We start from the raw sequence: 72,089 nt of genomic DNA, 5'->3' as shown, positions 1-72,089 counted from the left end.
ATTTCATAGACCCTCAGACGGCTAGGAGCCGTCTGGGGTATCTTCAAACAAAAATCTTCCAATCTAGACCCACAGGCGGTTTTATACCGTCTGGGGTATCTTCAGGCAATTGCTTTTCGAAATTAGACCCACAGACGGTTATGGAACTTTTGGGGTACCTTCAAACAGTTGTTCAAGACTCGGATCCATCGCATTCTCAGCCGGACTTAATCCGTCTGGGATGTGTTCGAGCAATTTCTCCCTTCTTTTTTTTTCTAAAAAAAAGACCCCCAGCCGGTCTTATCGCCGTCTGGGGGGCTTTTGAACGATCCTCATCGATCCCGCATGGGGGGTCTCTGGACAGTGCTTTACAACCCAATTCATTAGACTTACAGGCGGCCTTTGTGCCGTCTGGGGACTCTTTGGGCAAGCTTCCCTGATACCGCCTGGGGTATCTTTGAGCAAGATCTTGTGACACCGTTTGAGGTATTCTTGAGTAAAACTTTGTGATACCGTCTGGGGTATCTTTGAGCCAAATTATTTAAAATAATTGACTTTTTGTCTTTGTGCTTCAGATTCTTAAATACAAATGGACTGATCCGCCTGTGGCATCGTCAAGCCACACTTTGGAACCTCAGCACTCAAGTCTTCTTCAACCGTTTTCACAAAATCAAGGTATCACCTTTGCCCCCTTGTAACCTCTTGAGTTTACCGGTTGTATAGGTTAAAGCATAATGGACTCTCCCAATACACACACGACACAGCCTAGGGCAATTGTCAACCGGTCACTGGATACGGCTGAATCTAGGACTAGGGATGTCGTCTGGGGGTGTATGGAACACCCTTACTTTTCTACGAATCCGACCGTCTCTGTTCATGTGCAGGACAGAATGGCTCGGACAAGGAAAACGGATGTTGACCCCGAGTACAAGTTAGATGATTCAGCCGATTGAATATGTTCCCTTTGATCAACCGGGCGTTCCAAGTACGCCTAGTGATGAGATTCTGGAAGAATTCGGGAGCTCAAGCGAGGAGGAGACCGATCAGGAGGCCGGATCTACAATGACACCGGATGCGCCTCAAGACAATGAGGAAGCATACAACTGGCCTTCAATCAATAAATAATCCTTTAGAGGCGCACATGAGCGCCCGGGATGTTGTGACGCTAAACACAACACTCTCGGCATTTTTGGAAAAGCGCCCGGTAGGGGACGGCTGGGAGGTTGGTGTCCCGCCTGCTACTGTGACCGTCGTCTGGGAAGACGACCTAGAGCATGCCGACAATTACTTCGGTTGCTATGAGGCGGCATTCAAAGCCGGCCTCGGTTCCCCCTTCACAGAACAATTAAAGCCATTCTAAGGGGCTATGACCTTGGAGTCTGGCAGCTCACACCCAACTCTTAGGTGAATATCATTGGATATATTGCCGCCTGCGAGATGCAAGATGTGACGCCTAGCTAGGAGGCGTTTGCGAATATGCACTATTTGAGCCGTGCCCCAGGCGGCTGGAATGCGTGGTACACACTCACCACACATCCGGAGTACATGATGACCTTGGAGAAGCCCTCCAAGTGGAAGAGCTGGAAGAGGAAGTTTTACTTCGTCTCTTCCCCATCAACGGCTGCTAATCACCGGATGCGCCGTTACAATAAGAACCCGGCTCTACTAGGAAAGAAGTGCGCCCTGCCAAGGGTGTCGGCTGAGGCTTGGGATGCTATCATGGAGCCGGGACTTTTTAAGAAAACCACCCAGCCACTGGATGATGGGACACAAATCATTGTCCCCAAATTCTGGGTCCCTCATCCGGACTGGTTCAAAGACGAGGCGTTCCTCTATGCCTGCGGTCTCAGCACTTTTTGGGACAAAGGTTTACTGCTTAACCGGCAATTTATGCCGCCTGTATGGTATTTGAATGCTGCTTTAACATTTTCCTTTGCTATTTTGCAGAGAAAGGACTCGAGAAGACTCCTCCTGAAAAAACTCCAGCTAGGTCAGCCGCCAAAATTAGGAAAGAGCAACTCGAACAGAAGCGGGCCCAACTTGCGGCCCGTACCAGTAGGGTAAGAACCGACTAATCTTATGCCGTCTGTATACCTTGTAAATAGTTTGATTCTAACTTAGGCTTGATATTTTTTACAGACAGGGATCCAGAACATTCCTCGCTCCTTGAGGCAAATGGTAAGGAGGCCGGGAGAGGAGCTCCCTCAGCCGAATCCACAGAGGCAGAGGGTTGGAAGCGGCCCTGCACCATCATCAGCCGGCAGAACACCGGCTCCTGAAAGGCCCACGACCGCAGGCTAAATTCTGCAAAGTCTGGGGCTAAGTTCTGAGCCGGCTGATGCCGGATCTAAGGAGCCTGCTCCTTCTAGCCGGGTGCCTGCTATTGCATCCGGCTAAAAAATGCGGCTGGGGGTGGTGGCACCCCTCAGCCTGATAACCAAGGTATGGACTTAACTTTTGACCCCCCCCTGGCCGCTTATGCCAGTTCGAGTCAAGTCTCATGCTTCTCAATTAGGGGACTCTGTCGGCAACCGGCTGAATGTAGGAGCCGTTTATTCCCAACACTTAACCGATTTCTCTCATAATGCAGATACAGCTTCTCGTTGGCCGGACATGCAAAATTATGCCAAGAGAATGCTAAGGACCTTCACCAGGTCCGAGAGGGAGGCTGTGCCGGGCATCAGCCAGGTCAACCTTGACCGGATTACCTCACTGCTGGCTGAGGTAAGTTACCGGATGGGGTATTTTTGTGCAATCTGATTATTTACCGGATGGGGTATTTCTGTGCAAGATTGACAGTTGTCAGTCCGTTTATGAATGAAACTAACTTCTTTTCCGGCTGACCATGCAGGCGTTGCTGAGAGTGGATGGGTTGAAAACCCCCTTGCGGAAGAAGCAAGAGGAGGTAAGGGATGCCTAGAAACGGGCAGCCGAATTAATTGATGTCTGTCAATACAACTCCCTAATGCTTGAAATCCAAACTGAAGCCCTGGTGATGAAACAGGAGGAACTCATCCAGCAGTTAACGGCTGCTGCCGACACTGCCAACAAGACGGCTCCCGACTGGCAGCTACAAATTGACCAGCTCAAAACTGACATCCAGGCTCTGAAGGAAGCGGAAAAGCAGAGAGCCGGGTTGAAGAATGAGGTCACCCAGCAGAGGGAGGAGCTGGACAAAACCAAGAACGAGCTGGTTAAGTCCAAGAAAGAAGTCTTGGACTAGCTGTCGGCTGAGCAGACACAGCTGGTCACCGAGAATGAGCATGACTGCGAAGCACGCATGAAGATGGCATGGTCCATGATCCACCCAGACACCGACTACGCCATCTTTGACTTGAGGTATAAATACGCAACAGAAGTATTTGATGCTCAAGTTATCAGGCTAAAGCAGCCGGCGCCTTTTGAGGAGTAGGCCGGCATTGGGGATGAGCAGGCAGAGGGAGAAGTGTCGGGTGAGGAAACTTAAACCCATCAGAACCAGGATACCCTTAATGCCCGTTAGGGCCAGCAGTTGGTGCAGCAGCAACCTCAGCAACAGCAGCAGTAGGATTTTTGAGTCTTTTTACCGGCCTGCGAGCCGTGAATTTCTGTATCTATTTTCCGGACGGGAGTTCGGTTAATATTTGAATTTTAAGATTTTAATATATATATATATATGTATATGTATATATATATGTATATATATGTATATATATATATATATATATATATATATATATATATATATGTATACATACATATATATATATATACATATATATATATATACATATATATATATATATACATATATATATATATATACATATATATATATATATACATATATATATATATATATATACACACCGACTGTGTCAGTTTGCTTTGCATATGTTCAATTATTTTCATTTTTTTTTCACTTTGCTTTGCATGAAATCATGTGATATGCCGGATGTACTGGCTCTGCTTGCCCCTGGATGGTTGTTTGCTTACAGTTACCAACTCTAAGCAGGCAGCCGTCCATAAGCATCCGGATGAACGATTAGGCGGTCCTTGACCGTTGTACAACATGATTGATTAAAGTAGAATCTTCCAGCTGCGCCGACTGAATTAATCTGCCGCTCACCCGGCTACGGGCTACCACTTGGTACCTTTCGATGCCTATGGCGGCATGCAGGCGGAACTGAGCCGGATGTATTCGTTTTGAATCGTATCCGGATGTATACAAATATATGGATTACCGCCTTTACTGCTTTTGAGCAATAACCAGGTACAGAAATATAGTTGTATCGCTTTTTGTCAACGGTCGGCTGTATTACCTTGGCGCAATAGCCAGTTGTAGTATATGACAAAATATACCGGCTGTGTTGCCTTGGGGCAATAACCGGTTTCTATTTTAAGATGATTTAGTGAAACTTCGGGATATAAGAGGGGTTCGGCTGTAGTGCTTTTGGGCAAAGTCGGCTGCTTAACAAGATTTAAGTCACCGTCTATATTGCCTTGGGGCAATAGTCGGATGTATCTTGCTTTTGGGCAAATTATGATTCTTTTGAGTAGTCCACATATGCACATTAGATGATCAATTAAACCATTAGATGAAGCTTGATTCGCAAAGTAGTATGAGTTTGGAATCAGAAATAAAACCATATAATGTACTATATTCATAATACAACGTGATTGATTCAGCTTTGCAATTTGTTTTGTAATTTATTTGATACCTAAAGTATTATTACAATCAATCCCTTCAGTTATCTAATGTTTTTTTTTTTTTTTTTTTTTTTTTTTTTTTTTTTTTTTTTTGAAACCAATCAATTTGAGTGTTGGAAGTATCGGTTTAAAATTCTTAACATTATCAGCCAAACTCATGTTCTCAGGTTTAAAGTAGGACATACACTCTAGATAAGATTGTAGTGGTAATTAATTTATTGATCAAAATTGATTGAATAAATAAAAGTCAGTGAGTTGAGTTTAATGAGCTCGAAGGGAGGTTAGACAAGATGAGAAGGTAAGAGGATTATTGAAAAACAATATCTTAATTATTGGATGCACCCTAAATATATATGAAATGAAAAAATATTTATATTTTTTATAACATATGAAATGAAATTATATATATATATATATATATATATATATATATATATATATATATATATATATATATATAGGAGTTGGATAATGTGAAAACCAACTTTAAGTTAAAAACTGAAAACACAAAATCTTGACCGTAGATTCAAACTCATCTTATCCTACATTAGAGATTTTTCCCAACCTTTTAGTTTCTCTCTCCTGCATTTTCATGCATAACATTCTCTCCCTTCTCTTTTCTCTCTCCTGATTTCTACATTCTTCCTCAAACTCCATGAAATTGGTTCGATTCTTCATCAAATTGGTTCCTATTATCGCCTACGATCTACCAAGTAAGGAAATCGTTTATAATTTTGCTTTATTTTAGCTTTTAATCAATGTTTTTTCAGTTTTTTTTTTTTTTTGGAGTTTTCGTTTTTGATTTTTGTAATTTTCTATTTTTTTTATTTTTTTTGAGTTATTATTTTGCGTTTTTCATAATTTCTTCATATCGTTGTTTTTTGAGTAATTTCTTGAGTTTTTCGTTTTCGATTTGTGTAATTTTTGAGTACTTTGCTTCTGTTTTTTTATTTAATTTTGTAATTTTTGACAAATTTTGTAAGTTTTGTAGGAGTAATTTAACTTTATTTGAGGTATTTCATTCTTAATCGAGTTTCATATGAGTTTAATTATGTTATAATTCAACTTAATTTCTTCGTTTGGCATTCTGAGCTCATCAATTTCATCATCAAATTTTTCTATGTTAATCGATCTTTTCATTGTATATTGATCAATTTCTTAAACTTTTTATCGCTTAATTTTTTATTTTCAATTTGTGTTTGATTTTTCGGCTTAATTTTTTGAATTTGATTTCGATTCTTTCGGCTTAATTTTTCTCAATTGTGTTTGATTTTTTCATTTTAATTTATCAGTTTGTGCTCGATGTTCAATTTCATCATCAAATTTTCTGAACTTTGTGTTTTATTTGATTATTTTGATGATATTTTTCAATTTTGCTGCATTTTATTGATGTATTTAGTCTGATTGTCAGAAATGTGATTTCCTTGCTTTTGTATTGCCGTAGAAATTGTTTATATATATAACCAGCTGCTCGTTTGTTAATGGACAGTAAGTTGCTCGTTTGTTGCTGTGCTTACACACTAGGCTTAGGTGTGTGATTGGGTGAAAGTTCTGCTTGTGATTGTGAGCGTGTTGATTTCACTCCTCTGTGCTGTGATGTGCAGATATGTGATTTTGCCTATTAATGGGTTGTTATATGCTGTGTATAAAAAAGAATGTGATTGGTTAAGTTCTGCTTGTGATTGTGATTGTGAACGATATTTTGTTTAATTCTGCAGTAGATTTGTACATTTTCATTTAAGATTTTATTCGAACAGTAGTGTAGATCATCCATGACAGTCTAGACATTTGAGTTATTGTTATTATTTCACTCAAAAAGTCAGAGAGTTGAATGTTAGTACCAAGTGGTCAATTGTATTGTTATCCTACTGTAGACTTTCTTTTGAAGTAATGGTACCAGAATCTATCTAAGTGCACTCTGATACGGAGCTAGACATGTATTGTTTTGTCAATCATAGCCTCATAGGCTTATATCTATTTTTAAGAATGACTATTATAAACTTGTTACAATTATACATTATCCAGGAAAGATGGAGCAAGTTGGGGCTTTGGGGGGTGTCTTACAAAGTTACAATAACATAGGTGAATAATCAATAATGGTGTTTGTTTACCTTTGCTCTCTTGTTCTGGTTCGTTAGTTATTTGTTATTTTGAACTACCATCGTTTCTTGCTGGATTGTTTATTGAAAATTTTGAGAATAATGTCTCCAATTTGTGTTCTCCTACTGTCGGCTCTCTTTTTGAACGTGCATTGATCAACCATCAACCAACAATGCCAAAAATCTTGTTGGTATGTGAAGTTTAATTCTAGTATGTAGCCTAGATCTGATTGGTGTTTGAAGCTTGATTTGAGTATGCGATATTTATTTGAGTATGTGAGGGTCCGTTTACAGAAAGAAATATTTGGAGATGTCTATGAGTTTAAACCTGTTGTTGCCTCTTCATGAAAATGTCTATTTCAATTAGCTTGTAGAAGCCTTATGTTTTTTAGTGGAAAATATGAATCTAAAATCTGTGTTGGTTTTAAACCTCTACGTTTTTGGCATGTTGAAAGCCTATTAGCTCAATTGGTCGAGCACCGTGTAATCACGGGATGTAGGTTCGAATCCTACATAGACTTTTTTAATACCCTTTATTTTTATATTTAGTGACCTCGGGGTAAATGGTGTCAAATTGATATAATTACCCGAAATTTATATGTAGTTACCTTATTTTCGATATAATGAAATTAGAATCATGAAAATGTTGTAAATTTTGTTTCAGTCACCTTATTTTTGTATATAGCAATCTTTATGTAAATGTTGTCAAAATTGATGTAGTTACCTTATTTTTATATATAGTGACCTTTATTTTTGTATATAGTGACCTTTATGTAAATGGTGTAAAAAACTCAGTCGATATAGTTACCTAATTTTTGCATATAGTGACCTTAATGTAAATGTTGTAAAAATTGATATAGTTACCCTATTTTTGTATATAGTGACCTTTATGTAAATGTGATCAAAATTGATAAAGTTACATTATTTTTATACATTTATGTAAACGTTGTCAAATTGGATAAAATTGTGTTATTTTTTATGTTGTTACCTCTAAATCATTATGTATAAGGAAAAGTTGGAAAACATTTGGCTTTTAAACCGTTAGATCTTGTTAGTAATAATGGATGGTTGAGATTTTCTGTTTTAGTTTTCACCATAAGCCCTGTTTTCAGCGTAACCTCCCCGTATATATATATATATATATATATATATATATATATATATATATATATATATATATATATATATATATATATATATATATATGAAATGAAATTAATTAGGTCAATCATTTTGTTAGAATTGTGAAGTGTAACACCCCTTTTAGAAGGTGATTTATGCTTAGAGTTTTGAATTGAAATGATATATTGGTTTGGGATGGGTAAACTTAGTGCATTGAGTTTGTTTAAGAAAAATTAAATTGCTAATATCTTAGTTCAAGGTTTTAAGCCCTTAATGTATGGGTAATTAGAAACATAAAAAAAAGAAAAAAAAAAAAGGTGGATATTATAATATTCCATATTTTCTAGTGATTATAAAGTGATTGTAGACGTATTTAAATTATAAATAATTATTTAAATTTAATTAACATAGTATTTTTTATAAAAAATAATTTGATTAGTAATGAAGTGAAAGTATATAAAAGCCTTTTCAATGGAGGAATATTGATTCAAACTCTGTAACTTTGTACAACGATTACGAGTTTTGACCAAATTAATCTCATATGAGTCATATCTCATGTCTATAATTTAAACACCCTATTATGAACTTTATTATGTTTCTCTTGAATAGTCCACAATAAAGAAAATATGGAGTATCGTGCTTTAAAACCATTCCAACACGGTACCTATCTTGAAAACATTAAGAGCTTGTATGGTTATCTAGTACTATAGGATGAAATTATGTTTCTTTGAATAGTACGTCCACACTTCCACGTCAATCAAAGAAAATATCACCAGTTAAAGCGTCTTTGCTACGAAGTATTATCTTTAAGGAGATAGAAGTGAAGCATTTGTAAATAGATGGAACCTTCGTCAACATTATTGTAGCCTTCGTCAACATGGAATTATACAAAATAGATTCATAAAATAGACGGAACCTTCGTCAATACTGGTTATGAGTTTTATTAAATAGAGTAAATATTATATAGTTAAAACCTTAGATAAATATTTCTAATCAAACGTAGTACAATTTTTCTCGAAAGAAATCATATTTTATTCAAAAAGGTGGGGCTCGTCTAAAGGGGGCCCTGAGCCAAGCTGCTCCCCCTTATCGCTCTGGATATGGAAGATTGATATAGTTATGTATGTTTTCGTAAAAAACTATCTTATAAAAATTAGAATTTTTGAGAAACTCTACCTATATAAAAAATATTATTTTAAAATTATCTAATAAAAGGTAAAATTGTGTAAAAGACTACTTGTAGCCGGATTTCCACAAAATATCTCCAAAATTGCCTGCTTTGGGGTTGAAGGGTGGTTTCGACTTGAAACTGCCTCCATCTAGTCAAAACCACCCTTCAACTTAGAGCGGGCAATTTTGGGAATGTTTTGTGGTTGGTCAACATCGAAGAACTAGGTCAACGGTGAAAATTCGGCCAAAGGTAGTCTTTTGCAACATTTTACCTAAGAATAAGTAGTTTCTTACAACATTTTTTTTGTTAGGTAGTTTTTTACATATTCTAGGTTTTATTAGGTAGTTTTTGACAAAAAAAAACCTTATAGAAAAATATATGTATAGTCACAAATTCTTATATGTGGTTGGTCACACCATCAAAGGAGTTACTTCGTTAGTGTAATAGGGGTTACGTTGTCAGTGTTAAAAAGGTATTTTTTTAGTGTTATAGGGTTACTCAATCAGTGTTATAAGAATTACTTGGTCAGTGTTATAGGGGTTACTTTGTTACTTAATAAGTGGTCACACGCAAGACCGGCTGATGTATATTATATTACATCGAATTATACAAAATACTTCCCTCGTCCTCCAAATATTGCACGAAGCTAACAAGATTTTGCATGACTAGCTAAATATTTCCTTATATATAAATTATAATATATAATTGAAGAGAAGTGTGTAAATAGTGTTAAATAAAATTGCGAATTCTGTAAAATATTAATTGGGAGAATAATGGACATCTTGTTCTCAAGTTTAAAACCTTGACTAGATCTACCAATAGTGTACTCTGTACTGTTCCTTTTGATACATATACTCATTAATAGAATTGTTTATAAAATTAGGCTAAAGCCCACATGCACATTACAACATAGGAAATAAGCAGAGTGAAGCAACAAGAATTAATTAGACATAATTTAACGACATATATAAACACAAATAGCTTGGAGGAAAGAGACACTTGCTTATTAGCAACTAACACCAATCGACGACCTACTAATTAAGCAGGAAACTGCGGAGGACGATCGTCTCAACAGTAACGCCTGGGCCAAAGCCGAATAAGACACCCAACTCCAATCCATCCCCGGTGGTTGTCTTACCTTCCTCTAGCGACCTCTTACGCATCTCATCCATTATGAATAACACACTTGCACTCGACATGTTTCCAAACTCTCTTAAAACATGCCAAGTAGTTGTTAGTTTGTTATCCTTAAGCCCAAGTTTAGATTCTATTTGGCTTAAAATAGCAGGTCCTCCAGGGTGAACGATCCAAAATATCGAGTTCCAGTCTTTGATCCCAAACGGATCAAAGGCTTGAACAAGAGATTTCTCAATGTGATATGATATTAGCCCCGGAACAGTCGGAAGAAACTGAACTTCTAGCCCAACTTCTCTAAGGTGACCCCCGATAGCCCCTTCTGAGTTAGGCAGTATTGTCTGTGTTGTCGAGACTAGCTCAAAGATGGGTCGTTCGTTCAACGACTCATCAGGGTTTGCACCCACGATCACAGCCGCAGCTCCATCTGCAAAAAGGGCTTGAGCCAACATGAACTCCATGTCGGTCTCAGAAGGCCCTCGGAAGAAAATGGTCGCGCTCTCAGAGCACACGACTAGCACTCGAGCACCAGAGTTGTTCTCTGCGAGGTCTTTGGCTAAGCGAATGGAAGCTCCACCGGCATGGCAACCAACTTGGCTAAGCATGTAACGCTTCACTGAAGGGTTAAGGCCAAGAAGCCGTGTCAGCTGGTAGTCGGCGCCAGGCATGTTGACTTCTGTGGAAGTGCAGAAGATAAGATGAGTGATCTTGTTTAAGGGTTGCCCCCACTCTTTAATGGCCTTCAAAGCCGCCTCTTTTCCGAGTTTGGGAACCTCCTTAGCGAGTATGGCTTGGCGAATGTCCAACGAGGAAGCATTGTAATCGCACAATTGCGGGTACTCTTTTAAGATCTCCTCAGATACGTTTAAGTGCCGCTTGTTGATCATTGTTTTCTCACCTGAAATTCATATTTTTACAGTAATACATTTGTGTCATACATACATATGAGCAAGAGGGTTTTGTATATTAAACAAAGCTAAATTGTTGAACAGTCCTTTAAAAATAAAATATGCACATAGCTTGTAAAAACTCAAACAAGGAAACCTGTTTAAGCTAATTGATCATTCATAAATGTTATATGAAATAATCCGTAAAAAGATTTCTAAGTTAATGCGATTAGATATAAAGAGGTGATAATGGTTAGTGCTAGAAGTGATCGACATTAGCTAATTAATTGACTACTGCTCACTTAAATGTGTTAATTTAATTTATTTTTTTTGTTGTGTCATGAAGATAAAGTCTAAATAAACCATATATGTAAGCAGGAGAATAATTATTTTTAACTATTTGGAGAGGACTAAAGGCAAATTATTATAGAAGGGATTAATACCACCATAAATTTTTTTTAACAAACTAAGCTAGCTAGTGTCAATGTTTTTTTTTAATTTTTTGTGCAAGGAGAATATTAATTGAAGAATGCAAAATTAGGAAAAATCACCATCAAAATATTTTAACGAACTAAGCTAGCTAACTTAGTATTTATATTATATTTTATTTTTTAAAATATTTTGTGCAAGCAGAGTATTAGTAGAAAAATGCAAAATTAGGAAAAGCATACATATGCGCTTGTATTTGGCCTTGAGATTAGTCATATGTTCGCTATTAGTAACACGGAAATAGTGGTCAGCACAATCAGCTTGGTACACAACATTTGGTGGATTAGCGGTGCCAATGGCTAAGATATTAGCTAGGGCTTTTGTTCTTTGGCTGTTGAAGGTTTCATTGACAGCCACTTGTGCCATCGTATCGCGACTGAAAGGCTGATAGGTGTGGGAGAAGAGTTTTGTTAGTGAGGAGAAAGATATGACTCGATCGACCAAGATTGGTTGTACTGATAGGCAATTGCTATGGTGTTTATATAAGGGCAATAAAGTTACCTTTACGTCCTTCCTTCTTAACACAAAAGGTGTTGCATGCATTTAATTAAGTGACGTACACAGAGGTTGAGAGATAAATATTTATTACGGTTTGTGGATTGAAATTTTTTTTTAATCAAATCATATTTTTTTAGGAATTTCTTTTTTTAAATAATTTGAGGCAATGAAGGGGAAAAAAAAAATAATACTCCATACTAATAATACAACATGTTCCATCCTCATATGACTTTTAAAAAAAAAACCTCATATCATAATGTATGAGATTTGTCATATATGGAAACATCTAGTTAATGCTATAACTACGAAATACTGTTGTAATTAAATGTTGAGCCCAGGCATTAGTAATAAATGGATTGATTGTTCAGCAAGAATCAAGAGAGTCCAAGTTATAGAGCTAGTCGCCTAGTCCCTACCCATACTGTGCTACATATCAGATCAAATTAAAGACATGAAAATTTTCATGTCAGTAGGGCGGCGGCTAATGTGCATGATGTGTGTGTCATGGCCCATGGCTAGCCTTGTTAGTGGAGATTTTTCAGTTTAACCTTAGGATACATATTCAGCCCTGTCGCTGGCCCAGGGCAACTGGGGCGACCGCCCTGGGCCCCCAAAAAAAAAGCCCACGTTGCTGAAATGAAGGACTGAAGTTTGAAGGCCCTAAATAAAAATAAAAAAATTAAAAAAAAAAAAAAAACTTTAAAGAAGCGTATATTTCTTTCCCCTGACTTTCAAATGCAAATCCCTAAAATCATAAATTAAGATATTCAAAGAAACGATTTCTTTCCTAATATTCAGACAATCTCCTCAACTTCTTTCCCCTAATTTTCGGCCATAATATTCTCTTTCCAAAGTAATTTGATTTCTCCAAAAAAAAAAACGTTCAATCTTCAATCTAATCCCCAAGATGTATTTGTATACAATTTTCAATTTCAGTCAGATGAATTGGGGTTGTTTCGAGAATCGAGATTCAATTGAAGAGGAAAACGATCAAAAACGGTAATTTTGCTCATCAATTTTCAACGGGATTTTGCCTAATTATATATAATACTTGCATATACTCCTTAATTGATCAAAGTATCTCATCTAATTTTTATTTTTTTTTAATTTTTATAGCTGTTTCCGAGTTGAAGAACAATCAGAAGTTGGGGAAAAAAATTGGGAAAAAAAATTCAATTAATTGGTTGAGTTTGGTTCCTTGGTGAAACAATGGCTTCCGACTTCCGAGTTTCAGATTAATTGGTTGATTTTCAACGGTAATTATATTCTTATTTGTTTGATAAATTGATTTTCCTAAAAATACTAGTGTATAACATGTACTGTATTTTCAGAATTTCAGATTTGAGATATTATTTGGAATGCAATTGTTCAAATTGAGGCATTGAGCAGAATTTGGTGTTAAATCTTCAATTATCAGGTGTTTTTGCTCTTTTTTTATACTTTTATTAATTTTCATTATTTCATATAATGTTGCCTAGAAGATATTTATCTGGTAATGATAAGAGGAAAAAAACAAAAAGAGCTGAAGAGTTAATAGAATCTCAAAAGGGTTCCATTGACAAATTTTTTACTAAAGTAGTACAAGTAGACGAGTCATCTCATGAATTGGGGGAAAATGAAAATCATGAATAAGCTAATGAGGACTTAAACAATGTTAATAATGCCAATGACCCGAATGAGAATGCGACTCATATGAAAGAACCAATGGATGCACCAAATGCATCCAATGTTAATAATATAGGCATTGATGAACAAGTAGTCCCTCCTTTCGATTTTTATGATCCTAATAATTGGGGTAATCTTGACAATAAAGGGAGGGATATTTTAATTGAAAAAGGACCCATAAGAGACTTGAACCTTGTGTTTCCAATTGATGACAAATTAATTGAAAAAGGACCCATAAGAGACTTGAACCTTGTGTTTCCAATAGGGCCCCAATTTATATCTTTGCCTCGGGCCACTAAAATCTCAGAAACGTGGCTGTACATATTTAATTGTTGGAAGCATGAAGGAAGAAAAATATGTGAACAAATATTTTAGAGATATAAATGTTCGCAAGCTATTCTTTTCTTTTTTAAAAAAAAAAATAAAAAATTAACATTCGCAAGCTATTCTTAAGAGTTTTAAAAAGGGGGCATGTAACATTAATGATGACAAATAGGTAAAAAAAAATAAAATAAAATAAAAAATTAAATGATATAATTGTACAAAACTTGTCATGTCATCTAATTTTATTGTATACTAAAATGTAACCATTATATTTAGTTTATGAATATAGATGACATGACACATATTAAGACTTAAGTGTCATTTAGTGATTTATTGTACACTCAACTACCTAAAATACTCTCATATTTTTCTATTTATATTGGAACAACTACCAACAATAATTCGAATTTTACTTCATTCATCAAAATAATCCCAACTATCGATTATTTTTGGGAAATTCTTAATGGTGATCCCCAAATTCTGCTACACACCAATGGTGACCTCTGTAAACACCTAAACATGTCTCCCCAAAACCAAAACCGATGATGAACATCCTTTCACCGTCATTATTGGGCGGGTCGAGTATTTAATTTCGGGAGTGCTTAAAACCCATGTTCTGTCAAACATATTCAATCTACAAATCAGTCCAAGCATTTATTCAAACTCAGTCCAACTCACATTTTAGCCCAAACCCTTTTTAATTCATTTCATGTTATTTATTAATTTAGCCCGGTTTATCTAAATAAGCTCGAAACTCTGAAAAGACACCTAAAAATCACATACTTAATGATTAAGAATTAGGGTTAAAATGAATCTGGACGGATTTAGGGCAGAAACGGACACCGTGTCATGGCAAACATACCGCGTGACGGTATTGTATACCGTGTCACGGCATCCTGCACCGTGTCATGGCACACATGCCGTGACGCGGCGTTCAACTAGGGTTTTTCCACGGCGTCTTATCATTTCTAGGGTTTTGTGCATCACTCTACTCATTCCCTCTACAAATACGAGGCTGATTTCCTCAATTTCGGGGCACCAAAAATCATTCTCTCTCTCCTTACACCAACAATCATTATCTTCTCTCTTTAGCCTACATACTAGCCACCCTATTCTCTCATAATACTTCCCCTAAGCACTCTAAGGAGTCCATACCTGACCCGAAGTTCTATACTTAAACCAAGGCGTGAAAGGTAGAATTAACTAAGGGTTTGGACCAAATCAACTCCACTTTTTATTTAATTTAATTGTTTCAATATGATTTATATTTTTATTGAAGTTACTAACAGTTTATTCATGATGTAGCAATTCAAGGAAACGCGGAACATGAGTAGTTAACTCACTTAATTACTCTTTTTATTATTCTTGTTGCTAGTATCATGATTAGGGTTATTATTATGCTTTGATTTAACTAACGTTATTATTGCTAAATTGCTTCAAACATTGATGTTTATTCTATTATATTTATTGATCACCGTATTGCATGTTTAAAGGGAATATGTAAGTGAATATCACACCTAATAAGATAATTTGGACGACCGGTTTAGGTTCCTTATTAATCTTGTTGTTAATTGAAGTGATCACGATATTATAGAATTATATGTTTCATTAACATTAAACCAATTTAGCTTAATATTAGTTTGGAGCAAATTGAATCTTTGTTTGCATGCCTTTGAGATTGCAGGCTTTTGGTGAGAGGTGAATAGCTAGGTCGTTGGACTAACTACCCTCTACCAAACAATATTTATATACCTAAACCTACACCAAACAAGTCTAGTGATAAGTAAAGGGTCGATCCGCAGAGACGGCGAATTATTATATACACTACCGCTACTAAGCTAGGTCAAAGGATATGGGGGAAGAGAGGACTAAATCTAAGGATAGAAGACTAAAAACTAAGGAAAGGAACTAAGAAACTAAATCACTAGGGAAGACGAATCAAGGCAATCAATGTGACAAGCACAAGCATAGCAATGAACACGGACATTCTCAATAACTTGAAAGGGGCGAAGCTCAATCATCTAGGTCTCTCCCGAGCACGCTACACAATCAAGCACCCAATCCCGGCCAAGGGCTCGTGATCAACTCAAAGGGTTCACTTCTACCTAATTAGCTCTTTCCCAAGCAACTAAATGGGTAGCAATTAGATCATGCATTCAACCGGCCAAAGCGAAAGCAAGCATTACACATACCTCAATGAGCACATCCAAATCACTAAGAATTAATCCGCACACACCACTATACTAGCACTAATCAATCTCAAGCAAACAATCATCAATAATCTAATTGGTCAAGTCGATAATATGGAGAATTGCCTAACAACCTAGGTCACTCCCGCACACACTAGGCCATTAAACTCTCAACCCCGCCTATGAGGTTGTGGTCAACTAAACAATGAAATTCTTCTATTAAGCTAGCTCACTCCCGCATAACTAGCACAATAGCGATTAAATCATGACATCAATGGGCTAGAAAGACATCAAGAATTAAGACCTTCATTTTTAGTTCAATACATCAAAAATTCCAATTAAACCATCAAGTAAGTGTTCATCTTGCTCATCAATCACTAATCATCCCCAAACCTAGTTAACAATCTACTCTAACATAATTAAACTAACAAAATCAAAGACATTAACACAAACTAAACTAACAAGAACAACAAACATTAACCAACAAATAGGAACAAGAGAGAGACTAAGAATAAAACCCAACAAGAAGAACAAATTACCAAAACTACTATACTAATCAAGCAAATAACTAAACAAAGCAAGAATTAAAGAAAGCAATAAATGAGATAGAGTTTAGAATGCTCATTAGATTTATGAAGAGTAATCCAAAACAATGTCACTTTGCATCTTCATCTTCTTCAATCCTCCATTAAAGCTCTTCACTTTCTCTCTCTAAACTACCCTAAATTACTCTTAATCTACATTACAAAGTATAAAAACTAAATCTAAGCCTAATTTATGTAAAGATTGATGGAGAGATGTTAGGGTTTAACCCCTCAAAGAGGAGAGAGAAAACCCCAAAGAAACCCCCAATCAAAACTTGGCCAAAAAGAGGAGAGGAAGAAGCGTTTAAAAGACCCGTAGCTGCTCGTGCGCGCCGGCGATAGAGGCCTCCGCGCCCACGCACTGGGATTGGCCTGGCAGCGACATTCATTTTCAAACGGCCATAACTTCTTTTCTAGGAGGCTTCTGGGGGCGTGCGACCTACCGTTGGAAATATCTTCAAGTGTAGTTTCCAATGCAACTTTAATCACCTCAATCCAATTTGTAGATCAAAATTTATGGCCAAAACAGTGAGCAAAGGTCGGTTTGTGCGCCCACTGCGCGCCCGCGCGAGCCATCTACAGAATCTTTAACACTTCATACACCATTTGCGCGCCCTCTACAAGCTCTCTCACTCCTATCTACAGCAAGCTATAGCCTTTGTTATAGAATTGCTTGTGCACTCTTTCTCGAGGATCGTGTCGGGCCTCCCGAACGGGCTCCTGAACCTTCCGAGGTTTCCTATTTTCTCGATGTCCACCTCTTTGGCCTATAAAACACAAGGAATAACACTAAAATAGCACAAATAAGAAAATAAGAGGGGAATACGAAGGGATTAGCGTAATGATCGGAAAAACGGGGAAAACCGAGCAAAATAGGCTTAAACAAGCGACAAGCGTAGGGAAATGACATGGAATTGAGGCCTAAATAGTGGCATAAGTTCCACTTATCAAATTCCCCCGCACTTGCCTCTTGCTTGTCCTCAAGCAAGATCCGCACACAAGTTAGAAATAAGAGCAGACAACTAAGACTAAAAAGAAAGGAGAAGCACAAGAATATACACTAACTCACTTTCGTAGGAATCACGGTTGTTTTTAGCATAAACAACAAGCCATTTAAACCCCAAAGTCTCCTATGAGGACGAGTATGCTCTCGTAAGGGTTTCCAAAGAGTTTTACCCTTAACTCTACATACGAAATACCACAAACAAGGCAATGCATAAAGAAGCAAAACAAACACACAAGTGAAACGTTCTTGGTAGATTATAGAAGAAACAAGCACCAATGAATACATCACTTTCTAAACAAATAAGGGTATGCACGTTCCAAGATGTTAGGGTTGAAAGAAGCATAGACTAAGCTAAGCATAGAGAACTAATGAGTGCACGTTTCACCTTTTCCCAAACTAGCTAGCCACGTTCTCTCCACTAGCTTCAAGTAAACCCTTAGGCGGGCTTCTCATGATTCCTCGAAGTAACCGGAAAAAGATAAAGAAATGAAAGACAATGAGAAGGTTATCCCAACATCTTGGCTATGCACTCCCGCTCTATAAGCTTGAAATCTATCTCCCTCCACCGATAAAGACTCAACCCTATAAGGTCTATAGGTCTTTTATTAGTTGTAACGATAGGCTCGGGGTACAAGGTAGGGAAAATTTTGAAAATTTTGGTGGTAATTCCTAAGTGAAGCAAAAGGGTGATCAAACCTCAAAAACAAACTCATGAAGTCACCAAACATCAAACAAACATACCAATTCCCCCACACTTATTCAACAAACACACATTAGCAAGACTAAGAATAACGACTCCCCCACACTTATACGGAGCATTGTCCTCAATGCTCAAACACGAGGGAGATAAAGTAAACTTCTCTCTTTTACTCTCTTTCTTCTTTTTTCTCTCTCTCTCTCTCTCTCTCTCTTTTTTTTAGAACGGCTTTTTAAATGCATTTGCTTTTATTTCACATAAAAGAGAACATTTTTACTCATTTGCTTGACCAAATAACTTATTACTTTCTCATTTGCATTCAAAATCGACACAAAACAAACTCTCACACCTCACATGCTTCACATAAACTAAATTGTGTTATGTAAACGAAAGGTCATTGGGTTTGTAAAGAGGTTCATAGTCAAGAAAGGTAAATAGGCTCAAAGGGTTAGCAAGAGGGGAAAATGTAAATAAAAACCAAATTTGTAACAAAACAAAAGGAGAAAAAGAAAATGAAAAATGCCTATGTCTTTCCCTACAAGGTTCGGTCACGGTCTCGGGTAGATAGAAATCAAACTCCGGATTGAGAAATACATAGCCAAGGATCCAAATATGCCACTCAACAAAATTGATGAAGGCTAGAACAAGTAAACCTCACACAGGATTTGTATTACAATTACCAACCAAAGGGGGTCATATCCACTAAGGAAAGCAACACCATTCTTACCACAACCCATGGATTAAGGCTACAAGTATACCAAAGTTCTTAAAACCACTATCTTAGCATTAAAATATGTTTAATTCAACCCAAAACACTCTCAAACCATGCATACCATTACCAATTAGGAAGGAATACATTCAAGGACACAAGTTCAAAACGTTAAGTCCAAAACAAGAACGAATCAAGGTACATATGCAAACTTGCCTTGTTTCCCTAAGAAAAGACTTTATACAAACAAATATTCACAAAACAAGAAAAACTTAAGAATGTATATACAATTGCGCAAGAAGAAAGCATGATCAATATAGCCATGTATACCAAAAGTCAATTTAACAAGGCACTCATGGCCATCAAAATATAGAATAACCAATGTCAAGAATAAATAAACTTTGGCATGCGTGGAGAATAAATCAAGCAATCTATGGACCAAGAATGGGAATAATAAAAACAACAAAACCACAAATGCGTATCTTTCAAACCACAAACAAATAAAAGGGTAAAGGAATAAAAGAGAGTAATATGAAAGAGTGAACCAAGTGTTAGGTGGGTGTAGAAACCCGCAAAAGAACTCATTTTCCTCATTTCCATCAAATGGCTCGTTGTTTCCTTTCGTTGTCCCTTAATCGTGGTTGCCTTTTATGATCCGTGAACGGTTTACAAGTTCCTTAAAAAATTGTTGGCGGCTCCCTACTTTTTCTTTATCCCTAATCGTGTCCCTAATCGTATATATGTCAATTCCCACTTCCTATGAGTGCTAAGAATATTCACAACATGCTTAACGTAGGCGCGCTTCGAACGACGCATACAATTGGCGACTCCACTAGGGGGGATTCTTGGTTATTTATCGATTTGAGTGATCAGTATTTAATTGAGATGAGTGGATGAGACTTGAAAGATTCTTGAATTGTATTCCTGTGATTAAAGTGGCATTTTTGTATATGCATTGACGTTTAACGTTGTTTTTAGATTCGTCCCGTAGGAAATTTCTGAATAACCTGATTGCGAACGAAAAAACAGGGGCACTGGATTAATTTCCATACTACCGCGCCACGGCAAGCATGCCGTGTCACGGTACAGAATACCGTCACGCGGCGTCCTGTACCGTGACACGGTATGCTCTGGCGTGTCATGGCAGTCCTAAAATTCTTCCAGTGGCTCTGTAATTTTCTCGTTATTAGATTCCTTTGATTTTTCTAAAAATGTGTGTGTTCTACATACGTCTTAGCTTTGGGGGCTAAGCTCTATCAACCCAAAAATGCTCATGGAAATAAGGGTTCATCCGAGTTATTAAATCCACCCAAACCATGGAGTCGAGTTCGATTTAATCACGAACTTACGGAGTCGCCCGTTGGCATACACCCTCAAGGGAGGCTGCCTTCCTAACGCGTCCAAACTCTTAACATGGTACCCTTTTGACACCAAATAAACTTGATCATAGTGGAACATATAACTTGACCTTAGGTTGCGAACTCTACTTTGCATCATTGTGCCTACGTGCCCTATGTTTGTTTCGATCCTAACCTTAATGATTTTTCTTTGTCTATGGTGGTTTATTTTATGACTAACTAATGCCAATGGACCGTACTCACTTATTAATTGGCGCAAACTTTAAAATTGACAAAAAAAACTGGAAAAAAACACACAAAAACAACCTGGAATTGATTACCGTACCATCGCAGAAATGCCGCGTCACGGCAATCAGTGCCATGTCACGGTACATTTTGCCGTGTCACGACAGTAGTGTCATGCCACGGTGCCCAGGCTTAAGTCCAGTTAGTCCCCATTTTAATCTTCCTTGCTATTTTGGTCCACGCGTCAGTTGTTTTGATACTGTTTACATGTCTAGCCATGCGATCATACCACGAATCTTATAATATCACCTAATCACTCACGATTCAAGTATAGTCCATACACTTTTTTATTTTTGACTCGAGTCGTGCACCATGTCGTTTATGATCGTACACTAGGTTCATGCATGTGTCTCCTTTTTCCGTCAAAAAAAAAGAGTGGAGTTTTTCTTACCTGTTTTCAAATGTCTATCTTTCCCTCTTCCTTCCCTATTTTGAATAGTGAGTCAAACCATTAAGTGAATTTATTTTATTTCACAGTACTTGGTTAAGGAGCAGGGGTATATTGGTGCAGTTCGAGTCATTTCCACAATAACCTCTTATACCTAAGAGGCATACAAGGAAACCACCACAAGCGTCTCCACAAAGCTCATCTCCATCTCTAGTTTATTTTCTAATCATGGAAACTAAGGAAGATATTGAGGGAATTCACAACTCCATTGCGGCTCTTACTGCCATGATGCAAAAGCTCACTACCCAAGTTTATATCATAGAGCAAACCAAGGTAACTGTTGCCACAGTTGATAAACTGAAAGAACAAGTGAGCAAGATTTCTGAGGACTGCACCTATGTGGAACAACCTTCCACTCCTTTGGATATGAAGGACAGGATCCCTGAAAAATTCTCCGCTGCTGATATTCCAAAATTTAAGCCCACTAACAATCCAATATTCCACTTGAAGGCCTTTTCTGCAACCATGGTTCTCAAGGGATTGGATGTAACACTCTTCCTACGGTGTTCCCTCTCTCCTTAGAGCATGCCGGCCAAAAATGGCTTTATTCTCTAGATGCCAAGCACACTGCAACTTGGCAAGATGTCACCGAAAGTTTTATAAATCGTTACATGTGTAACATTCAAGCAAGAACTTCTGAACGTGAACCCTCCATTCTCAAACAGAAAGAGAATGAAGGCTTCACTTCTTACCTGAACAGGTAGAGGGAAACAGCTGCACTCTTAGTAGATCCCCCCCAAAGAAAGAAAGATGGTTCGCCTCTTCATCCAGAACCTAACTTACAAGTACAAGCAACATCTTAGGTTCTTTCCTTTAAACACTTTCGAAGCTGTATATGATATCGGCATCAATATCGAGGACGAGCTAATAAAGACTGCGGGTAGTAACAATAATGACACTTGGAAAAACAAGAAGAACGACCTTCCTTCTTTGTCTTCTAAGCCCGAAAATACTACCAACAATATTAGCCAAGTGGATCTCAATGAAGTTTTAGCTCTTGATGCTCCCCTTCAAAAGAAAAGGAGAACTTACACTCCTTTCGGAATGACATATGACACCACCTTTGATCGTCTTTATAGTCAAGGTTTGATTACACCAATTGGGCCATTTATAGAGCCAAAACCTGAAGGAAGGAGTTTCGGATGGGACCCGAATGCTCACTGTAAGTACCATCGAGGAAGGGGTCACTCCACCGAGAAGTGTTGGAACTTAAAAGACACTATTCAAGATCTAGTCGATGCTAACAAACTTCCTGTCCCCCCAGGCGGCAAGAAGTGATAAGCAGCAATGAAGACAATGGGCGCGAGATGAAGCCTCAGCACAAGATTTCATGATGTTTTTGTTCTTTTTATCATTCATTTCCCATTCCCCATTCATGTGTAGCGTAGGTTTTCCGTTTTGAATTTCTATATGTTTCATGTGTTTCATTCATCTTTTCCATTAATAAAATGATCATATTTACTTTACATCTCGATCATAGAATTTTTCATTCAAAAAAAAAAAAAAAATCAATTGCCGAACCAAACCCAAGGTACACCAATGACTTGAGGCACCTTTGCAACCCATTCATTCCCCATTAACCATTCAATCACATATCCATTTCTTCATTAACCACTTTGAGCCTCATCTAACATTTGGCCTTCATTTCTATTGGGTTTCGTAGTGTCCGACACTACGCAGAATGAAACCCGCCTAAGACCCACACACTAATTAATGTAACTAAACATGCAATCACATAATTAAATAACAAAAGAGAGAGAAGAGAAAAGACGGTCTTGCCCTCGACGCGTGCTTCGCTCGTTTACAAGCTCTTACTTGAAAGCTCTAGCTTCGCAAGGGCGTAAGCCTCCGACGGCTCCCACCCTCGACCCGACCCGAGCAGTCTCTACCCCGAAGGTTAGTCGGGGCTAGACCAAGGAAATACTAGAGTATTACGAACTTAAAGGTTTTCTCACTTAAATGGAGATGCCTTATTGAGTTCAACTCATGTGCTTTTTCCCAAACTTATAACATGGGTATTTATAGGGAAGGGAGTCTTGATTTCCCATCTCCCATCAATGTGGGAGAATCGCATTTTGCTCAATTTATTTTATTCCAAAAACAAATTAAAATGCAAATGAATCAACAAACGCCAAGTGGCAAATGGTGAACAAGGGTAGGTGAGGACCACTAGAAGGGGGGGGGGGACCAAATCCCCTTACTCCCCAAGCAATCCCCATAAACCGGTCCCCTCCATTAACCGTGAGCTGGCCACGCATAGTTGGCTGCCAACACGCCTTGGATGGGCTGGTAGGCCAGCCCGCATATGCAAGAGCGCAGCAAGCAAGCCACGCAATGGGGACTGCTGCTGCTGTTGCGTTGCGTGTGCTAGCGAGGCCCAGCTGTGGCTTGTGGCTGGTGCTGCTATGATGGCAAGCACGCATAGCCACAACCAACGCACGCATAGCATGCTGCTTGCGATGCTCGCGCTAAGCGCAGCCTAGTTGTGGCTATGCGAGGGCAAGCACTTTGGCACGCTAGCATGCGTACGACCAGGCACACCAACCTTGCAAGCATGCTCGACCAGCGAGCCTAGCACGCACATGCATGCTTGGCTTCCGGCATAGCCGTGCGTTGCGGTTGGTGGCCTATGCAAGCCTAGCACACGCATGGGTATGCCAATGCGATGTTATGGCTTAGCTTGCACTTGTCGCTTGCTTAATTTCACGTCTCGTCGAATTCTGAATTCGACTCGACTTACGACGCTCGGTTTCGACGCTCTAAGCTCAATATCCGACGTCGTTGTTCGTAATACTCTAATCCTTCGGATTGATTGGTCGTCTCGGATCGGTTACTCGATTGGGGTGGGAATCGAAGAGTTCAGTCAAGATTAAGCTGTAATATTAATTATACATTAATGTTACTGATTGGAAGCGGCCTCCACCTAGGCATTCCGATCACTTGACCTCACTGAATAATTAGCTTTCTAATAATTCCGAACCCTCTATCGGAATAATACACTTGTTGGAAGGACACCATTTCTTTCAATTTCTTCAACCCACATTCACGTAACCCTAGGATGGGAAGGTGTGTGATTTGTGTAATAGTCAAAAGCAAGTTCAAAAAAAAAAAAAAAAAAGAATGACAAAAAACAATGTCTAAGGGCAAGTGTTCCAATGTCTTTGATATGAACACGTCTCGAATTCCGTCTCTCATCGAGTGATTGGTACCATGCCTGAGAAACATGAATGCTAAGTGAGTGATGGACCGCGTGATTCGAGATTGCCCACATTGATTCAAAAAAATAAAATAAAAAAGAACATAAATTCAAAAAAAAATGTGTGAAAAATAAAACTTGCAAGTTCAAATTTCAAATACACAATTACACATCTTGGGGGAAATTCTCTTGGGTCTTTAGCCTTTTACCCTTTTCTTCTTTAAACCCTCAACTTAACCACATTACAACCCTTGAAAGACCTCTTTAAGGTGTACATACACTTGTGCAAAGTTTGGCTAGAGCTACGTTCGGCCTGATTCCTAACAGATACGTACGAAATCTCACAGCGAGGTGCGGCCATATTCACATTCGCATTCATATGAATGATCAAGTCAAAGAATACCTAATGCTCATCCCTATTCATTTAGATCTAGACTTGGGGGCTTGAACCCATATCATTTAGCCTACCTAGCCTAAAGAGTCATTATATTTGACTCTTCTCACATCTAATTCCATCACCATAGCTTTTCCAGCCAATCTTAGTATCACTGTCACACACTTCATTCACACATCCTTAGGAACCCCTTATTATGAAATCTTGTTGAAACACCACGTACGCTTCATTATCTTTTACAAAAGCATCCAGCAAAGTCATCATCATTCGATAGCATTATCACAAATGTACTTAGTTTCCCGACCTAGGTACATTTATCAAGATTCATGCAAAATGTGCTTAGCTCCCTGACCTAAGCAACATTCACTATTGCATACATCATATATTGTGCTTAGCTCCCTGTCCTAAGAAACATACATTGTAAACAAACTACTGTGCTTAGCTTCATGACCTAAGTGCATTCATTGATCGTGTCACATGATGTGATTGTCCTCAGCGTCCTGGCCTAAGAACATTCATCATGCATACATTATTTTGAAGATGAGCAATTCAATTTGACAAATAGAATATCCATGTGGTTCATCTCGCTTAGCTCATCGAGGAAGTTCAAAAACTTCTTCTATTTTTCATCTATTTTCTTTTGGGGAAGTTCAAAAACTTGTTCAAAATCTTTATCGAGGAAGTTCGAAAACTCTTACTTCATTTTTCACATCTTTCTTTTTTCGGGAGAAAGTCGGTACCCTCCACTCATGACAAAAAAATGACGAAATTTTTTTGCACACACTCAAACTATACATATACACACACAATCACATGTCATACACATGTCATGTCGTGTCAACTCAAGCTTGGTCAAGTCAGTTGGTCAAGTCAATCACAGTCTATACGAGTCCTTTCGCAAATCCTGTTTTGCAGGTCTTAGGTGCAACCCACGTTCGAGGACAATCAAACCATCAAAAACCCATGTACTTAGACAATCGAAGTATGTACAACCCACGTTCGGGGATAATCGAACCATCCACATCCCTCGTTCAAGGAAAATCGAACCATCTACAACCCTCGTTCAGGGACAATCGAACCATCTACAGCCCACGTTTGGGGACAATCGAACCATCAACATCTACAACCCATGTTCGGGGACAAACAAACCATCATCATTCATCAAACACTCAGTGATCATCCCGAGGCGTGGAAGATCGTCATTCAGTAGGCTGCTCGAGGCGTAGCAGTCTACGACATGTTTTCGAGGTGCGGAAGCTTGTCACCTTTTATTGAGTGGATCGCTCGAGGCGTAGTGGTTCACGATAGAATCGCAAGGCCAGAAGACTCTCATCCAGTAGATTTCTCGAGGCGTAGAAACCTACCAAACATATTTGCTGCTGGCCCATTGGTGTCAGATACACATTCTACCCCTTTACTCTTTTGTCTATGGAATTAACGTTTTTCTACAGGTATCGGTGTATACAGAATGGTTTAGGATCGCAGAAAGACATAAATCATTCTTTGTCCCAATTGACTACTTTGACTACCGTTTTCGAAATTGACGTTTCTATGAACTCAGTCAAAGTGGGGCCTTCTGTAGAAACCTAAAAATGTCTTCCCAAAACCAAACCCAATAATGAACAACCTTTCACCGCCATTATACGGCGGGTCGAGTATATAATCTCGGGAGTGCTTGAAACCCATGTTAAGTCAAACATATTCAATCTACAAATCAATCCAAGCATTTATTCAAACTCAGTCCAACTCACATTTCAGCCCAAACCCTTTTTTCATTGTATGTTATTTATTAATTTAGCCTGGTTAATAAATAATAAGTCTAAATAAGCCCGAAACTCTGAAAAGGCACCTAAAAATCACGTATTTCATGATTAAGAATTAGGGTGAAAATGAATCTGGACGGATTTAGGGCAGAAAAGGACACCGTGTCACGACAGACATATCGGGTGACGGTATTGTATACCGTGTCACGGCATCCTGCACCGTGTCACGGCATGGCATTTAGTTAGTGTTTTTCCGCAGGGCCTTATCATTTCTAGGGTTTCGTACATCACCCTGCTCATTTCCTATATAAATACGAGGCTAATTTCCTCAGTACAGTGGCACAAAAAATCATTCTCTTTCTCCCTACACCAACAATCATTCTCTTCTCTTTTTAGCCTAAATACTAGCCACCCTATTCTCTCATAATACTTCCCCTAAGCACTCCAAGGAGTCCATACTTGACCCGAAGTTCTATACTTAAACCAAGGCGTGAAAGGTAGAATTAACTAAGGGTTTGGACCAAATCAACTCTACTTTTTATTTAATTTAATTGTTTCAATTTGATTTATATTTTTATTGAAGTTACTAACAGTTTATTCATAATGTAGCAATTTAAGGAAACGCGGAACGTGAGTAAATTCACTTAATTACTCTTTTTATTATTCTTGTTGCTAGTATCATGATTAGGGTTATTATTATGCTTTGATTTGACTAACATTATTATTGATAAATTGCTTCCAACATTAACGTTTATTCTATTATATTTATTGATCATCGTATTGCATGTTTAAAGGGAATATGTAAGTGAATATCACGCCTAATAAGATAACTTGGACGACCGGTTTAGATTCCTTTATAATCTTGTTGTTAATTGAAGTAATCACGATATTATAGAATTATATGTTGCATTAACATTAAATCAATTTAGCTTAATATAAGTTTGGAGCAAATTGAATCTTTGTTTGCATGCCTTTGAGATTGCAGGAATCACTTTTCACTAAAAGAATCGAGTAGAGGCCAATACGGACGAATGTGACTCCATGACTCACTTCGTACCATCATCCCCGATCTTCCTTTCGTGGTTCCGAACCATATGGAGTTAGTAATCTCATGGATTATGAATGGGGTGTAACCTTCATGGTTCAATCGTTGTTTCCTTAAATTGTCCCTTAATCGTGGTTGCCTTTTACGATCCGTGAACGGTTTACAAGTTCCTTAAAAATTTGTTGGCGTCTCCCTACTTTGCTTTATCCCTAATCGTGTCCCTAATCGTATATATATGTCAATTCCCTACTTTTCTTTATCCCTAATCGTGTCCCTAATCGTATATATATGAGTGCCAAGCATATTCACAACATGCTTAACGTAGGCGCGCTTCAAACGACACCTACAACCTCCCTTTTTTTTATTATACAAAATGACCTTAGTTAATAATTTTATCCCCCTAATAACATTATTTCATTAAATAGTTAATTAAAATTAACAATGGTTAATTTTTTTAAAAAAAATAACACTTTAAAAAAATAACAACCACTAACCCATCCACCCACACCACCATCTCCACCAACCAGCCACCTTATCCTCCTTCCCTTTCACTGCTGGCGACCTACTGCCTGACAACCTCTAGACCGCCGAAATCGGAAAGATGACCACCCCCAGACCCCAGATCGCCGAACCCAAACCCCCAAACATCGAACAAAAACCCCACGACCACTTTATAACGTCAAACGCCCCAAACCCCGCCAGTTTCTGCCCCCTTCCCATCCCCCTCCCCTGCCACTAGCTGAATCGAAGCCACCCTCGCCCGAAACCCAAACCCAGTAACCCCCACCTGAACCGAAATCACTTTCAGATTTGGGTAGGTGGGATGGTTTCTGGTTGTTGTTGGCAGAGAGGAGACTTAGAGGAGATAGAAAGGGAGGGTTATGGGTTATAGTGGGAGAAGGAGCGGTGGTCTGGTTCTGGGTCTGAAGGTGGTGTCGGGTCTTGTTCTGGTGGGGGTTTTCGATATGGGGTAAGAATGAGGGTAGAGGTGGTGGTGGCGGCTTGTTGAAGGTGAAGGTTGCGGCGGCGACTAGTATCGTCGGTTGGTTGATGGTGAAGGGGGCAGTGCTGGCTGGTTGACGGTGAAAGAGGCGGCAGCGGCTGGGTGAAGGTGGCTTGTTGGTTTCTTTTTATTTGGTTTTTCTTTTTTTTAAGAAAAAATAAAAATAAAAATAAAAATCTAACCATAGTTTAATTTTTTAAATAATAAAACACTCATTAATGTCATATTTGAGATAAAATTCTTTAAAAAGGTCATTTTGTATAATTATTTTTCAAGAGGGTTACCATTGGTGCGTAGCAGAAGTTGGGGGTCACTATTGGGAATTTGCCATTATTTTTAATAATCCCTACTTTATACCCTATTAATGTGAAACAGACCCAAGTGACTTGAAACCGGTTAAACAGGTTAATATTTTGTGATTTGAGATTATTTGCACATGTGTCACTACGTGATTGGTCAAACTTTAAAAAAAAATATTAATCAAAAATTGAAAAAAAAAGTTAAATCAAATATTAAAAAACCACCACCACCTCAGCCACCACCATCCCCACCAACACTTAAATCTAGACCACGGAACCATCACCCTACCCCACCCAGACCCCAAAACCACCACCACTACCCCATCCTGACTCCAAAACCACCACATCCCACTCAAACCAAACCCAAAACCACCCACCTACCTAGATCTGAAATGGGACAGGTGAATGGGAAAGGGGCCTAAAACGGGGCGAGGAGAAGGGGAGGAGGGTCGGAAAATGGGCGGGGGAAGGGTAGGAGTGTCGAAAAACGGGTGGGGAAAGGGGATAGATGGCGGCTAAAAATGGGACAGGGAAGGGAAGGGTGCCGGTGGCAGCAGCCTCCCAGCGGTGGCAAGGGTGTATCGAAATAAACTTCGGATTTTAAATTTTTCATTTGTGGACACTATGAAAATATCAATTTTTTTTAAATGTTTTTAGTCACTCAACTACCTAAAATACGCCCATATCTTTTCTAAATATTTGTACCCCCATTCATATGTATGTACTTTTTTCATAACTTCTTATATATGTTTCACTCTTATTTCTCGTACTTTTCTCTCTTTTTTTTAATATACTTCATCCCATTTCTCAATTTCCATGAAATTTTTACAATGTCAAAAACAATATGGGACAAAGAGTATTAAGTTTAGTAGTTGTTGTTGGACTTAATTAGCCTTAGACGAGGAGTATTTATAGGGTGAAAACTCTGAAACAAAATACTACCTCCATTTATTATTATGTGCAATAGTTTCTAAAAACGGATGCTCCCTATTATGTACAACAAATGTTTTTAAATCCACTTTTAGTAAGTTTTTTTGTGTGAAAAGACCAACCTGCCCTCACTTAAACTACTTACCCCCTTAATCATTTCACTAACCATACTCTATTAAAATTGTAATGAAACTGATTAAAATTAATGATTCCCACCAAAATCAATCCCCTTTTTTATCAGATTCACTCACCTCCCCAACTACCAAATTGATTGAACATTCAATTCACTTCATCAAAATGCTTCCCCTAATTCAATTATGGACACTTCTCCAGATTAAATACCCAAGACACTCTTCTGCTTCTCCATTCTCTCTCCTCTTGCGATATGGGTTTTCATTGTAATACTTTCACCCAAAAACCCTAACCCTAATTATTCCTCCAAAATCATGAGATCCTCCAACAATGGCAGCGACGATTTGTACAGTTATGAGTCCCTGGATTCCGAATCTAACAATTGGAAGATAATTCACCCCGCGAAGAATTAGGGAATTAGGGAATTAGGGTTCTGAAACCAGTTCGTCGGGCGGCGATGACAACTATGAGGACGATTTGTAGTGCTAAATTGGTGAAGTATATTTCAAGTGATGACACTAGTAGAAAATATGAAATGCGGACCAGTTCAAAACCACCCTTAGCACTGGTTTTGAACTGTTTTTGAACTGGTTTAGATTTGAAGGATGCCAAAAAAAAAAAAAAAAACTTTAGCACCGGTTCAAAACTGGTGGCAATTCTTAGTTTTAGCACCGGTGAACTAGTGGTAAAAAACAGTGCCACATTTTGTTTTTGGTATTTAACAACAATTGGCACCGGTTCGAGTTCAAAACGGTGCCCTTAATGCCACAAAAAAATTAAAAAAAACAATTGGCACTAGTTCGGGGCCAAAACCGGTGCCCTTAATGCCCCAAAAAAGTAAAAAGAAGTTTTTTTTTATTTTTTTTTTTTTTTTTTTGCATTTTTTACACTTAAATTGATATATAAACACTAACATACATATAAAGTTACATATTTTCATTAAAAAAGGCTGTAATATTACAATTTTCGTCCAATAAAATAAAATAAAATATAAGGTTACACACAAATAAACGTTTTACAAGATTATTGTCTGAAAAAAATTTGAGCTTTGGGTGAGTGTAGACTGCACAACCCAATGAGGTTTTCCTGAATTTTATTTTTTTACCTCTTATTCAGCTTATCAACTTCAATTTTCTTTTGAGGGCTCAGACTGAGAAGAACAGTGAAGTCTACAAGTCCAGAAAGATCATCCAAGAAGTCACCCCTATAGTAGTGCAATACCTTGCTTGTCATCTCCTTCAGACTTTTGATGACAACCTCCTTTCTTTTCCAGTCTTCATCTTGCTAAAGGGTGTATTCAACAAGATCAAAGAAATTTCTCTCAACATTCCCTCCTTTCAATTTCTTTTTATGCCTAGGATGAGCAGAAATTTCAGTCATGGCCAAATCATGTCCAGGCAGCTTAATCCCATCAAGATGAAGTTAGTGTCATCATTCTCTTTATTAGAACGAGAATCAGACCTGTAACTTCTCACCCGAGCAGCCTGATGTAAAGAAAAGTTTAGATGAGTGTCATGAAAAGCAAATGGCATCAATTCATAAGTACAAGGCATAAGAACTTTTAGCAGAACACCAATCCAGACAACAGAAGCTAATATGACTATATTAATACTGACAGACACCACAGAGAGCTGTAAAATGTTTTAACATAAAATCAAAAAAGGAATTGATTAATTATCATAGATAAATTTCGTCTGACACAAGTATGTGTCCAGCCAGGTGTCAGGCTTTGCATTAGCATAAACTAAAAGTTTCAAAATAAGTGCTAGTGTTCAGCTTGTTGTGTTCTGCATTCTGCCTCCTGTTGTGCTGGGAAGAGAATTACCCCAAAGGAAGGAGTGTATGAGTAGAAGAATAATAAATTTACTACAGTGTCAGCTTTTAACAAAAATTACTACCAATAGATATAGAATTATAGAAAAGATGAGGGAAAAAAATACAAGAATATAAATAAAATGCACAAAATTGCACCAAAAAATATTATACTAATATATTTCCATAGCAATCAACAAAGTGCAATATTAGTTCCCACTGTACAAAAAATAGGCTATTTATATGCTGCTAGCAACTAACATATATACTAAGTCATAAACAATAGAGCTGAAATAGAGTACACCACTAAAACCACAACCCTTTACAGCTTTAAATGATAACTGTAACTATAACCGTCAAAGAATCATATACAATACTATGAGGGAGAGAGATTGGATAAGAGCCACCTTCTAGGAAGGGTTCCCTTGTACCAACCCTCAAGCCTCAAAGTTGAAAGTTAACTACATTGTCTGTCTATACATATATCTTTAATAATTCAATGAACAAACTCCCCTTCTTCCCGTTCTTCCTCTAAAAAGGCATCGTCAAAATCATAATTGACACTGTATTCTTCCTTTATATAAAAACCCAACTGCTCCGATGTTCCAATGTGGCTATGTGTGTGTGTGTGTGTAACACCCCGGTGTACATGTATTGTTATGAATCAATTATTCAATTACACAAAATGATGCAAACAAGAAAGTGAAAATTAAAGAGAACAAGTTCAAGAATTGAGTAATTTTGAAGCAAGCAAAAAAGCAAAGAAAAACTACAATGAAAAGGTGGCACTAGGCGAAAATTGCTAATCAGAATCGGTTCAAAACCCCCATTTCGCACTGGTTTTGAACCGGTTCTTATTTGAGGGATGTCAAATCCCAAGACTTTTCGCACCGGTTCTTGCTGTGAACCGATGTGAAAAAGTCCCCAAAAATATTTTAAAAAAAAACTTTTAGCACCGGTTCTTGCTGTGAACCGGTGCAAAAAGTGGCCAAAAAAAGTAAAAAAAAAAACTTTTAGCACCGCGTTTGTTCCAAAATCGGTGCTAAAAATGCCCCAAAAAATTAAAAAAAAAGTAATTTTTTTCATTTAAATTGATATAGAAACACTAACATATATATAAAGTTATTTATTTTCATTAAAAAATGATGTAATATTACAATTTTCGTCCAAAAAAATAAAATAAAAAACTAACAAATTCTGCATATGCATTGAAACTTAGGCATAACAAGACAACAAATTCTGTATAACTTAGGCTAATTTAATCGATCTTTTTTCATCCTCTTTGAAACAGCCCTATAACATTCCGTCCAATGAAAGCTTTTGCCTAGCTATGATTACACTCATTCCCTTATTCCCTTCAGGTACTCCAGGAAATCTATCTGCCAAGCAGTAGCACCCAGTCAACAACAGCCAACCAGCTTGCAGTAACCAGGCAACAGTAGCCATCCCAACACACACAAACACACACATGTAAGAAGTAGCACATTAACCAACAGTAGGTAGCATCATAGTAGCTACTAGACAACATAGTCACTTTATATATTCAAAAAAGCAATCAACGGTAATAAATATATATGGAAGGCCAAAAAGACCAAAAAAAAACCCAAAAAACAAATTGCAGAAAGCATATGGTAGGCAGCAGCCAAACAAGCTTCAATTCCACCCAAGAAGAGGAAAACATCAACAACGAGCCCCTAAGCCAAAGCAAACCAGCAAAAGGAAGCCAAGCAACATCAAAAGATGATGGCTTGAAGATTCCTGGTAGAGACACAGCAAAAGTCCTCAACTAAATTCATCACCAGGTAGTACTGCATCAATACTAAGACCATCATACCAACAGTAGGGTCCTACCTTTTTACATGGATTGCGTCTCAGAATATATAACCACTCCTAGTACATAGTTCTATTTTCCTTAACAGCATATTATCTATGTCAAAGTATCTTACACCTTTATTTGAAAGCATTACACTAGAGATAGACACTGCAAAAGTCCATTAAATATTCTGAAAGGTCTGTTGTTAAAATCAAAAGATCCAAGCAATGCTGATTTTGGGAATATGGTGTCTTTTAAAATTTCATAAAGTGCAGCAAGCGATAAAACACATAACCAGCAGGTCAGAATCTTAAGATAGTAAGAGCTGGGCTAAAACTATGAACTTGATACTTACACTGACAAACTCTTATGAGTAAACACACCGATTGTATTGTGCCCATTTGAACAATCCAAATCAACCTGTTAAATAGATAAAAAAAAAAATTAATTCATAAATAGCCACTTACCTAACCTGGGGAAAAGCAGTATAGATGACCAAAATTACAAGGGGATTGTAACAAATTAATCAAAGCACTACTTCAGTTGTACTATCTTTACTCTAGGAGAATCGTTAGAACTTAGAACTTTAGAAGTGATACTAGGAATAATTTGTATAACACTAATCAGTTTATAGCACCTTACCCTCATTGACACACGCTCCCCTGCAATACCATCAACTACACGAACTATAGGGTTAAACAACTCAACCAATTGTTGAACCTTTGTCCTGTCCCTTAAAAAATCCTGCATAATCCAGTCATATAAGCTCTTGGTTGTATAATTTGGTGTCTGGTTAACCAACTACAACAACCTACATGCACAGGGTTTTTTTTTTTTCCTTTTAATGGTCAATACCTACATGCTAGAATTTCAGTATCAATGGCCTTCAAAATTTATGCCCAAAAAATTAAATTAAATAAATCAGTCTAGTAATGAACCCTTTATGCTTTCTACTAAATTATCTGGTAAATACTATGTAAGGTCAGTTTCTATAGGTCTCTCTCTGTAAGACAATTTATAATTGCTTTTATTTAGAAAGCTTGTCCACTAGCCCAACAATAGAGCCATTTTCCACAGCAGCCAAAACTAGCAATAAAACCAGAAGAGAATAAATTATATCGGTGGTAAAAGATTTGTCATTATGGCCATTCCCCAGTTCCAAAAGAAGGGTGCAGTTCCGAATCTAGCACTAACAGTTGGTACTCCCAGAACTTCATGAGTACTTCTTACTTCTTGCAGATTCCTGGAGAAAATATACTATTTCTTATAAATTTGAGGGACATTCTCCAGTGAGACATAGATAAATGTTATACACTAGGATCATGGTTGGCAGCACAAAGCAAGCAAAAGTTTGATAAAGCCACTGAATAGATGTTTTAGTCATAAAAAGGGAAAGGAGGATTCACCCCTAAGCCTGCACGGATACAAATTGGTGTATTGCACTCATGAGGGTAAGCACAGAGTTCAATTTAGTTAATTAATAAGGAAGCACAATTACATACACTCAAGAATTGTAGCTGCATGACCTAGCATCTACTAAGTTTTGGACCTGGAGATAGATTATTTGAAGGCTCTATAACATTTCCAGGCCTATAAAATATTTAGAAAATGAAAATGTTTTATCACCAAACACATAGATCAAAGGTTCAAAATCAACCAAGCTCACATCTCATATATCCAGGTGACCAAAAACAATTGAATGAAATTCACAACAATCAATGAAGTGATCTAGCAAGAACTAAGCCTTAGTCTTAAAATAATTCTTGACAGGAAGTAGTAGCGAAAAAAAATTCACATTAGTAAGAATAGTAACTTATAGCAAAAATACATCCCTCTTATTGATCCCTTTTCCAAAATCAACATTTAGCATCCCACTATAAGGCTTTAGTTTGACCTTTTCACCTATATTCCCAACAAGACATCAAGAGATGAAAAGGTATATGATTGCTAGTGAACACGTTTAACAACGTGATGTAACAAAATAGAAGAAAGAAAACCTTTGTTGTAGGCAACAACCTCTTCTCCTAACAGTAAAAAACTTGTACACAATATTGTTGGACCAGCACCTCCAGTACTCGCTGTATAGTAAGAGAATCTGAAGATAACATGAAACAAAAAAATACCTAGTGAACTCACATTAGACTTCTTGCATAAAGGCATGCAAACTAACATAATCATATAAAAAGAGTATGGAACACATACCGTGCAAGAGATATGACAAGAGTTACATGAAATTTTACATCAAAAATATGAGCCATCAAATGTATTTAAGGTTGATCACAAAACACAACATCAAGACCTCAAGAACAGAAATGATCACCTTAGCCTTTCAGGTTCACCCTTGCCTTACTAGACCTCAAGAACAGTAATGATCACCTTAGCCCCACTAATCACTGAACTAAAATAAAATAACTAATTGAACAGATCTTAGACTCCTTTCTCTTAACATCCAAAGAAAAATTCAAGTAGGAATCCTTAATAAATTAATCTTAGACTGTAATAACAAACTACTCACCCTGGTCAGTAGTCGAGTGAGGCACAAGAAGCCTGTTTTTGTTTCCTTTCATGAGGTCTTTACAACGGGAATATAATCCGCCAACTCGGATTCAAATGTACTGCAAACACACAACAATTCACAGTGTGACTATCAAAAATTAGCCTTATCACAAAATAACCCAAACCAAAGGAACACTAAGCCACTAATAATCTCAGCAACTTAAGTAAGCAAACCTGTAAAAGTTCTCAGACCCGCCAATTGCGACCAAACAATATGCATTAGTCAACTTAGACAACACACCCACTTCACAATTGTTCTCAAATTGAAGCCCTACAAAATATCCATCATAAACACATTGAAGCAAACAAAAATTGACACTCAAATCCAATGCTTGAAAAAATTGACTAATTTATACAAATTTTAATCAGTATGAATATAGTGAAACTCAACTTGTTCATAGGCCAATTATAATGAATTAAACTAATTATTTATCAAAACAAACTCAGATTCATGGGCAAAGTTATTGAATAAAAAATAAAAAAAAGAAACAGTGAACCCAAAATAACGAGTCAAGTTCCAAAATCAAAGAACCCACAATACACAATCTACAGATTCTACACAGCCAAGGTTAGCAAAAACATTACTTAAAATTGGGGAAAAAATTGAGCAAAAAAACACAGATTAAAAAGTATAAATCAAAAACACAACGTAATACCACAAATTTCAACTAAATATATAACAAAATCAACAAAAAATACAACATAAAAGAATATAAAGATGAATTAAGCGAAAAAGAATTAGGGAAAAAATTGAGCGAAATAGAGACTTATATTAGGGTTTTGTAAGCTTTAACAGAAAAAAAAAAAAACCTTTCAAGCGCCTGTATCGGAAGCCGTTAAAGGTGACGGTGTCTTGGTCGGAAGCGTTGTAGGTTTCAGAATTTGGGGTTGAATCATAATTTGTAAATTCAGACAAACCCGATATTACCACAACCCTAAAATTACTAAATTGAAAAGAATATCAACGACAAACCCTAGATTGCGAAGGAATTCGATAGATTAAGAAGACCACAAGAAAAACCTTACCTCGAAGCTGCTTCAATGGAGGTGAGAAAGCTCAGAATCCACTTCAATGGAGAATAAAGAGAACGAGTTCAATGGAGGAGAGATATGGAGAGAGAAGGAGGTGCAGCTGCTTCAATGGAGTGAGAAAGCTCATAAACCACTTCAATGGAGAAGGTGAAAATTCGGAGGTGGTGGAAGAGAAGGCGAAAACGACCTGAGGGAAAACAGAAGATGGAAAAGCAGGGGAAAAGAAAGAAAGAAGAAGATATAACAGCCCGATTGTTTTTTTTTAATTTTAATTTCGCACCAGTTTGAACCGGTGCTAAAACACTATTTCGCACCAGTTTAAATTGAACCGGTGCGAAATCCCTTTCTCCCTTTTTTTTCTCTTTTATAATAGGAATTGGTGCGAAAAGTCTTTTCTCCAATCCCGCCCATTTCTTTTTTCACCGGTTTTCAAGAATCGGTGCGAAAAGTGCGGTGCCTAATTCATTTTTTCTACTAGTGTGGTGACAATCAAATGAGGATTTTGTAAGAGTCTATGTACATCGGAAGCATAATAAACGACATTATTTGTACTTGAAAATTCAACAACTCGTATTTGTTTCGATTTCAGCAGCTTAATAATCACCATATTACAACAACAATTGCAAGTAAAGAGTATAATGAATCACTTGGACTCGTGCTTATCAAGTAGGATAGTAATAAACAGAATACTCAGCAATGTAGAATTAAAAGAGTTAGGGGAACTTAGTAACTTAGTAATACAGGTGACAAATGAAGAAGAAATTATACTCCAATTGAAACATTAAACAATAAACTTTAAGGGGATGCCTTGAATGCCGGTAATAGGGGAGGAAAAGTTGATGAATAAAAATTCTGACATAATAATTCATGAATCCATCAGGGGTTTTTTTTTCATCCAAAAACTTCTCAAACTGTGTTACCTCAACTAATAAACCGAAGCAAATCACAGTGAGAAGTTGTACGATGAAAGTGAGTCCCTTCATCATATGGATTATCCTAGTGTAACTATTTACGGCTAAGGGACTCAACGCGTTATGATATCTATAACACACAGCATGTCCGCTCAAAGAGGTTCATTCGGCACATTAATAGTACACATGCTCATCATTCATAACAATAACAGTCCCCTTGCATGCAATAATCTAGCAACAATAATCCAGCCCGCCAGCAACGTATGCTGGTATACAACATGAATCGTTCATCCGCCACTTAAACATGCTTCTAAGTATAGAATTAAAATAAATTTAGAAAACTTAAATAACAGGGAGGTTAGTGTTTTAGAAATCTACCAACAAATGTCAGCAAGCAAGTTCATTTCAAACAGGGAGACTCAGTTGGAGCTTTTTTCAGGACCTTTTGTGAGCTAGCAACAATCTAACTCTAGCGATAATAGAGAGAGGTCGGAAGAAAGGGAGAGTGAACCTCACAATTGAACTACGATCACCACCCTACAGCATCGAAACCACCCACCCCTACCCACCACCACTAACACCACCTTACAACACCGAAACCACCCACTCCTACCACCCAGCAACACCGAAAAACCCAGCAACCACGAAACCACCACCACACAAAGAAGAAACATAAGCAGTAGCAGGAACACTTTACCCATAATAAAACACAGCAACACGCAGCACCCAACACACACTAAGGCACCATGAGACACAACACCCAGAAACCTACCTTCACTACAACCTGCCGCAACCCCAACACCTAACGCATACACCTCCAAGACCAGCAGCAATTTTGAACAATTCATAAATTAAATCCAAAAAAATCAAGGCATTTAACATGAATAATTGGACCAAAATGCAAAGCTAAAGAACCCAGAAACCCTAACCTCGAATTTGTGATTTTTGAATCGATAATTTATTCGAGTTTTTTGTTGTTGTATTTGGTTCAAATTGACGGCGGTGGTGATGGTGGTTGTGCTTGGTTCTAATGACGCCGATTTCGAACTGAGAAGGAGAACGAGAGCGGCGTTTCTTGCTCTGTAGTTATGGAGAAGGAGATCGAAGAAGAGATAAAAGGAAAGGGAAAGCGGCGGTTATGGAGAAGGAGATCGAAGGAGAAAGAAGGAGTTTGAGGAAAGAGCCTCCATTGTTGCAAATGAGAGAGAGGCAGATGAGAAAGGATGAGAGATTGAGGAAAGAGAAAGAAAGAAGACAAAAAGAAAAAGAAAGAAGATAAAAGGCCGAGTTTTTTTTTAACATTAACATTCACACCGGTTCAGTTCGAACCGGTGCAATTAACTCTTTTTCGCACCGGTTTGGTTTGAGCCGGTGCGATTACTCTTTCCCTCAATCTTGTCTATTTTTTTTTTTTGCACCAGTTTTTAAAAACCAGTGCGCATTTTGCCAATGCTCATTTATGTTTTTCTACTAGTCATGAGGAGAAAGAGAAGCCTGAAATTGGAGCTGTTGTGAAGGAGGAGCATGTTGAGTTAGATTTGGCAAAGGAGGAGGTAGTGGTGGTAGATCTGACTCCAATGGGTGCTTTGGTTGTTGTTCCTGGGGTATTAGCCATAGATCTGGGTAAAAAAAACCTGAGTCCCTTGAACTTTCTGACCCAAAACCAGAGTGGTTGCTGACCCACCTCTTGCTTTATGAATTGTGGTTGCTTCTGCTCCTCCTGCTGATGGTCCTTTAGGGGGGGGGGGGAATTGCATGCTTGCTAGACCTCCTTTTGAAGTCAGTGACTTTAATGATGGCTTACTTGCTTACTTACAGGCGAACTATCCTGAGTTCTATCCCCATGGACCTGATTTCGTAGCGCAACTATTCTCAAACCCTGATTTTTTTTAATATCTGTTGTTTTTGCATACAATCACTTGGATTTTGATTATTGTTGTTGTTGTTGTTAGTTTTGCTTGGTTGATGATTAGTGTTATGAAATGGCTTTCAGCAACACAATGTTGTTGCTAGCTAGGGGAATGAGTGATGGAAAATGAATAATGAAGTTATTTGATGATTTGATTGAATAAGTACACTTGTGTTAGTCCATTCGAGTTCCTTTTATCTAATCTCTGGCCTGGAGTCTGATGAGTGACATTTATGTCACTCTTAGGGGTAGTGTTTAGGTCTCTTTCCTCCTATATTCTTAGGTTTTTCTACCTCATTTCTCCTCTTATATCTTCTTTATGTGTTGATGAAAAGTATGCTTATTTGCGCTTGTTTTGATAATCTTTATGCATTATTTTATCATCCCCTTGCTCTCGTGATTTTTGCTATCTTTTGTAGGTTCCATTGCGGTCCTAAGCACGGTGGGAGGCCCCTTAGACAAGCTTGGAGGCATGGACAAAGGTAAGAAGAGACAAAGGGAAGGAGAGGAAGCAAGAAGAGGAAGTGCAAGAGGAGGTGTGGCCAAACCTCTAAAAGGCTCGGTCGAACCAAGGTGTGGTCAAACTTTTCAAAAGTTTGACTGAACTTCCAAGGTGCAAAGGAGGCAATTTCAAACAAGTATTCAGTGATTTTGCAGGAGGGGTCGAACCTAAAAAGTTCGACCAAACAAGGAGCAGGGAGGTTTGGTCGAACCTACCCAGAGTTTGACCGTACCTACCCAGATGTCCGACCGAACCAACCCAGAGTTCGGTCAGACCTTTTCCCGATCTTAGCCGACTTTATATGGACTATTTAAGTTCCGTTTAGAAAGTTTTTTTTAAGAGAGATAAGATTAGCTTAATTTTCTGGTTTTATTAGCTTTAATTTAGAGAGAAAGCAGTAGAATAGTTTTCAGAAAACTTCCTCTTAGTTAGCACCTTAGTTCATTTAATTAGTTGATGATTTAGTTTGGAAACTCTCAAAATCTAATCATTGTAGAAGAAAACTTCAAGGTTCATTCTCATATTTTCAGCATTTATTCAACATTTGAAGCTTCAATAGTAAATTCTTTCACTTGTCACAACGTATTTTCTGATTTTATTATGTTATTGCAAGTCACTTGAATCTCTCTTAGTCTTGATAAATTGTTGTTGCATGTTAGTTTTATCCATAGTGAATCACTTTTCCCCAATTTTAGAATTACTTAGAACACCAACTTGGAACTTTGCATGTTACTCACAATAAATTGTGAGTAGTCCCCCTTGCTAGGGATTAGGTGAAGCTCAACCTAAAGGTTAATTAAGTAAACTTGGGAGAAGTATTGATATTTATTTGTGATTAAATTGATTGTATAAGATTCTTGTTTGTTCTTCATGATAGGATTTGAATTTGGAGCTTGATGGCATGTTATGCATAGTTTGACATGGAAATGTAGATTAAGTATGTCATTACTTATTGAAATTTAATTACGTTTAGGAGTGTGAGTTATTTTCCTAATTGCATGAGGTTGGTCTTACATATAGTCCTTGCTATTTCTTGTTTCTTTTACTCCCAATATGCTTAATTGTCATGGTTGAGTGGATCCCATTCCCTAGTGCTTTTAATCACTTGATTTAGAACAATAGTTTGTTTATCTACTTGACGAACCCCCAATCAACATAAGTCTTCAAACTAGCTTGCGTATTAAGTTCTTTAGCGATTATATCATGTTCCTTGTGGACCGAACTCTTACTTATCATTATGCTTGGTTTGTGAGATGTTTGCTTATAAATGTGTTTGAATGAGTGTGGAATGTGCGATTGTTCTAACGCCCATCAGAGTCCCTTTGTTCTACCTAACCTATCCAGTTAACTTATTGACAATGGAGACTAAAATCAATATGAATTTAGTCCCTGTGTGCATTGCCTCATGTGTGTGTGTTATGATGGTTGTGTTAGCATATGGTGTTGAGTCGCTGCCATTTGCTATGTGTGTTATAGAAAAAATAAATAAAAATCCAAATGATGAAGGGACTCATATGATCAATGATGCATAATTTGTTTTTCTCCCACATTTTTGCAATGTGGTTAAGGGTTAAGGTAACACTTGAGGTATCAGTGTGACATAAACACTAAACCCTTTCTGATGGACTTTGCATTCATCATGTTTTAAGTCACAAGTCATTAATAACATTGTCCATGCAAAATTTTTAATGTAAAAGATTACATATTGAGTCCCAAATAAACTATGCCCTACCACATGACTGCCTAGAACAATGCTAAGTTTTGTACACAAAATACAAATAACCAACACTTAAACATGTAGGACATTGTGAGCACAATCTTTACCAAAAGTGTGTTTCTTCTGGCTTGGTTATTTGTGGTAGTCTATGGCTTGTTCCTTAGCTTGGTTGATGTGCTCCAAAACTGTATCCACCTCCATCTGAGGCTCTTCTCCTTGCCTTTACGATGCTTGGATGAAAATTGTGTTTAAATAGTTGATTGCATCATCGACAAGTCCCCTGTCCACTGGTAACTGCTCTAGCAGTAGCCCTAATCTTTCCAGCTTTGCCTTACCCAAGTGAGGAATATTGTAGTTGTTCCCTCCTTGATTCTTCAGTATCTCCATCATACATATCTGCAGTGTGATCCATGTGTATTTGTTGACAGTAGGATCAAAATTATCATATGCTTCTTGTACCTTTTGGATGAGCACATCCAATGTCTTGGGAAAAGATTGATATTGTAATGACTGTATAACCTTGATAAGACCTAGGTCTACCACATTCAGGTCAGGTGATTGTGCTGGCTGAAATACCATATGGATGTTAAACCCATTAGACCTGCATGCATCAATGAATTCCTAATTTGTAGGAATTTGGTGTGGCCTAGCATTATCCCATTAAATGTAAACATCCGTTAGCACACCAGGAGAACATTGTGATCGTATTGTAGGGATAATATGTTCCATCAGCATTGTTCATATTGCATCTTTGTTGACACTTTGAATCGCTTTTGTTTTCCAAGTGCTTACATCTTTGTTTTTAGTCTTCTTCTTAGCCTGTTGCTTGACAACAAATGGGAAAATGCATTATTTCCCACTATGCATCAGGTTGTCATTCCAAACATAGAATGGTTTACCCACCATACCCATGAACATGGCTTTCACCTTGAACCTTTTTTATTGTTACATTCTGTAAGGGTCATCTCCTTGGGTAAAAGGTAAAACCTTCTAGTTTCAGGGTTCAGATAGAACCACTTTCATCAATGTGTATAACTTATTATATATTATAGAATCTCGGGTTTACCTCATATAGTGAAGGGTTGATAAGGGCTAAAACCCACTTCAATCTAGCAATCTTGTGTTTATCAGTTAATGCTGGGTGGTTGCAGCTAGTGTGTGTTCTTAACCTGCCCTTTTTCTTCAGCTTGTGTAGTAACACATGAGAAATTTTTAATGCTACAGCATAGCTTCTCTCTGTGGTCCTCAAATATTGTAGTACATATTATAGCCACTCATTAGTGTAGTCTTTAGCTTTGGGACCAGTTTTCCCAAGTCTGTTTCTCTTGACATCTATGACATTCCCCTCTGCCATTTGCTTCTTAATTTTTTGAAATAATATGCCTATGGTAGATCTATGTAGGCCATATTTTTCTTGCTAACTCTGCCAAAAATCCCCAAGGCAGCACCATCTTGCATGTTGACTAGCTAGAATCTCATCCACCAGTTCTCTTTTTTGTTACATGTTGAGTTGTTTTTTACCCCTCCCTTCATTGTCAGAATCTTGGGCTTGATTATCATTGCTTGTTCCATTATCTGCTTGCTGGTCATCTTCTATGCTGTCTTCATCACAGTTTGAATTCATAGTTCCCTCATCAGTATTTGGCATCATTATCTCTTCCACTAAGAGCTGCACTATGCCAAAGAAATCTTCATCAAAGAAACCATCCATTTTCTTTGTGTATGGATCCCTTCTTTTTGCAGATTTTAAGGAAGGTGATGAAGTTTTTTAACTGCTGGTTTTTTGAAGTGGTGAAGTTGAACCTGATGCTGCAACTGATCAACCACTGACTGCTAGTTAGGAAGATAGTTTAGGCTTAACTTGGATTAATTTATGGTATAAATAAGCCTCTCTTTCTGTGAAAACACTTTCTATAATTAAAACTAATTTCGATATGTAATATATGGCTAAGTGCTCTCATGGTGGTGTTTTGAAACAATGAATGCTTTGTCTACCTTTTTATAGGGTGTTGATCTGTTTAAAATTGTGAAAAGTAGATGGAAATTTGATGGAGGGAAAAAATTTGGGTGAAAAGAACAAAAATTTGAAATTTCATGAAAATTTGGGTGGGAAAAGTACTCTCCCTAAATTTTCTTCCTTTGGCAGAATTTTAAACCCCACGTGGGTCCCTCCCCTTTCCCTCCTTTTTTAACTTAATTGCATCTCTTCTTTGTTGATTAAGTCTCCTTAAATATTTTGCCTAGGAGTCCGTATGCTACCCAATTGTTGCACATAATAATTAATAGAGGTAGTATAAGTACTCTAGAAGTTTTAGGCCAATTGATCGACTAGACTACATGGACCATGACCTAAGAATTAAGAGCCACATGCTAAACCCTCACCTGGGGTCATTACTCCAGACCCGTAGGTTGACATATTGTATGTACATGTCGTTTGCATTCCCAAACAAAAAGGAATTTTGACCAAGTAAGCTCACCTTGTGACATTTAAGGTCACGAGTTCAAACCCACCAGCTACATTTGCTTGAGAGTAGGGGATTCCTTTACGTCCCCCTCTAGGGTTATTCGTTGGTCTAGGATCGGATAGGATTTGCTCGGACCGAACTAATTTTCGAATGTTTCTATATTTTTTCAATAGTTTTTACTAAATTATGAAAAAAGGGAAAAATAAATATGAGGAAAATGATTATTTAATGCCTTTTTAAAAAGTCTAAAATGAAATAATCCATAATATAAAAAAATTTTTAACATAATGAACGCAAAAATTAAGCATTACTAAGGTTTTATTCATAATTTAAAGGGGTTTTGGATGGACCAGACCGAAGAGCGGTTTTAAATTTCTTGACCAAGAGACCGGACTAGTTTTTGAACACCCTTACCCCCCCCCCTTCTATTGTCAAACATTGACCTGTGAAATTGGGGTGGCTTAACTTGTAAGAGGTGATAGTTCAGTAGAGTCTTTTATCTTAACATAAAAAAAATAAAAAAAAAATAACATAAATAAATAATTAAAAAAATAAAAAAAAATTTACTTCTTGTGTTTTACCATATTAATAAGAATAAGGTATTACTCTTACCATCTTAGCCACCTTCAATTGAGAGTACTTTTTCTTTTCTTTTTTATTTCATTAGGAAAGCTATTATTTGTTTTTATTCATTATATAGTTTTGCTTTACAAGTATACCTTAAATTATACAATTTCATAATCAAAGTTCAACTCGGTGTATCATCCGGATCACACACTAAATTATCTACTAACTGTTCACCAATTAGTCAATTACTACTTCACCTTATCACTATTAGGCTTTTTATTTTTTGTTTTTTTGGTAATAGCCCATCAATTTATTCCTTGTATGAGCCAAAGACCTTATTGATCATAATATGTTAGTAGAAATAAACATTCTAAAGCTAATGTTCTGATCCATCATCCAAGATTGACATTGGATAAATTTCATTTGCACCATTTGCTCATCATGTAGCTAGATGGGAGTTTAGGGGTTATAGTGAATTTGTTTGTCTCAGACCTTTCCCTCAAAGTCTAACGAATAACGACTCTTGTGTGAATTGATCTTTATTAATATATTTTCCTGACCGATTTCCTAAAAATAATAATAATAATGCATTATCCAATTAATTCAATAAGAAACACGTTTTAACACCTATAACAATAAAAATAATTTATAAGGCTGATGTATATAGTTGTCTTTGCAATCATATAAAAATAAAAATAATAAAAATTTAAATTAATTTTTTTTTAAAAAGCATTAGAGTTTAACAAATTTTCCTTACGATTTAGGTCTTATGGAGTACAAAGCTATGAGAAACAACATAAAACGACAAAACTTATTACATTCTATATATAGAAATAATATAAGGAACTAATATTTTGTTCCTGCCACCTTGAAACTAGTCATGTAATGAACTTTACTTCATCTCTTGCTCCACAACCAATTTTCTTTCTTACATATTTTTCTTGGCTCCTCCATACACCAAACAAATTAACAGCTCAAAGGAACACTGTGGAGCACAACCGTCTCGACAGTAAGTCCAGGCCCGAACCCGAATAAAACACCCCAATCGAGCCCATCTCCGGTGGTTGCCTTCCCTTCCTTCATAGACTTCTTCCTCATCTCATCTAGGATAAAGAGTACACAAGCACTAGACATGTTACCAAATTCACTTAGCACATTACGGGTTGCTGTAAGTTTCTCTTCTTTGAGGCCCAATTTGGCCTCAACCTGGTCCAATATTGCAGGCCCACCAGGGTGAGCAATCCAGAAGATGGAGTTCCAATCACTAATCCCAAGAGGAGTAAAGGCCTCCTCAAGGGCCTTGTTAATGTTCTTAGAAATAAGCCCAGGAACATCCTTTAGTAAGTGAAAAGTCAGGCCCACTTCTCGCAAATGCCCATCGATTGCACCCTCGGAGTCCGGTAATATGGTTTGGGCGGCCCAAACCATTTTAAATAAAGGCCTCTCGATGGACTCGTCTGGATCAGCACCGACGATCAATGCTCCAGCCCCATCTCCGAATAAGGCCTGGCCCACCATAGAGTCCAAGTGGGTCTCAGTGGGCCCACGGAAACAAATCGCGGTAATCTCGGAACAAACCACTAAGACGCGAGCCCCACGGTTGTTCTCGGCTAAGTCCTTTGCGAGGCGGAGGACAGTTCCGCCCGCAAAGCAACCTTGTTGGTAGAGCATGAAGCGACGAACAGAGGGGCGTAGGCCGAGAAGTTTAGTAAGCTGGTAGTCGGCCCCGGGCATGTCAACACCAGAGGTGGTGCACATTATAACATGGGTTATCTTAGACTTAGGCTGACCCCATTCCTTGATGGCCTTGACTGCAGCCTCTTTGCCGAGCCTAGGAACCTCAGATACCACAATGTCTTGGCGAGTATCCAAGGAAGATCCCATGTAAGTACACATGTTAGGATTTTCCTTGAGAAATTCTTCTGTCAAGTGCATGTAACGTTTTAAAATCATGGACTTGTCACCTGTATAATTTCAAAATGTTGTTAGGAATAATTTACACAATACGAGTTATTACTATATATGATTAATACAACAAAATTAAAAAAAAACCATGTGATTCAATTTATAGGATGTGGACATGTATTCAACTACTTAATAGTGAAACAAGTGATGTTACTCAATTTATTGTACTAGTAGCTAGGGTGTCAAGTTTAGTTTGAGAAAAGGGCACATTGTTAGTGAAGGTCTTCTGCCCTTCCGCATAGGTCTGGACTAAGTTAATCCGTGATGGCTACTAGCTCAGTGGGGCAATTCATTTACCTTACAAAATTATTATTAATACTACTATTACTATTCATTTCATAATAAACATCTATTATTAGTAAGTTTATTTGACCGTTAGTTAGGTAACACCTGAATAACATTAGCACATTAACATCTGAATTCCAATTGAAACGTCAGATCAAACAAGACTCCAAGCATTGAAAACGTAGTAATGATTTGCTCTTTTTGTCATTAGTACGTGACTTTACGGTGGAACACAAAATATCTTGTGTGTGTATGTGCAGTGTGAGGAGCTTACGAAAAACATTCTTCAACTACCTACTTCAAACGTAAACAATTTTGCAACTAGTAGTGAAATAAAATCTATACTTCTCAATGACAGATTTTAGCAAGCAATATTTAACATTTGAACCTCTAACTCTTTTCTTAAAATTAATCATTTTGCCAATATGTTATATATATATATATATATGTCTAATTAGGTTATTTGAGTTTAACAAATAATTAATCTAATAAAATTACTTGACGCATGGCCATGACCCCCAATGACACGTGCAGTGGAAGGTCCACCCATTATAAGACTAACATACCCATAAATTAGATTTTTTTATAATTTTCTATGATTTCCCCTAAAATAAGGACTTGATTAGTTTAACATAATTAATTTATTATATATCTAATTAAAACACCTATAACTTTTCTATGTTCCCCTAAATTTTAGACTCTTCCACTTAAAAACTAACACATAAATACTAAGTATCACTTATATTTATATGTTGTCTTATAAAACTTAAATAATATAAAGTATAGACAAAAACTAAAACGGAAGTAAGTATTTCACATAAGCTCTAAACTATAAATATTACGGAGTATGATTAATTGGAGTATGATTAATTTATGATTGCATAAGTGAAACTAATTTTGGAGCTAAAAGTTCAAGTAAATAAATATGACACTTTAAAAAGTAGTATTATAATTTGACTAAATTCACTTAAGTCTTGTTATATTCATGCACCTTTTTTTCATTGAGCTAATTCCTTTTACATATTGAAACTTCAGGAAGAAAAATTTAGACATGCAAGTAAATCATACTAGCCAAGTAAATACATATATAAATAGCATCAGGCATGAATGTACTTACATTTTTACTTGTTACTACTATAATTATATTGCATTTTCAAATATTATAAGAAATATATAACAAAACAATTAATTAAAAAAATTAAACAAGGGTATAAAAATGAAGAATACGTACACATGCGCTTAAACTTTTCCTTCAGCTCAGTCATATGCTCGCTCTTGGTAACCCGGAAATAGTAATCCGGAAAATCGGATTGATAAACACAATTAGGTGGTGTTGCGGTACCAATTGCCAAGATTGTTGCTGGCCCATCTGCTCTTTGAGCTTTGCGGATTTCCTCTAATGAACTTGTCATATTTTTTTTTGGAGGGTGTTACAACTCGAAAAATTAATAAATAGAATAAGAAAGTATTTTAATATTTTGTAATATTGTAGAAGTTGTAGGATATGAATAATGAAAACGTAACGTAGGACTTTATAAGAGTGAAAAGAGTTTTGGTAGGTTGCATGGAAGGGCAGTTAGTGTCCACGTGGTTTGTTCCCTTTGTGGTTAGATATTTTGCCACATCTATTCACTCTAACATCAACTTTAAATTAATTATTGTGTCATTTTTGTTACTGTTTGTTTTAATTATAATATATTCTTCTAGGACAATTTTTGCAATTATATTAGCAGAAATTGAGATCTTGTTTTCCTTTCAAGCTGCACTACTTCCGTTACTCTGTATTATGTATCAAGATTGTGATCTTGGAAAATGCAAATTTCATATATTAGTATAGTCATTATTTTTTGGATAAAATCAAGTATAAATAACATCGTTTTATTGATGAAAATTAAATAAATTGATGATCATATATGAAGTACTACATTATGAAAATAGTATGAGTAGAATATTTGTGCCAGAAAAGTGTTAACCACAATAATATAATATATTGACTTTTTGTTCCACGTATTTCTTCTTACTTGGTGTAGAGCCACATAATAGCAACAACACTAAAACAACTAAAAGCTACAAAAAGTAAGCAAGAATATAAATCTAATGAAATTAATTAAGTGAGTACAATAAGAGATTAAGTTTAGTGAAATTAAGTTAATTTAATTTTAGTAAAGTTTAGAAAAATTAATTTAAATTATGTAAACATAATTTAATCTCAACAAAAAATAATTATACTCCACCTATTAATATCAGGTGGGAAAAATGGCCAAAGTAAAGTAACTTGTAATTACTTTTTCAGGTGAGATTGTGAGAATATACAACAATAATAAAGTAAAACTTATTTTTATTAAATTGGACTCAATTACTTTTTTAAATTTAATTTAATTTTACCGTATCTAAATTATTTTTATAAAATATTATTTGAATAAGATGATAACAACGGTTTATTATTAGATTTTACTTAACATTGTCCAATTAGTAATATGGACCTATGGTTAGATATAGGTAAAGGGAAATGGGTACGCACCGGACAAGTGTCTGGTTGGTGCCTTAATGGTAGTATGAATATCAATATGAAGATGGAAATTTATTTATTTTTTAAAAAATTTAATAGGGTTGATAGTCCCTTATTTTTTTTTTTTTTTTGACAGTGGTTAAAAAGATAGAAGCACACACACTGGTCAGTGGTCACCCATGCTTCCTGCAGTTAAAAATAGTGTATGCCACATTGCCACCACTCCAAATTAGGCAGAAGAGGGTTGATAGTCCTTGCTACTTGCTACTGCTCCGGTAAATTTCGAAGGTCATTCAATTCAAGACCAAAATTTAATTCGAATTTGTAGTATTTGACTCTAACCTACCATGCATGCTAGTATTTTGGCAGGTAGTCGCAATGATGGGTATGTTGTGGCCTACTGGTCTAGTGGGTCTGAGTATCAAGTAATGTGTCACATTTTTTTTTTTTTTTTTTTTTTAGCAATTTTCCTTCATTTAGTTTTTACATATTTTCAATTTTCATTGATGAAATATTCATAGTTGTAACTTTTTTATTTTATTTTTTATTTTTTATTTTATTTTTTTGGTGTTAGAAAGTCACAAGGGTAGGTAATGAGAATCGATCCCACAATTTTCTAAAATCTGAAGATAAACTTTAACTAGTTGAACAATCCCTCATTCTCAAGAAATATTTGTAGTATGCACAAAGTCATTTAGGGTTACAATAAGAGTAATCTATCTATTAAATACTACGTATTATATATCGTGAGAATATTAATTTAGATTTATTCTATAATAATACTATGGAGTAATAAATGAGGAATCGAGTAGTTGGTACAAAAAAAAAATGTTGGTAAGGCAAAATCAGTATATTAGCTAAGGCAACCGGCAAAGCCGTCTTGGGACCACATTGATGAAAAAAACCAAATTCTAAAATATCAAGCTAATAAAGTTGTCTGGATAATAGTTAGGAAAAACACTTTAATGATCTCAATTTTGGTCGAATTACTTTGAATAATCCCAACTTTTTATTATTATGCAGTAATCTCAACTTTCACTTGCGTTTTCTTCTAACAATTCCAAACCAATCAACAAAAGTTGACGACCTAATACTGTAGGTAACTTAACACGTGTCAAGTTGTAATTGATCCAAAAATAAAAAAAAAATTAAAATAAATCAATAGAGAAAAAAAAAAACAAAACAAAACCAAGTCACCATCAGCCCACAACCACCGGCGGTGGCCACCCCCCTCCCTTTCACTCTCCTCCATGTACCGGAAAATGAAATCCCCTACCCCCGCCTTGCCCGCCCAGTCCCACTATTGACCAATCGCTCACCCTTTCCCCCTCCTCTTGTTGGCCGCAAGCCATCTAGTCCCCTCTCCCCCTTCCCCTTGAACTACCACCCTCTTCCTTCCCCTCGAAAATCCTCCCCCACCCTTCCAAACACCCACAAAACCTCTCCCCCTCACCTGGCCTAGGTTTTTTCGAGGGTGTGGGGTGTGGTTTCCTGGGTGTTTGGAGGGGAAAGAAAGGATTTTCGAGGGAGGGAGGGGGTTACGGGGAAGGGGATGGTTCAAAGGGAAGAGGGGAGACGGTGGGACGGCTGGCAGGCGAGAGGAGGGGGAAAGGGTGGGTTTTCCGATGGGGGAAGGGGAGGGGGTGGGTGGGGTTTGGGATTCCGGTGGGAAGGGGTGAGGGTTGGGTGATTTGCCGTTTTTTTCTTTATTTTTATAATTATTTTGTTACAAATAATTTGTTTTAACATGCAACATGTCGCAAATAATTTGTTTTAAATTATTTTTAACCTTTTCTTCTGGTAATCGGGATTGAAGAAAGAAAACGCAAGTAAAAGTTGGAATTATTGCAGTATAATCAAAATTGGGATTATTTGAAGTAAATCGGCCAAAATTGGGATAATTAAAGTGTATTTTTCCTATTATTTAAACATTCCTCCTCTTTTATTTTTACTTGACCAGCTTTAACTTTTACATTATTTATCATCTCTCATTTGACCGTATTTTGTGAATTATTTGTAAAGAAAAATATATTCATGTGCGTGGGATCTCGTTAGATTCGTTTCAATAAAAACTATCATAATACATAACTTTTATAATTTTTGTTTATGGAAAATTAAAGTTATTGATGGCTAGAGTTTTGCATTGACAAGCGTAAAACATGTCAAATAAAAAAAAACGGATGAAGTATTACTTGTAATTAAATGGCAATAAGTTAAAGAGAAGTTGGGAGTGGCTTGTTGTTGGGTGCCTTGGTGCTAACTGCCTAACCCGCTAAAGTGGTGTAATTTCCTAAAGGGTTAAAGACAATGAAATTTACCCCAACTTTGAACTACAGTACCAATCAATAACTATATATTGAAAGCGAAATCAAGGATGACACATCCTCTGGTTAAAAATTTTCCCACCACTTTTACTTTCCTTTTTTTTGTTTTTTTTTTTTGGACAAATCTTCATGAATATTAATTTATATATCCTATAATAATTAACTTTCAATTTGGCAATTATATACGAAATATATTCTATATGCATTCAACAAAAATATTCTAACATATCTTTCATACCTCCTCTGTTTCAAGTTATGTGCAACATTTTCCAAATATGGAAGTTACACATTATGTGCAACAAAGTAAATATTTCCATTTGTGGAATTTTTTTTCGTGAAAAATTACCAATCTACCCTTGCTTAATTCCAATAACCCACATCAAATGAATAAGATTATATGTTATTAACATATTAACATAAATCAATTCATTCATAATTTAAACCCTAATCCCAATCTCTCTCCTCCCTCACAACCACATCCACCACTATCATCACCAAGTTTTCTCTCACCTCCCTCTTAGCCTCCACCACCACCGTCGATACCATCACCACCACCTCTCTCTTCTCTCATCGCGACGACCCCAACCCAAAATCCCCCACCCAGCCTGCCACCCACAACCCCGAACCCCCCTTGAGCACCTCCACTCCATCGCAACCACCCTATAATTCCCAGAAAACCTCCGACCAGCCATCCCGAACCCAAACATAGCTTCTCGAGTTACTGGCCTTCTTTTCCCTTGTCAAAGTCGCTGTCGACTCCTTTTCCCCTTGTTATAGCTGACGATCCTCCTCGAAATTGAAACCCTAAAAATTAATTAGGGTTTGTGGTGGTGAGACGGTGTGTAAGGGCTGGTTTTGTGGTGGTTGTAAGTTGGTTGAGGTTGCTTTCGGTGGTTATGGAGGGATTTCAGATCTTGGATGTGGCTATGAATTGGATGGGTTCGGGTTTCGGATCTTGGTGGTGGTGACTGGGTTACGAGTTGTGTTGTTGGTGCAAGTAGTTTGGGGTGGGTTTTGGGTGGTTATGGTGGGATTTCGGATCATGGTGGTGGTGAACTACAAAAAAAGTGAGAATAGGCAACGGACAAAATTGCAATAAAATGACAAATGTTGCCTTTTGTAGTAAAAGGTAACAATACTTGTTTGTTACCTTGATCTTGAACAATTTGTACTATATGACAATGCAACGGTTTAAAAAGTGTTGCTTTAGATTATATAAGACAACAATATGTAAAATGTAGACATTTTTTTTTACATAAGACAACAATTATTTAAAATGTTGCCCAAAAAGATAACAACAATAAAATTGCTGCTTATGTAATAATTTTAAAAATGTTTTTTCAAGGTATCTAAGACAACGATTGTTTCATGTGTTTTCATTACCTTACATAAGATAGGTTATTATTTAGAACATTGGTTTAAAAATAATAATAAACAGATTATTGTCAATAAGAACAAAATTATTATCTATTCAACAATTTGAAAACGTCAACGTAAAGGTGTGTATGACAGCGATAGTTGATGACTAGAAAAAATGACTTAGCATCGGTAAATTTGGCCTTGAAGGCACACAAATTCAACCACGCCAGTGCATATGTGGTTGGTGGATTTCACATTTCACAACAAAATTTTTAAGCTAAATCAATGTAGAAAATATAACATATATGTAAAAGTTACTATTTTCATACGAGTAGAATTGATGTTAATTATACAGTACAAATAAAAAAAAATTACAAAAGGCTAGCAGTCTTTATAAAAAATAAAAAAATAAAAAAAATAAAAAAGACAGTAGCAACGTGTAGCAGTAATATCTACAAGTTGTTCTGACTACCTGTTGCTGCTGGCGACTGCCTGTTGGTGGCAGCTAGCTGCTGCTTGTGGCTGGTTGTCCGCTGATTGGGACGAAAACTCGGTTGTTACAAGACTAGCACTTAGCAGACGCCACCCCCATATCAGACCTCTTCTTCTGCTGATTTGTACAATGTGCAGTGTGAGATTAAGATCAAGGCATCCTGAAAAACATAAAGCATATTTTATAAACAATGGAAATGCTTCTTAAAGAAACCATGTTTATAAACAACTTTTATACAAAAAAAAAATATATCATTATTTCAGCCCAAAATCTAGTTCCAAAAGCTAACATGGTAGCAGTAAAAATATCAATCAACTCACAAAATCCCCACGATCTGATAACTTTTGTGTATAATTGGAATACCATTTATCTGTGAGAATTCTAGTACATATAAGTATCTAATTTTAGTTAGCAACATGATTTCATCCAAAATAAAATTTTCTCAAACGAATTGACACTTACAATTCACTTTGGTAAGAACATGGAAATGCTTCTTAAAAAAAACCAAGTTTATAAAACAATTTGTATATATACAAAAAATATGTGTATATATATCAATATTCAACCTAAATCTAATTCTCAAATGTTATAATTCCAAAATCAGACATGGATGTTGTAAAAATATCAATTAACTCACAAAATCCCCAAGATCTTATAATATTTGTGTCTAATTGGGATATATACCATATATCTAGTGAGAATACTAATACTTACAAAGTTGCAAGTATCTAATTTTAGTTACCAACATGATTTCACTAAAAGTAAATTTTGTCAAAGTAATTCTAATTTTAAAGTCCAATTTAACAAATACTCATGACATTGATTTTAATAAGTAGCTGAAAGAATTCATCATATTTTTACCTGAGTTGCTACTGCTGCCTGCAGCCTGCGACTGCCTGCCGCTGGCGACATCCTGCTGGTGGCGGCTAGCTGCATCCTGTGGCTGGCGGCTTGCTGTTGCCTGCTAGTGGCTGCTAGCTGCTAGCTGCTGCCTGCTAGTGGCTGCTAGCTGCTAGCTGCTGCCTGCTAGTGGCTGCTAGCTGCAATCTGCAGGCTGCCAGCTGGTGCTGCTGCTAACGGCTAGCGACTGCTTGCTGGTAGGGACTAGCAGCTGCCAGCTGCTTGCTGCTAGCTGCTGCTGTGGATGGCAGCTGCCTGCTGCTACGGGTGGCTGGCGGTTAGAAAATTCTTAATATCTCCTCCAACATTCGTAAGCTTATTAAATCACATAGATGTACTCTACAAAACTCATACATATCACAATCACAAATATATTACCAAAATCCATGATAATCATGGCGGGGATCAAATTACAGAAATCTGACCGATGCTACATTTAAAACCACCTAAATTTCTGGTTTGCTTTAAATCTTCTGTAACGTAGGGGGTAAAGTTAAGCAGGGGTGGACTCTTAGAACTTTTGGTTTCGTTACTTTGAGCTGCAAATGATTATTGTTTGGCTAAATAAAATCACTAAATTCCAGAATTTGGGGTGATGGACAAAAACTGCAAGAAAATATTGTAAAAAGCTCAAAATGGCTCTTATGTAGCACTCATGTAGAAACTCTCATCTATAGAAGTGTGGATAATCAGATATACAATAACAGAACCCTGCAATTTCAAATATGTTTCTGTTAGATTAAAATTCTTCTAAAGTCATTCATCACAGGATACACACTATGTGTTTCCCATATCTATACGGGCTACTTCTTTTTTCACTGGAAATACTTCACAAAATAGTGTTATCTAGGACTTACTGGCAAGATGTTTAGAGTACTAAAGTGGTTGGTCTGCTTCTAATCTTTTCAGAAACCACAACCAACATTTAAGGAAGGTGATTTGTTTCTATCGGGAAGACTAGGAAGTATGTATAAAATATAAATTTATAGGAAGGGAAAATAATTCTAATCTCTGCACCACCAATGCAGAAAGCACCACCAATAGGTCAACGAGCCAAGAAGACATCAATTTGTAAAGGATAATGAAAAAGCATGTAACTATAACTAGGGCTGATGTTGTGCTGATGTCCACAATACCAATAGAGCCCATGTTTGAGAGTTCATCTGAAGCATCCTAAGAAATAAATTTGCAAAAAACAAGCAGCAGCTAACCATAAATAAAATGAGAAACGTTAACATTGATTTATCAACTGCATGCCCATTCATATCACCCCCTACACCAAGATAACAATAATGCAAAATAAAACTGGATAATAGATTATTAAAATGAGACTGACTTCTGATAGTTTTTCATACTCAGCAGCTGCTTCTCTAGCAGTCCAAGCTGACTAATATGATTCACGACAATCAAATAGGCTTTCCTTCCATTTCAATTCGTTCTGCAATCTTGTAGTACTAGAAAATAATATAATAAGTACTTGTTGTCTGTTTGAGTTATCCAAAATAGCTACAGCAACATAAACCAAAAAAATGAAAACATGACATACTAGGGCCCAAACAAGAGAGCATTGTTATATTCTTTATTATACCTCAAATACACAGGTTGAACTTTAGTATGAAAATTGGAACTTGACAATTACAATTCACTTTGATTTAGAACATGGAAATGCTTCTTAAGATAACCAAGTTTATAAAACAAATTTATATATATATATATATATATATATATATATATATATATATATATATATATATATATATATAAAAAAATCATTATGTCAGCCTAAAATCTATCTAATTCTCAAAAGTTATAATTCCAAAATCTGACATGGCAGCAGTAAAAATATCAATTAGCTCACACCAATGCTAATTCCAAAATCTAATTCTCAAACTTATTCGTATTCTAAAGTCCTTTGATATATTCTTCGGCACTGTGGGGTGCATCAATCCAATCTTTGTTGATGTTTGCCATTGTAATACTCTATAGCATAAGAAGTTATATGGAGGATCAACAACAAAGGTAATAAACTAAGAGACAAATATTGACATGAATTCTTGGACTGGCTAAAACAATAAGAAGACAAACTTTCTGCAATAAAAATGCGTATACAATTTTTATAACAACAGCAATTCATATAGTATTGGGGACAAAGCAAGGGTTACTGATGAAAAAAGAAAAACTATTAACTTTAAAAATTAGATAAATTAAACGTCACAAATCTCACAATACGAAAATTGAGACACCCTAAAAGAGATACAGCCAAAGAGAATGGTAACAAGCACCTAACAATCCCATATATATATATATATATATATATATATATATATATATATATATATATATCAGATTATAGTCATTAAACATCAGATTCTATTATACATCCGATACAGCCAAAGAGAATTGCAACAAGCAACTAATGAATAATAGAATGAAGAAATTATATTATCCATACATCACATTATAGCCTGACATACTATGAAATTAAAATAGCTAGTTGAGTCGAGTTGTCAAACTTACTTGTCTTTGTTTCTTCCTCAATCTACAAGCTGCTATCTTTAATATACTCCACGCAAGATGATACCAAACAATCTATACTATCTAGAATATACTCCAATAAATTGCAATTTGATACCAGAAAATAGTAATCAAAATCGAATTTTAGCACAGAGACAATCTTTTGGTTTTGTAATTGGGGTTTGTTCGATTTTTTGGGAAATATGGTTAACAATTTTTTTTTATTTTTTTATTTTTAATGAAAAGTTAGAACGGTGATTGATTATTTGATTTTGTGGGAAGTAGTTTTTTATGGGTTGGTTTGTTTGATTTTGTGTGCCTGCCACCTACTAACGAATTAATTGGGTTTGTTTTATTTTTTCTTTTTTTTTAATGAAATTTTCTTTTTCCTTTTAATACAAGAACACTGCTATATTTTACTGAGTATTAAATCCAAAAATTTCCTATTAAGCATTACCTTCAAGCCAATCTTTAATAATAATAATGTCAAAAAAAATTACTAATAATAATAATAATAATAATAATAATAATAATAATAATAATAATAATAATAATAATAATAATAATAATATAGTATGAAGTATTTTGTGAGGGGAACATACATTTATTATAGATTTATTGAAAGAGATAATCATGAGCTTAAACTTTATATGTTATTATCAATTATAATCTATGTTGTGTCAAAAAAAATTATACTATGTATGTTAACTATGGAGTGTATTTTCTTAAATAAAGTATGATTAGTAATGGTTAGATGAATAAGTGTGTAATAATGAATGAGTAATTGACTATTACTTATAGGTAGAGTTCCTTGAAATATTGTATCAATTACGGGCTTACCCTTGACGGATCGAGTCATAACGAGTCAAATTCCTCTCAAGGCGGGATGGAACCATAGCCTGTGTTGTGGTTACCATTTTGATCCACCTCATTCATCTTGGGTTAGATCAGGTCTTGTCAATTTCGAGTCAAGATTTATTCAGTAAAGATGACATCTTTGACTTTTTTCACTATTTGTATGCTAATTTTGACCATCGTTTTTAGTAACGTATAAAAATAAAATTTTATCATGAAATATATTCTTAAATAGGTATTACTCCGTGATATATAATAAAGTTTTATAATCTCAACTTGTTAATATTTTTTACCAATATATAATCATATTTATCTAAAGTCAAAGTAATGCATATGTGTCAAGTTTCACTTTGTCGATTATATAAGAACATGATTAGTATCAACTAGTTATATCGTATCAATTTAATTACGGGTTGACCATGTAGTGATTGGATCATAATGAGTCAAAGTTACCATTTTAATCCACCCGATCCATTTGGATTAGATTAGTCCTGTCAATTCAACTTGTTATGTTCGAAAACAAGATGGGCTAACATCAAATCGGCTCAAAATAGTTTTGATTTTATCAGATATCTGTATAGATTGATGTTGCGTCGGGTTAAGTTTATGATTGTCAAACTAGAATCAGTTGAGATTAAATTTGGTAAAATCGGCATAAGACTTAATAACATAATAAAACAATTTGACTTTAACATTTTTATAAAACTTATTAGCATAATAAACAATTTGACTTTCACATGTGTATAAAACTTAATGGTAAAACTGAAAGGAATGGTGTCCTTCCAACAAGTGTATTATTCCGATAGAGGGTTCATAATTATTACAGAGTTAATTCTTCAGTAAGGTCAAGTGATCGGAATGCCTAGGTGGAGGTCGCTTCCGATCAGTAATATCGAGGTACAATTGATATTACAGCTTGATCTTAACTTAACCCTTCGGGTCGAACCCAATCGAATCTCCGATCCGAGACGTCGAATTAATCCGAAAGGATTTAATGAGTCGACAGAGTTTTACGAATACAGACGTCGGAAATCGAGCCTAGGGCGTCGAGATCGAGCGTCGCAAAATCACAAGCAACAAGTATGAGCGTAGTCGTAGCTAGGCTAGGCTAGCTCATCTTAAGCCTAGGTGCACCATGTGTGTGCTAGGCGCACCATGGTGTGCTAGGCACCGTCGCAGCCTAGGCGCGCCCTAGCAGCCCATCGCAAGCTAGCATGGGTGCCTGGGTGCGCAGGGCAGCTATCGCAAGCCGAACAAGGACCAGGCAGCCCATCGCAGCTAGCAGCGTGCTAGCGAGGGTGCCTGGGTGCTCATGGGTGCTGTCGCTAGCCCATCGCACCATGCACAGCATCGCAGTGCTAGGCACTGGCGCATGGGCTTGTGCATGCATGCCTCGCACCATCGCAGCCCTATCATACCAAGCATAGCACCCTCGTGTGCGTGTGTGTGCATAGGCGCCCTCGCAACTCCCTAGCATCACGCACAACACCATCGCAGTGCTAGGCACATGCGTGTGTGCGTATGCGTGTGCACCATCGCCCAGCAGCCTCGCAATGAGGCACCTAGCTGTGTGCTTGCGTGCGTGCCTTCGCATGGCAGCACCAAGCACAACATGCTAGCAAGGAGCACCAAGCCCAGCATGCGTGGCTCGCTAGCAGCACGCATGCTAGGCCTTGCGTGCGTAGTGCGCTGGCTGGGTGTGCGCATGCTGGCCTAGCTGGCTAGCAGTGCGAGAGGCCCTGTGCGAGGGGCCATGTGCGAGAGTGTGTGCGAGGGAGTGCTAGGCAGCAGCACTAGGCTAGCAGCACCAACGCCCAGCAGCTCGCAGCGTGCTAGGGCTGATGCGTGCTAGGCCAGTGCGCGCCAGCACTGCTTGCTAGCACAACAAGCTGGTTGGCTGCCCAGCCTTGGTGCTAGGCGCCAGCTGGCAGCCTTGGCAGCCAAGGCAGGCTGCCAGCCCAGCTGTCCATAGGGTGACGGTTTTGGTGAGGGATGGGGACCAAGCTTGGGCAAGGCCTTGAGGAACAAGGCAATGGTCCCCCCACCCATTTATGGTCCTCACCTAACCTTCTCTCTCAATTTGACACTTGTTGCATTGTGATTAGTTTTGCTTAATAATTTATTTTAGAAATAAATTAATTAGCAAAATATATTCTCCTACATTGGTGGAGGATGAAAAATCAAGAGATCATTTCCTTATAAATACCAAGCTTGGTATTGGGAATTGATACAACCTTGAGTGGAATTAAAAAGGCAACTCTAAGAAAAGAGTAAACCTTTGATTCGTAAAACTCATAGTTATTTTGTCCGGGTCTTGACTAACCTTCAAGACTTAGGACGCTCGGGTCGGGTCGAGGGTACGATCCGTCGGAGATCTCGTCTTTTCGGGATTTTGAAGTAAGAGCTCTTTGGGAGCGAAGCACGCGTCAAAGGTATAATTCTTGTCCTTAATCTTGTTTGATTAAGTTTATTATGCTTGTTTAATTGCTTTAATTAAGGGGCGGGTCTTGGTGGGTTTCCTTCCGCGTAGTGTCGGGTCACTACGAAACCCTACAGTGGTATCGGAGCCACGCTCCTTTTAATTTTTGCAATTATTATTTAATTAAGGTGTTTTAAAGAATTTAATTTTCTGGTTCATGTTCATCTAATTAGATTAGATGCTCGTTTTAATTAATTTTAAAACTTGATTTTATTTTCGATTTGGCTGTCGAACCCAGATTTTGGCTCAAAAATAGTGATTTTTGGGTGGAATCGACATTATGGAACTGTTTCATCCCTTTTAGAATTGTCCAGAAGCCAAATTCGAACCAGAAACCCAATTTTTCTGGGGTTTTTCGTTTTTCAACGAAAATTTTAATTCTTTTAAGCCTTGATTAATGCAAGCATTACAAGGTTAGATTAAATGCACATTTGCATCACTAATCTACTGGTTTTAAAATATCCTTGAGCATAATAATGGAGTGTTTATTAGTGCTTAAGTTGATATACCAAGTTATCACATAAACTTGTTTTTCACAATTTTGCAAATAAATTGCAATAAGGTGTGAAAACTTGTTGTGATTTTGTATTTTAAGTTCCCAAGTAATGTTAAAGTTCTAATCTTTAAGTGTTTAAATGATTGGAACTCTAACCCTAAATTCCATGTTGAACAAAGTTTGGATTTTTTCATATTTTGGTTGATTAAAATCCATTAAGTTCAATTACTTGTGAGTAAAATTTGATTAATCTTCATATTGGAAGATGAAATCTTGATATTTTACACAAGTATGCAAGTTGGAAATGTTTTTTTTTATCATTGGATGGTTAATTTATTTTTTTTCCAACTCCCTTTCGTCAAATCCATTATTAATTTGCATATTGGCAAGATTAATTTTGGACATAGCTCATTTTATTTTAAGCATAATGTTTGACCTAATTTTGTTTAAAATTGAATTTTTGGATAAATTTAGGCTTGTGCACCAATTAGAATACAATTTGTTTAAGTTAGACTTAATGGTTGTTTTATTTTATTTTCCCTAAAATTAATTCTAAAATATAATTTGGAATTAATTCATGTCACACATAAATCGGGATTAAAATCCCGAGTCATAGCACGCAAATCAAGGGAACACACCCAAGTGCCACCAAGGCTAGCCGGGCTGCCTAGCAGCCCACATGTGGCTGCCTATGGTGCGCACAAGGGCGAGGCTTGATGCTGCTATGCGCTATGTGTGTGGCTGGGATGCATGGCTGGGGTGCGTGGGGTGACTGGGCTGGCTTGCGAAGCATGCTGCTGGGCAGCAAGCATCAGCCAGCGCACCACGAGCATCATGATGCGCCTGCCCAGTAGGCCAGATGCTCGCAGGCACCAGCGTGCTAGCAGGCATGCGAAGCATGCTAGCAGGCAGCTGGGCTTGAGGCGCTGCTTGCTAGGCACAGCAGGCCTCAACCACGCACCATGGCGCCATGCCATGGGCTGCCTAGCAGCCATGGTGCGCACCCACCAAGGGATTTGTTGGGTAATTTTTGCTTAAGGTTGAGCTATGATTTTGCGTTTTTTCGTGTTAATAATTTTAATTAATTATTTCAACGAGGCTAAAAACCTCGATTTTCTATTTTGCAAAATTTTGACAAAATTATGGGTTATGTCGACTTAATTAATCGGATTAAATAAGTACGAATGCAGAATTTAGTGGGAGCTTAATTAAATGCGTAAGCATTTTGCGTTTAGAAATAATGGATTAAACCACTTTGACTAGTTTTAATTAGGCGCGTTAATTGGATTAACGACCTAAGTTAGTTACTAGTTTTGCGTGTTTAATTATGTATTTCGTAAAATTGCATGGGCCGTTCACAAATAGTGAACGGGTGAATGAAAGATTGCTTTCAAAACAGGTTCTTTGAAAATGGCAACTAGTGGGGCCCGACTAGGATAGAAAATACGGACTGCGTTCCGTTATGTATTTTTGTAAATCTAAATACGGTCTGCGAACCGTTAAGTATTTTTGTACTATTTAGATTAATCCTAGTCGTTCTAGCTAGCTTCTTTTATTTCATTTTGGCCAAGATGTCTCAAGACGGCGTTTCGTCGAAGACGAGCCAAGATGAAGACCCATGGAAATTGAAGATTTCAAGGGGTCATGCTAGTTGCCAAATGCATCTATTCTTATGCCTTATATATTGTTATTATATATATGTTTGCTAGATGCATGTCTAGGATTTCTATTATGTTGCGATGATTAGTTAAGTTCACTTAAATCAACCAACATAGAAACCCTAGGTCCCTTAATAATATTGAGCTAAAATCTGCCGTTCCAAGAACAACACTTACCGAACTAATGCGCGTACGTGATGGATTACGCCAAAGCGAGGCATCACTACTTCCCTAGGAACGTAAGGTATACTAGGTATACAAGTTGTCTTGGTTAAGCTCAACGATATCAGTAAGGAGTCCTTAGATGTCGTGGCAAAAGAGATAAAATGTCAAGAATGCATTAGATGCGACATTTTATCAAACCGAGAGTATCTTGGAGCTATTAGCAATTGGATTGCTTACCTTAAGATATTTAATGGTTAAGACAAGCCAAAGCATGCTTATCCATTTCTTGATCTTTGGGATCTCGGAATCATTTTATTCTCGCCCATAAGGGACAATCTTAAAATGCGTGGATAAAATGTTCAATAAGTGTGAATAAGTGCATGAACGCTTTAAATTTCAACTTATTGATGTATGAATGGTTTTTCACTTCAAATTCTTTCAATTGTAGAAATCATGTCTGCAAGTAACTCGAACAACAACCATATGTGCCCGGAACACCCCGAACATTTGGCCTTTCCCTTAAACTTGGTCAACTTTAAGAAATGGGAGGAGGAACTCAGGAGAACTCTCCGGAATTGCTCCTTGGAGTATACTCTTGATACTCCCATTCCAAGCTTCTTTGCCAAAGGGATCATGACCGACGAGGCTCATGAAGAATGGTCTTCCAATTGCAAAAGGGTCTCACGACTCATGGCAAATTCCATCCCGGAAGACTGGAAGGAAACTCTTTCCTCCTACCTTCCGGACATGTTCCTCAAAGCAGTTGAGGACGTTGTCAATGTGAGAGTCACCAAGAGTGACAATGGCAACTTTGATGGACTCGTGTTTGACTTGACTAGGTCACTTTCAAACATGAGGATTAAGCCACCAAACGTTGGATGTCTTGCTAAGGAAAGGCGACGGCTTTGGACCAAGGTCTACAATGCTAAATTGAGACCCGGGATGCCCCTCCGACCTCATGTGCTTGGTATGACTAGGCTCTTCAAGCACATGCAGCTTCTCGGAATTCCATTGGAAGACGAGATGGCGGGGCATATCTTGCTTGCTTCACTCCACTCGGGCTATGATTCACTTAGAGTGCATATCGCTGCGGGAAGGAGACACACTCCCTCAAGGAGGTGGTGCAACTACTTAGCCAAGCCACTGCCTATGGAATGACCAAAAGGCCCTTGAGAGCTAAGAAGAAGGAGTTCAAGAAGGTCAAGGCAAAGATGAGATGCTTCCATTGTGGCATGCAAGGCCATTACAAGGGGGAATGCATGCTCGTCAAGGAAGAGGGGATCACTCCGACCACCTTAGGTATCTTCCTTAACACTTGTGGATTAAGCTTATCATAAGGTATTGGATACCAAGTATGACTCACTTAATGTTGCCTTTTCAGGGACCAAGTGAGAAGCTTATCAAGTGTTGGTGCATGGACAAAAGACAACGAAGATGGTTTTTCGGTTGTGCTTGCATGCACCATTTTGTCTATGACATGTAATTAAACTAATTCTAGTTTTTCTTCATGCTTTGAACATATTATGATCCATGGTGTTGGACACCTAGGAATTTCAAATGTAAGACTTTTGACAATAGTTGTTTCAAGTTTGTCTTACAAATTTATGTTCAATTAAATTGCATGTTTTACATATGACAAAAGTTGATACCACTAAGCTAAGACCATCGAGTTGAATCAAACCTACTTGTGATATTGTCGTCTTGGCCATATTAACATCAAACGCATCAAGAAACTTCTTCAAGAAGGTGTTCTTGACTCATTCGACTTAGAGTCGTTTGAAAATTGCGAAGGATGCTTATTAGGCAAGATGATCAAACAGCCATTCTCCAAGTTGGGAGAAAGGGCAAGTGACTTATTAGGTCTAATACACACGGATGTATGTGGACCTATGAGCACACCCGCAAGGCAAGGTTACCGATATTTCATCACCTTCACCGACGATTATAGTAGATATGGCTATATCTACTTAATGTCGAATAAATCTGAATCCTTTGAAAAGTTCAAAGAATTTCGGAAAGAGGTTGAAAATCAACTTGGCAAGAAAATTAAAGCGCTTCGATAGGATTGAGGTGGCGAATATTTGAGCCATGAATTCGACGATCACTTGAAAGAATGTGGCATTCTTTCAGAGTTGACACCTCCTGGAACTCCTCAATGGAACGGAGTGTCCGAACGGAGAAATCGGACCTTGTTAGACATGGTTCGGTCAATGATGGGTCTTAGTGAACTCCCTATCTTGTTCTGGGGACATGCGCTACAAACAACAGCACTAACAGTGAATAAAGCTCCGTCAAAAGCTGTTGAAAAGACTTCATATGAATTATGGACTAAGAAACCTCCCAGGTTGTCTTTTCTCAAGATTTGGGGATGCGAAGCATATGTCAAGCGATTAATTTCGGACAAACTTCACCCCAAATCGGATAAGTGTTTCTTTGTGGGATATCCAAAAGAAACCAAAGGGTATTACTTCTACAATAAATCCGAGAACAAAGTGTTTGTTGCTCGTGATGGTGTCTTTTTGGAGAAGGATCACCTTTCCAAAATGACAAGTGGGAGGAAAATCGAACTCGACGAAGTTCGAGAGGACGAGAAACAATGTCAACCTGACAAAACTGACAATCTAGATACTTTGGAAGCATCTGAGAAGATTGGTCAGAGTCAAACAGACAATGTAAACGCTCAACCGATTAGCCTACGTAGGTCGCAACGGCAAAGATCTCAACTAGACAGATACCTCGGTATCGTCTTAACTGATGATCAGGACATCCTAGTTATGGATGGTGATGAGCCGGCGACATACAAGCAAGCTATGATGAGCCCCGACTCTGCAAAATGGCAAGAGGCCATGAAATCCGAGATGGACTCCATGTCTGAAAATCAAGTCTGGGACTTGGTGAATTTGCCCGAGGGTTATACACCCATTGGATGCATATGGATCTTCAAAGTGAAGACAGACAAGGATGGAAATGTATCGATATACAAAGCTAGACTGGTGGCAAAAGGATGAAACTTTTTCACCAGTTGCAATGCTAAAGTCCGTCCGGATCATCCTAGCGATTGCTGCATATTACGATTACGAAATATGGCAAATGGATGTCAAAACCGCCTTCCTTAATGGGATTTTGGAAGAAACTGTGTATATGACACAGCCAGAGGGTTTTGTCGATCCAGGCAACGCTGGAAAGGTTTGCAAGCTGAAGAAGTCCATTTATGGACTAAAGTAAGCCAACAGAAGTTGGAATCTGCGATTTGATGAAGCCATCAGCAAGTTTGGTTTTATCAAGAATCCAGATGAGTCTTCTGTATACAAGAAGGTCAGTGGGAGTGATATTGCATTCCTAGTCCTGTATGTCAATGACATACTGCTCATTGGAAACAACACAAAATTGTTGGAGTCCGTAAAGGGCTAATTGGGAAAGTGCTTTTCAATGAAGGACTTAGGAGAGGCACAATACATATTGGGCATCAAGATCTACAGGGATAGATCTAAGAGGATGATTGGATTAAGCTAGAGTACTTACATTGATAAGGTACTGGCTCGATTCAACATGGAAAATGCCACAAGAGGGCATTTACCCATGTCCCATGGCATAACTCTCAGCAAGAAACAGTGTCCGCAGACACCTGTTGAGCGAGAAAGAATGAATCAGATCCCATATGCTTCGCTAATCGGATCGATCATGTATGCCATGATATATACAAGGCCAGATGTATCGTATGCCCTGAGTGCAACGAGTCGATACCAATCGAACCCAGGAGAGGCGCATTGGACTGCGGCCAAAAACATCCTTAAGTACCTGAAAAGGAACAAGGATAAATTCCTGGTGTATGGAGGCCACAAAGAACTGGTTGTTGAAGGTTACACCGACGCTAGCTTCCAGACTGACAGAGACGACTTCAAATCGCAGTCGGGGTATATATTCTGTCTGAATGGAGGAGCGTTTTTACTGGAAGAGTGCCAAGCAGAGCACCACTGCAGACTCTACAACTGAAGCCGAGTACTTGGCCGCTTCGGAAGCTGCCAAGGAAGCTGTTTGGATTCGCAAGTTCATCAGTGAACTTGGTGTTGTACCCTCAATTAAGGGACCGATAGACCTCTATTGTGATAATAATGGAGCTATCGCTCAGGCCAGGGAGCCGAGAGAACACCAGAAGGTCAAACACGTGCAAAGGCGATTTCACATGATAAGGGAATGGAAATCCGAAGGTGAAATCTGAATTTGTAAGATCGGCACGGATGATAATGTAGCCGATCCTTTGACTAAACCTTTGCCTCAAGTGAAACACAACAAACACGTTGAGGCAATGGGAATCAAGCACATAGGAGATTGGCTTTGAAATTCCCTGTACATGTGTTTTAATTAAACGGGTTGATTTAATGTAAGACACTGTACTAAAACCATTCATTAATGGAGTAATTAATTTTTGTGCAAAATTATCATTCACTCTATTACTATTTAATTGTGGTTTAGAATTAAATAATGAGTCCATTCGATTTATGAAAATATTCAAAACAGGGTATCAAGACCATGTCTTGGATAAAGAAATACCTGTTAAGTGAACATTGAATATTAAATCGAAAAGTATCCCTAATCGAGGTCATCTAACAGATGGACGATTGATGACCGCCATAGGTTAGTGTGTAGTATGATTTACAACACCGTTTCTTGTGCTGCGAGGACGTGACAGTCATAAATCATTTTCAAAGGTACAGTTTAGAACTGTACTGGATAAGACCTATGAGAGTACTTTAAGAAAGATTAAAATTTTGTCATAAGTACATTTCTCATTATGACTATCGGAACTTAATTCCTCCGACCATGAGTACTGTGAAGTTTTCTTGTTTGAGTACTAGGCTCTTTGATGTTTCCAAACGTCTGCCGTAACTGGGGATCTTAACGGGAACACTCGGGAGTCTATGTCCTCTTAGTAAGAAGAACTTACAATACAAGACTGGGATTGTCCCCCTACTAACAATAGGGAAAATGTTTTGTTGTTTAAAAGGCCGCTCGAAGAGTGAGACTGTGAAAATGCATGGCCATGCTCAGATGGATTTTAGAAATCATCTGCTTATTGACAGTCAAACTCGGAGATCGAGAAACACTTCTGAACGTAATAAGGATGACAAAGAATCTTACCTTATAGTTCACGAAGAAACATTAAGTGACAAAGGAAATGGGCTATACACAATATGCACACTTGTCCGGAAGGACAAGTGGGAGATTGAAAGGAATGGTGTCCTTCTAACAAGTGTATTATTCCGATAGAGGGTTCAGAATTATTACAGAGTTAATTCTTCAGTAAGGTCAAGTGATCGGAATGCCTAGGTGGAGGCCGCTTCCGATTAGTAATATCGAGGTACAATTGATATTACAACTTGATCTTAACTGAACCCTTTGGGTCGAACCCAATCGAATCTTTGATCCGAGACGTCGAATTAATCCGAAAGGATTTAATGAGTCGACAGAGTTTTATAAATACAGACGTCGGAAATCGAGCCTAGGGCGTCGAGATCGAGCGTCGCAAAATCACAAGCAACAAGTATGAGCGTAGCCGTAGCTAGGCTAGGCTAGCTCATCGCAAGCCTAGGTGCACCATGTGTGTGCTAGGCGCACCATGGTGTGCTAGGCACCGTCGCAGCCTAGGCGCGCCCTAGCAGCCCATCGCAAGCTAGCATGGGTGCCTGGGAGCGCAGGGCAGCTATCGCAAGCCACACAAGCACCAGGCAGCCCATCGCAGCTAGCAGCGTGCTAGCGAGGGTGCCTGGGTGCTCATGGGTGCTGTCGCTAGCCCATCGCACCATGCACAGCCATCGCAGTGCTAGGCACTGGCGTATGGGCTTGTGCATGCATGCCTCGCACCATCGCAGCCCTATCACACCAAGCACAGCACCCTCGTGTGCGTGTGTGTGCATAGGCGCTCTCGCAACTCCCTAGCATCACGCACAATACCATCGCAGTGCTAGGCACATGCGTGTGTGCGTGTGCGTGTGCACCATCGCCCAGCAGCCTCGCAATGAGGCACCTAGCTGTGTGCTTGCGTGCGTGTCTTCGCAGGGCAGCACCAAGCACAACATGCTAGCAAGGAGCACCAAGCCCAGCATGCGTGGCTCGCTAGCAGCACGCATGCTAGGCCTTGCGTGCGTAGTGCGCTGGCTGGGTGTGCGCATGCTGGCCTAGCTGGCTGGCAGTGCGAGAGGCCCTGTGCGAGGGGCCATGTGCGAGAGTGTGTGCGAGGGAGTGCTAGGCAGCAGCACTAGGCTAGGAGCACCAGCGCCCAGCAGCTCGCAGCGTGCTAGGGCTGATGCGTGCTAGGCCAGTGCACGCCAGCACAACAAGCTGGCTGGCTGCCCAGCCTTGGTGCTAGGCGCCAGCTGGCAGCCTTGGCAGCCAAGGCAGGCTGCCAGCCCATCTGTCCATAGGGTGACGGTTTTGGTGAGGGGTGGGGACCAAGCTTGGGCAAGGCCTTGAGGAACAAGGCAATGGTCCCCCCATCCATTTATGGTCCTCACCTAACCTTCTCTCTCTATTTGACACTTGTTGCATTGTGATTAGTTTTGCTTAATAATTTATTTTAGAAATAAATTAATTAGCAAAAATATATTCTCCCACATTGGTGGAGGATGAAAAATCAAGGGATCATTTCCCTATAAATACCAAGCTTGGTATTGGGAATTGATACAACCTTGAGTGGAATTAAAAAGGCAACTCTAAGAAAAGAGTAAACCTTTGATTCGTAAAACTCATAGTTATTTTGTCCGGGTCTTGACTAACCTTCAAGACTTAGGACGCTCGGGTCGGGTCGAGGGTACGATCCGTCGGAGATCTCGTCTTTTCGGGATTTTGAAGTAAGAGCTCTTTGGGAGCGAAGCACGCGTCAAAGGTATAATTCTTGTCCTTAATCTTGTTTGATCAAGTTTATTATGCTTGTTTAATTGCTTTAATTAAGGGGCGGGTCTTGGTGGGTTTCCTTCCACGTAGTGTCGGGTCACTACGAAACCCTACAAAAACTCACTATATGATTCTTTTTATTCTATATAATAACTTGACTTTCACATTTGTATAATTAAAAATAGATTGTCATAATGGTCAAGGTTACCCTTTTAAACCACTCGGTTTGGGTCAGATCATTTTTTAGTCGGGCCAATAACTATCGGGTCCATGTCAGGTTTGAGCAAAGCCATTAACTTCGTATTGGTTAATAATGCTCAAATTGGAGTATTAGGTTCAACACGGGTTTGTGTGGGTCTATTTCATATCAGTTGATTTTGGGTCTCCTTGATTACAGTTTTGCTGATTTCGATTCAATATTACATTTGTATAAAACTTCATCATAAATTATTACAAACAAGACTTTATTGTGTTCAATTTTATTCCCCTTATTTTACAAAAAAATAAGCTCACGTAAACTTAGATAAAATTAAATATGCTTTAGAGAAACTTGAAATAGTTCAATAAGGTAACTTTTTTGCAATTTTGGATAACTTTTAATTTCTTGGATAACTTTGAAGCCGATAAGATTTTAATGTAAATTGCCATTGAAATAAGTTTTATAAGGATATTATAGTTACTTTTACCGACAAACCTTTAATTTTTATCGGTTTATAGAGAGTAAATTTATCATTAGAACGTACACAACATTTTATTTATATTGGGGGGTAATATTTGTTCATAGCAGACTAACTAATAATCACTTTAGGGAAATATTAATACGAATATACAATATTTATTGTACATCCAATTTTTATTTGATTTATATTTTTTCCTAAAAGAAAAATAGTTTGGTTTTTACTTTGAATTTATTTTTATCCCAATAATAGATTACTTTCCACAAACTAGCAAGTTGCAACTAACTTTTAGCCATTTTAATTTATTTGTTATATCACATTACAACTTTGTTTCATTAAGATATTTTATAATCCCACCCAAGTAAGATCCCCTAGTTTATTCCCAAGTAATCTACAAAGAAGTGAAAACCCATCTTTCAACCAAACTTTAAAAACAATTTAAAAAAAAAACAATAAAAGAAGTAGTGAAGAACCAGAGTCGATATCTTCTCATTATTAGAGATTATGATACTCCACATTTATTTCCCAAAAAAAAAAATAAGTTAAAAATAAAACTCATCATCCTCAACAACGAAACTCGTCAACTATTCAACCCCATTTTCTTCTCCAAACCCGCGAAATGGTGAATTATTTTTGGCTCCAAAATTTTTTCATTATGAATCAGAAGTTACTCTACTTTTCAGTTGTTGATATCATTATACAACACACTCATCACCTTAAAATCATCATATCCATCAATTGGTTACTCACCTCCTTTATTTCTACTCAGGTGAGAGTTAATTAAGAGATAAAGTATCTGTTTTGTAATTAACTAGTTGCTTTGCTCTCTACTCACACTGCTTCCTTTGCTTTTATGATTGGCTAGTTGGTTTTGATGCCGGCAAAGTTGTCGTTGTTTTCTGAATTTCATTTGTAAGTTACCATTGCCCCTTTTATCTTCCAAGTGAATTTAATCTTTTTAATTGGTTGATTTGATGTTGGATCTGATTTTTAGATGTAAATATCTTCTGAGTTGTCTTAATTCTGTCCTTTTTTTTTGTTGTTGTTATGTTTCTGGGTTAGCTTTATGATTGATTGAATTACTAAAAATTATCTAACTTCTGGTTGTTGCTTGCGGTGATTATGCATTTGTTAAGGAGT

At 37.5% G+C, this 72,089-nt stretch overlaps 3 protein-coding genes and 1 long non-coding RNA gene across 7 annotated transcripts; 1 reads left to right on the top strand and 3 right to left on the bottom strand.

The window, feature by feature from the left end:
- Positions 1-9,867: 9,867 nt before the first annotated feature.
- Positions 9,868-12,475, bottom strand: LOC110727182 (chalcone synthase-like). The gene is made up of 2 exons (XM_021906738.1): positions 11,753-12,475; positions 9,868-11,092 (listed from the first exon to the last, which is right to left on the bottom strand). The coding sequence occupies exons 1-2, from the start codon at positions 12,111-12,113 to the stop codon at positions 10,095-10,097; spliced, it is 1,359 nt and encodes a 452-aa protein (XP_021762430.1). The 5' UTR covers positions 12,114-12,475; the 3' UTR covers positions 9,868-10,094.
- Positions 12,476-12,546: 71 nt separating this feature from the next.
- LOC110727187 lies at positions 12,547-15,290 on the top strand. Its single transcript, XR_002512499.1, has 3 exons — positions 12,547-13,067; positions 13,185-13,324; positions 13,400-15,290. It is a non-coding gene; the product is annotated as an uncharacterized LOC110727187 (long non-coding RNA).
- Positions 15,291-31,191: 15,901 nt separating this feature from the next.
- LOC110727185 lies at positions 31,192-36,328 on the bottom strand. 4 transcript variants are annotated; one of them, XM_021906742.1, is made up of 5 exons: positions 36,236-36,308; positions 35,718-35,843; positions 35,538-35,622; positions 34,076-34,140; positions 33,032-33,286 (listed from the first exon to the last, which is right to left on the bottom strand). In XM_021906742.1, exons 1-5 carry the CDS (start codon positions 36,285-36,287, stop codon positions 33,201-33,203), a joined length of 414 nt encoding a protein of 137 aa, XP_021762434.1. In that variant the 5' UTR covers positions 36,288-36,308; the 3' UTR covers positions 33,032-33,200. The 4 variants fall into 4 exon arrangements, 3 of the variants coding, with proteins under 3 accessions (XP_021762435.1, XP_021762434.1, XP_021762433.1); XM_021906743.1 differs by lacking the exon at positions 33,032-33,286 and adding an exon at positions 31,192-31,579 and having other exon boundaries at positions 35,718-36,328; XM_021906741.1 differs by having other exon boundaries at positions 35,718-36,328.
- A 9,766-nt stretch (positions 36,329-46,094) lies between these two features.
- LOC110727183 (chalcone synthase) lies at positions 46,095-49,192 on the bottom strand. The gene is made up of 2 exons (XM_021906739.1): positions 48,861-49,192; positions 46,095-47,343 (listed from the first exon to the last, which is right to left on the bottom strand). Exons 1-2 carry the CDS (start codon positions 49,039-49,041, stop codon positions 46,346-46,348), a joined length of 1,179 nt encoding a protein of 392 aa, XP_021762431.1. The 5' UTR covers positions 49,042-49,192; the 3' UTR covers positions 46,095-46,345.
- Positions 49,193-72,089: the final 22,897 nt, after the last annotated feature.

This window comes from Chenopodium quinoa, unplaced genomic scaffold, assembly GCF_001683475.1.
Source record: "Chenopodium quinoa cultivar QQ74 unplaced genomic scaffold, ASM168347v1, whole genome shotgun sequence".
NCBI lineage: Eukaryota > Viridiplantae > Streptophyta > Magnoliopsida > Caryophyllales > Amaranthaceae > Chenopodium > Chenopodium quinoa.
The sequence above is the reverse complement of the archived record's forward strand: the minus strand, read 5'-3'. Positions and strand labels throughout refer to the sequence as shown.

Bases quoted from the DNA above. Each gene is read 5' to 3' on its own strand.
- LOC110727182 (XM_021906738.1), bottom strand. From the start codon at position 12,113: ATGCATGCAACACCTTTTGTGTTAAGAAGGAAGGACGTAAAGGTAACT. The intron at 11,093-11,752 runs GTATGCTTTTCC...TATGAATTTCAG, and splicing joins GGCCAAATACAAGCGCATAT to GTGAGAAAACAATGATCAAC.
- LOC110727185 (XM_021906741.1), bottom strand. From the start codon at position 35,898: ATGATTATGTTAGTTTGCATGCCTTTATGCAAGAAGTCTAATGTGAGT. The intron at 35,623-35,717 runs GTTTTCTTTCTT...TTGGGAATATAG, and splicing joins GGTTGTTGCCTACAACAAAG to GTGAAAAGGTCAAACTAAAG. The intron at 33,287-34,075 runs GTAAGTATCAAG...ACTGCTTGGCAG, and splicing joins ACTCATAAGAGTTTGTCAGT to ATAGATTTCCTGGAGTACCT.
- LOC110727183 (XM_021906739.1), bottom strand. From the start codon at position 49,041: ATGACAAGTTCATTAGAGGAAATCCGCAAAGCTCAAAGAGCAGATGGG. The intron at 47,344-48,860 runs GTACGTATTCTT...GAAATTATACAG, and splicing joins GGAAAAGTTTAAGCGCATGT to GTGACAAGTCCATGATTTTA.